General features: G+C 42.1%; 2 protein-coding genes across 5 annotated transcripts in view; both read right to left on the reverse strand.

Annotated features, from left to right (window-relative positions):
• Positions 1 to 6,969: 6,969 nt before the first annotated feature.
• Positions 6,970 to 47,595, reverse strand: tecta (tectorin alpha). 3 transcript variants are annotated; one of them, XM_012866607.3, is made up of 24 exons: positions 47,261 to 47,594; positions 42,039 to 42,103; positions 41,810 to 41,949; positions 41,436 to 41,723; positions 39,387 to 39,524; positions 39,149 to 39,314; positions 38,630 to 39,042; positions 36,787 to 37,357; positions 36,079 to 36,689; positions 35,425 to 35,995; positions 32,301 to 32,917; positions 27,092 to 27,749; positions 22,533 to 22,732; positions 21,337 to 21,717; positions 17,991 to 18,277; positions 17,326 to 17,606; positions 16,398 to 16,508; positions 16,029 to 16,231; positions 15,788 to 15,951; positions 14,387 to 14,635; positions 12,376 to 12,538; positions 12,199 to 12,283; positions 10,297 to 10,416; positions 6,970 to 7,657 (listed from the first exon to the last, which is right to left on the reverse strand). In XM_012866607.3, the coding sequence occupies exons 2-24, from the start codon at positions 42,100 to 42,102 to the stop codon at positions 7,554 to 7,556; spliced, it is 6,585 nt and encodes a 2,194-aa protein (XP_012722061.2). In that variant the 5' UTR covers position 42,103; positions 47,261 to 47,594; the 3' UTR covers positions 6,970 to 7,553. The 3 variants fall into 3 exon arrangements, with proteins under 3 accessions (XP_012722061.2, XP_035988042.1, XP_035988043.1); XM_036132149.1 differs by lacking the exons at positions 42,039 to 42,103; positions 47,261 to 47,594 and having other exon boundaries at positions 41,436 to 41,617; positions 41,688 to 41,723; positions 41,810 to 41,859; XM_036132150.1 differs by lacking the exons at positions 6,970 to 7,657; positions 10,297 to 10,416; positions 12,199 to 12,283; ... (2 more) ...; positions 15,788 to 15,951; positions 16,029 to 16,231 and having other exon boundaries at positions 16,416 to 16,505; positions 47,261 to 47,595.
• A 10,586-nt stretch (positions 47,596 to 58,181) lies between these two features.
• LOC118560751 (tubulin-specific chaperone cofactor E-like protein) overlaps positions 58,182 to 71,581 on the reverse strand; it is a 15,365-nt gene continuing 1,965 nt past the window's right edge. The window contains exons 1-7 of one of the 2 annotated variants that reach the window (XM_036132152.1): positions 70,802 to 70,931; positions 70,582 to 70,721; positions 68,747 to 68,928; positions 68,403 to 68,659; positions 68,186 to 68,312; positions 67,001 to 67,117; positions 58,182 to 60,291 (exon numbers count right to left, since the gene is read on the reverse strand). In XM_036132152.1, coding sequence (XP_035988045.1) covers positions 59,946 to 60,291; positions 67,001 to 67,117; positions 68,186 to 68,312; positions 68,403 to 68,659; positions 68,747 to 68,928; positions 70,582 to 70,721; positions 70,802 to 70,931 — 1,299 coding nt within the window. In that variant the 3' untranslated portion in view covers positions 58,182 to 59,945. Of the gene's footprint in view, positions 60,292 to 67,000; positions 67,118 to 68,185; positions 68,313 to 68,402; positions 68,660 to 68,746; positions 68,929 to 70,581; positions 70,722 to 70,801; positions 70,950 to 71,581 lie in introns of those variants that run through there. The other variant, XM_036132151.1, reaches the window with a different exon arrangement.

A 71,581-nucleotide genomic window follows, 5' to 3' on the forward strand; every position in this document is an offset into this window, starting at 1 on the left:
CAGTCTATATGTTGAAGGGTTTTGGGCTGCTCTTAGTCTGATCCCTCACCTAGGACCTTTTTGCCATAGAGACCATACAAGGAATATAAAGCCTCTGACAGCGTAGCTCCTAGGATCACAGGGACACTCAAACCCCTCCACCACGATAAGGTGGCAGCCCACGGAGGGGAAAAAAAAAAAAAGTTTATTTTTTTTTAGTTTTAATTTGTTTTTGTTGGTTTCATAATTTACCACCTTCATGTATTGTGTGGTTGTTTTAAAGCCATCGGTCGGTGGGGGGCTTTTTTAAAGACCCTTTTTGATTGATGGTTGGGTTTGTTTGGGTGGTTTTACAACCATTGGTGGATGTAGTTTTTTTTTTTTAAAATGATTTTTAGTCATTTTATTTTTGTTTTTCACCATTTGACTTTAAAACCTTTATCATTTTCATTGTTTTTAATCATTGTTGGTTTTAGTTTTAGGCATTTATATTTTATTGGTTACTTTTCTTTTATGATTTTTTAGTCATTTTATTTTTGCCGTTTTTCACCATTTGACTTTAATACCTTTATCATTGTTTGTTTTAAGCATTTATATTTTATTGGTCATTTTATTTTTTATTGTTGATTTCAGATTTTAGTTTTTATTAGTTTCTTAATTTACCACTTCATGTATTGCTACATTGTCACAAGCTGCAGCAAACCACAATGAAGGATTTTCACCACAGCAGAATCCTTCTCAGCTCATTTAGCTCGACTGTCAGCAGAGAGAAAGCAGAAAGTTTTGACCTTCATCAACAGCAATCACCCACAGCAGCTCCTACCTTATAGGCGTCTTGTTGTCTCCCCTACCTTTGAAGATTAGTCCATCAGCTTGATTCGAGTCCATCGTCGACCTGCCGCCATGTTGTCATGTTTTAACGCCGGAGAACAATGAAAATAAGTCCATTTTAATTTTTTTATTGGTTTCAGAGTTCACCACTTTCATATATTGTGTGGCTGTTTTAAAGCCCTCTTTTGGTTGATGGTGGTTTGTTTGGGTGGTTTTACAACCATTGGAGAGTGAAGGGATTTTTTTTTTTTTTTAATGATTTTTAGTCATTTTATTTTTCACCATTTGACTTAACACCTTTACCATTTTCATTGTTTTTAAATCATTGTTGGTTTTAGGCATTTATATTGTATTGGTCATTTTCTTTTTTTTTTTTTAGGATTTTTGAGTCATTTTTGGCATTTTTCACCATTTGACTTTAATACTTTTATCATTTTCATTGTTTATTTTGCTTTTAATTTTAGGTGTTTATATTTGGGTTTTATTGCTGTTTTTTTTTTTTTTAACCACTTTGTGTGGCTGTTTTAAACCATCGTTTGGTTGGGAGGCTTTTTTGTTTTTAAAAAGCCCTTGGTTTTTATTTTGACTATGTCAACTTTCTTCAGGTGACATTTATAATAGATCACATTCACCCGTTTGACCACAGACCAAAGAAAAAAAAAAAAAAAAAAAATCATTATGAGAACATCCACCATGTACCTCTGTTACCAGTTTCCCTTTACACCAGTATTTGAGACTTTCATTAGTTGAAGACCGGCTACAGGAAGTAGCAAACCACTTTTCCTGCTTTTGGGTTTAGAGTCCACTCACATTCCCCACACGTTGCCTTCCATTTGGTGACTTCCAAGTCTCCATCTCGACCATTTAAATATTGGCATTTCCATTTCTTAACCCATACAACCATGAGCTCATACCTAAGACTTCATTACCATTGATAAATCTTTAATGTGATATCCTGCCCCAAGCAACTCATCCATGTAGTGCACTTCCTTCGTTGCATTAGCACATCCTTTAAGGAAAAGGCTATGGACTGTATAGTTATAGTATAACCATCCATCACATACCATATTTCACACATTATCCTTACCAGGGTACAGTTTGAGGTATCAAAAAACCTCAGCATGAGAAAAGCACATATGACGAGACATCATTTCAGCAGAGGGTTTCACTGGAGACCTTTTGGTGTTGCAGAGTAAGTCCATGTAGAACTTCAGTTGTGTGTGAGTGAATGTGTGAAGTTTGTCCATGAATGCTGTCCAGAGGCCCTCCTGCCATAACTACCAGGTGAGTTTTAGGTAATAGGGAAGCTTAAATCCAAATATACTTTTGTTTTGAGAAAAAGCTGCAGACTTTTTTCCCCAATCAGCTTTGAGTCCTTTGTTGCTGGCTCCATGTGGTGAATCCAATATTCCAAATTTGTTGGGCTTTTTCCGCATTTCGCATCCAGATTTATCCCATCCATCCTCTGAGTTCAACCACATAAGCCAGCCTGCGTTCCATCGCATCCACCTTACGGTTCTGCTCGTTCACAGCTTTAGTAATCACATCAAATGTGGCCGGCGGCCTGATCATGGACATAATTGCCACAGACATCCTCTGAAGTTGCAGATACATCAGAAATCCTCCAATTCCAAATAGAAGCAATCAGAGTATCATGAATCCAAAACACGGCTGACTAAATCGAAGGACATACCATTCTTCACCTGTTCCAGGAGTCTAGGGTGTATTCCGTTGAGAGACCTGCTGACCAGACCCATATTTTCCAGAGATCGGGTGATATGAAGAGAGCGCAGAGTCAGCGAGGGTGGTGGTGAGTGGGGTGGGGGGGGGGGGGGGGGGGCAGCAGCGGGAAAATTAGACCTCCAGTGAGAGCCAATAGAAAATCAATTTTATTTTTTTGGTATAGACTCAAGGTTTAATCAGTGTCCTCCTGATGTCCAGTAATTAATTGCAATCATGATTTCATGAGCGGTGATTGGATGTCCTCTCCATCAGAACAAGATAACGGCACGTTGTGTTTATTGGTTACAGAGGTCTTTGGGGCATTTACATCAGATCAGAACATTCCTTTTCCACATCTTTCAGTTTCATTGTCATGTTTCTCTTTATGGTTTTCCTCTTCAGCCTTTTTATTATCACATTCAATGTTTAGAGTTACAGAAGTTGATCCTCTTGAAGCTGGTTGATGTGATGCACTTGCTCCGCTTTCCACATCTGACACATTTCTGTTTATTCATTCTAAGAGGAAAAAAAAAAAAAGGAGTTAATTGCAGTAGTATCTCCTTAGGCAGCTTTATCTATGAGAGAAAAAGATGAACTGAGATGATTTTAAAAAGGATGAAAGGTTAGATGTAACATTTTCAGCAGGTAGCTTGGTCTAGGAGAGAGGTAGGGTTAAAAAAAATAAAATAAATAAAAACCACTGAAAGACAGGGTACAGTAGTTGGTCTGTAGAAGGAGAACATGGAGTTATTAGCAGCAGTAGCTCAGCGATGCCCCCTGCAGGAAGGAAGTGTCACAGCTCAAAAAAAAAAAAAAAAAAAAAAAAGAGATTCTTGAAGTACTTTACATTTCTCAAATATTTAGATTCAATTTCAAACTTAAGCATATTACAAATGTTCTTTTCATTTAAATACTGAAGGTTGTCTTTGAAATTTAAATACCTTATTTTAACCCAAAGATATCTTTGGTCCTCAATATAGCTATAATTGATGATTTTAATAAATATTTTAATTGATTTTTATTAGTTATATTTACAAAGTTTCTGATTGACTTTCTGGAGAGAACGTTCCTGCAGCTTTTTAAGCCACTGGCAGCCATCTTTGTTTCCCCCATCACTGATTTTCAACAACATGCTGGTTCCATCAAATCCTCAGCAGATCACAATGGCCACAGCAGATGCTTCACAAACAGCGAACCACAAAGACAGAAGGATTCTCACCACAGCAGAATCGTTCAGCAGAGCATAACTTCCCAGCACAACACCAGCCAAACGCTTTGGCCTTCATCAGCAATCAACCACAGCAGCAGTTGCTACCTTTAGGCGTCTTGTGTCACTTATCTTTGTAGATCAGTCAAACAACTTTTAAACTAGATTTACCAAAGCCTTAGCAGCCATATTTGTTTCCCCACCATTTAGCCCCTCAACTCTTAGAGCATCACAACAGCAGCCAAACGCTTTGGCCTTCATCGTCATCAGCAGCAATCATCAATCAATTACCTCAGCAGCACCTACCTTTAGGCTTCTTGTTGTCTCACCTACCTTTGATGATCAGTCGAACTTTTTTAAATTAGATTTAAACCCTTAGCAGCCATATTTGTTTCCCAGCATTTAGCCCCTCGACTCTCGGCGGAGCATCAAACCCCCTCAGAACAGCAGCAGCCAAACGCTTTGGCCTTCATCAGCAATTAACCCCAGCAGCATCTACCTTTAGGCGTCTTGTTGTGTCACCTACCTTTGATGTTCAGTCGAACTATTTTTTTATTTATTTATTTTTTTTTTTTTTAAATTAGATTCACCAAACCCTTTGCAGCCATATTTGTTCCCCACCAGTTAACCCCTCGACTCTCGCGGAGCATCAAACCCTCCCAGAACAGCATCAGCCAAGCGCTTTGGCCTTCATCATCAATTAACCGCAGCAGCTCCTACCTTTAGGCGTGTTGTGTCACCTACCTTTGATGATCAGTCGAACATTTTTTAATTAGATTCACTAAACTCTTATAGCAGCCATATTTGTTTCCCAGCATTTAACCCCTCGACTCTCGGCGGAGCATCAAACTTCCCAGCACAGCAGCAGCCAAACGCTTTGGCCTTCATCATCATCATCATCACCTGCAGCAGCTCCTACCTTAGACGTCTTGATCCGTCGCTCCAGCAGTTGTCTCTCCTACCTTTGCAGATCAATCAGCTTGATTGCAGAGATCCTCTCAGTGTCCATCGTCGATCTGCCGCCGCTTCCTGCCGCCATGTTTCCTGCTCAGACGTTTCAGCGAAGCAGAGCCGGAGTCGGGCTGTTTCTTGTCTACTGCGCTGTTTAGACATAAAAAATGGCTTCAAAACTACATCAGAGGGAAATAAACAACCTAGAACAAGGTATCAGAGATAAAACTTACCGGAGAGGAACCAGCTACCTGCGCTCCTGCGTCAGACTGTAACTGTGGTTTGAGACTCCAACAGGTGTCTTTAATTAGGCGCCAATCACAAAGTCTCCGCCTACCAGTGATGTGACGTTCGTGACCGATCCGACTCTTTGGAACGGCTCTTTATCCTGAACTAGGACTCGACTCTCGCTGACAGCTGTTTTTTTTTGTTTTTTTGCTGTTGTTTTTTTTCACGACTTTGCTCGTTTTAAATTATTTGCACACATGTCCACAGCTGTTGTTATTTTTATTTAATTTGAAATTATATGTATTTAGTGGGAAAATAAATATAATACTACAAAAGGGTAGAAGAGGATTGTTGCTGCCAAAACAATTAAAGTCCACTTTTTTCTTGTATTGCTTTTTTCTTTTATTATGCTTCTATATTATAAATAACCCTTAAAGGTTACTAATGGACACCCTTTTAGTAAAGAACTACATGAGTAATTGACATTTAGATTTTAAAATGTTATGAAAATACATACATAACAGCTCCTTTAGTGACAGGCTTAGACACCCTGCCTGTAAAAAGGAGCGTTACCGCAGGTCATTCATTCCTGCTGCCATCAGATTATACAATGCTGCAAAATAACTGTAACAATAACTGTAATCATAACTGTAACCACAACTGTAACTACAACTGCAACTGTAATCCTCTGCCTTATTTCTTTTTGTATTCTATTTTTTTCTTCTACTTACCTACTCCTTTTGATCCAGGGTATAACGAGGACACACTGTATATATATGATGCACCTCGTCCTACTTGACACCTTCTTCCTATGATTACTGATTCTGAGCCGACGTGACATGTGAATCAATAAAGCCTATCTTAACCATTTTTTTCTGCAATAACATACTGTGGTTGTTCTTTGCATCATTTGAATAAATATGAATTTTACTTAATGATGATGTATTTAAATTAATTTGGCAGTTTCACTCAATTTCTTTAAATTAATATAAAACTATACTATACCAGTGCATTACCACTACGTACTGGACTGGAATGTGGACAGGAAATTATTTAAAAAATAAATAAATTAAAAAAATTACCAATAATGTTTAAACTAAGTCAGTAACTTATTAGTGGAAAATTAAATAATCGATGTTAAAATAACATGATTTGACCTTTTGTTTTACCACTTCAAGTGATTTAGGTTTGACCAATTAAAGTTTAATTATTTTAGTTTCCAGTTTTTTCCTTTTTTTTTCTTCCTATTTTCATTCTTATTATCTGTCTTTCTGTATCACTTATACCCCAGGCTGCCATACTATCAGAAGCAGCTACCTATTTTTACATATAAATGATAAATTGTCATTCTGATTTTCAATCCACTTTAAATGACATCAGTATTGATACTGATTTGGAATACAGACACGGAATATAGACTGCTGCTCCAGTATTTCCTGATTCTTATGGACAGTCAAATATATAAATAAACTCATGAAATAATTATTTAAATGTGTCAGAAATGCATTAAAATTAGGACTAAATACAGAGTTCTTTTTTGAAATATATAATTAATTATATTTGCATCAATTATATGTTTTGACTTTGTTTAAGAAAAACTGGATAATGATCTGATCATTTTCTTGGTTGTTTCTGTTTCCATCTGAGCTTGATCAGAACATTAATTAAAACAGAAGTAAAATCAGCACCAGAGGGGCTTTAGGAGCTGCCAGTTTATTGCATTGAAGGATATTGCTTCTGTTTCTGGTGCTGCTGGGACTCAGACTCAGACTTACTTTAATGATCCCAGGAGGCCATCTTTATAGTTTTATAACAGGCTGGAGAAAAACTTCACTTTTACCCTAAAGCCAAAGCTTGTTCTCAAACACCTGAAGTAATACACGGCTCTTAATGATTTTTTTATACTGAGGGGATGGATGTTAATGAATATAATAGTTATGAGACGTCTCCTTCTGTTCTGCAGCGCGAGGAACTGTTCAGAAACTGACAATTCTCACTAACTACTGGAATGAGAAGAAACTGGGAAAGAAAATCATAAATTGACAAACAGGCAAAATTGTGACTCATTTTATTGAATATTTCTTTTAAATCTGGCCGTGTTGAATGGTTCGCCAGAGGTAACTGTCATTGGAAGAGTTAAGAAAGATCAGTTTCAGCCTCTCATGTGCTTCTAATAGTTCAGTTCTGCCGGTCAAACTCTCCAATCACGACTTAGTTCACCCAGAAATGTATTTGGTAATAATTTAATCACAATCTCTCCCTAACTTTTACATTTAATCCTCTTTAAACTTTTCATCTTTGAGATTAAAAAATAATTGTTTCTTTGGCGCCATCTGGTGGTGATTATTGCCAACACAACAATAGTACCTCCATAAAAACAAAGAAAACAATCAGAAACATTTGGAAACTTTATAAAAACATAAAAAAATCTCTACACAGCAGCTTTAAATTAGAGATCCTGATGAGTCTAAATAACAGAAGGGCTGAAAATGAAGCTTAACACAGTTTTCTACAAGGATGTTCAGGCGCTAAATTCACATCTGCATTCAAAAAGTCATATATTTAGAAAATTTCCATCTAGTCTTCAAGTGTTTTCTGTGTTTGATGTTTGTTGTTTGGTTGCTTCCTTCAGGTGTTAGGAGAGGATGAAGGAGTTGAAGTGGGTGAGGATGATGGAGATGACGGCGCTGGCGCTCAGCAGAGGAAGAGCCGGGGTGACCTTACACGATGAGCTCAGAGCTGCAAAAACAAAACATGCAACAAGATCAGTCAAATATGCAAAAAGCTCCTCGTTCTTTACAGTTTCATGTTTCTAAAATATGCACATATTATATAATCAGAATCTACATATGCACTGTCTCCACAATGGATTAACTCTGACTGTTCAGTCAGCAGTCTAACAATATCCGTCGTAGGTATAAGAAGTAAATACTTAAAATACATCAGTGTGTTTGGACTGAGTCAATATAATATATGCTTTTAGAATGAATTCATGAACTAAACTTAAAACTTTCCTTTGTGACAAAGCTTCTAGTCAGAGTGGCTCATGTTACCCTGAGCTACCTCTATAGTTATGCTGCTATAGGCTTAGGCTGCTGGAGGACATCAGGGTCTATTTCTCTCACTCTGCTGAGTTCTCCTACTGCTCTCCAATCTGCATTGTTTGTTGTTATTTCAGCTTTTAACTTTTTGTTCTCTGTCATTTTTCTCTTCATAGAAGGTACACCTGGTCTGGTGTTCTGTTAGCTGTGACATCATCAGAGGAGGCAGATCATCCTCTATCACCATCTAACATAGAAAGTACTCTTGGGTCAATGTGAGCTTCTGAGCTTTCTGTGTCTCTGCTCTGTCTTCTCTAAGCCCCAGTGGGTGGAGGCAGATGAGCGTTCACACTGAGCCTGGTTCTGGTTCTGCTGGAGGTTCTCCTCCCTGTTAAAGTGGAGTTTTCCTCTCCACTGTCGCTTCATGCATGCTCAGTATGAGGGATTGCTGCAAAGCCATCAACAATGCAGACGACTGTCCACTGTGGCTCTACGCTCTTTCAGGAGGAGTGAATGCTGCTTGGAGAGACTTGATGCAACCTGCTGGGTTTCCTTAGAGAGGAAACTTTCTCACCAACCTGGAGGATCTGATGGAGTCTGACTATAGAAAGAGACCTGATGATGATGTGTTGTGAATTTGTGCTATATAAACAGGAATGAATTGAACTGAAATAAACCTTTCTGCAGACTCGCTGTTCTGAGCGCCGTATCTGAAGATGTAAATGGAAAGTTGAGTGGAAGCGTGGATATTGTCAGTTCTTTAGAGTTCATGGCACAGACACTTTTAAACTTGCCTCTGGTGAAGCAGTGGATTAACGCAAGGCTGGTTACGGTTGTAGTCTCGATATTTCTATGTTTGGCAGCTCTTGAAGCTCTGACTCATACTGTCGTCTAAATTTTGTGAATGTCCTTCAAATTTTTATTTGGTTTTGCTTCATAATCATTCAAAGGCTGCAGTTATCCCCACTGCCACAGTTTTTCCTTCCACAAAACCTTCCATTAATATACTTGGATACTCAGCAGCCAGCTTCTTTAGCAGTGGTGATTTGTGACTGTCTGCTGTGAGCCTGTTCAGTCAGGAGTACTTCCTGTGAATACACATGTTATAACATGACCATGACATCAAACTTCTGTATTTAAATCCTTCTTACTGCTTATTATGATCGGAGGAACTGTATTCTGGTTTTACATTGGCTGTAAGCCAGAATGATCAGAAATGAGCACAAATTAAAACTTTAACTATATTGCTTTGTGTATAATGAATCTACATTTTATCAGCTCACCATTTCAATAGAATAACTGAAATTAAATGTCATTTATTGAAATGCAACTGCTTGTTTTTATTATAATTTAATTTCAGATCCCGTCACAGAAAGGCGATAGCCTGTATTCAGACAACGCTGCCTGTTTGTTTTTCTTTTTACTGATAAACAGATTCTCATCTGAATTTATGGATTTATGATTATAGAGCTGCTTATGGAGTCTGTGTTTAATTTGACTTGTTTTGCTGAGGCTTCCTGCAGGACGCACTGCTTTTGACACAGTAGCTGCTGTAAAGCGGCTCCCTGGCTGTGGGTGGGAACTCTGTGCCCTGCGCACCGACTCTCAGGTGTTGATTACAAGGCTGACAACAACCTGTCCCGAAAACACTGATATCTGTGAGGGTTCACTTAAAGGGACAGCTCAGGTGTTCAAGTGGGTCATCGGTAGTGTTGCATTACCTGCAGCAGACGACGGTTTTATCAACTTCTGTTAAACTGGTGCCTCAAGATGGGCTGATAGGTCGTTTAAATCAATCTAAAATCCAAACTTTTATACAGGTCTGAGCCAAATGTTAGATTAGCAGATTGCAAAGCTCTACACTTTTGCACTTTTTGTGGCAAATTAGTTGAAATCAACCAAAAAAAACCCCAGTAAAAATAAAAGACGAACTGCATTTTTCCCACAGGAGACAAGAGGACACATGAAAGAGTCGCAATAAACAGCTAAAGTTTTTTTTTTATGTGTGCATAAGCATTTCTCTCTTTTTATATAAAACATGGGTAATGTAGGTAAGATACTGACTACTGACAACTACCTCATAGAACCTCAGTTCAAAACAAAATGTTAAAAATCCCTTTAAGGCACCACTCAAAGCACATAGAAAGATAATTATTCTAATAAATGCACGCGGGTAATGTGAGCAGTGATGCATGCTGGGAGATTTTCAAGCTAATTTAAGGAGATTTCAAACCAGCTTAGATAAATTATTCGACAAATTGAAGGCGATTTTCACAGAGTATTGAACGTTTTGTGCGTCCAGCGTGTGGAAACGGCCCGGCCTGTCGTGGTTCTTACTGCGGCAGCTTTTCCCATCAGGCTGCAGCATCCCGGTCACGCAGCTGCAGAGGGGCCCGCCGCCCTTACTGGTGCAGATCTGCTCACAGCCGCCGTTGTCCTCCTCACACCAGTCTGACTCTGAGGGAGACACAAACAGAAGTAATGCAGCAGTGATGAGCAAAGCGTTTCTGATCACTGGAGAGCAGAAGCTGTGCTATTTACTCTTTATTATTTGTTAATTTATTTTACATTGTCGCTATGGAGCTCTATTCACACAGTATTCTGGGTACCAGGGGCGTAAAGGTACAGCAACAACCCAGTTCAGTGGTTGGAAAGTCAGGGTTTGAGATGCGACTTTCTCTTTGTTTCACTTTATTAAGCTGGGAACAAAGATTTTTTTTTATTATTTAATTGATTTTAGAGCTTCGAAGATGGTCTAGTAGAACTGACCAGAGATTTGGTTTGATCATTTCTATTTAATTCAGGACAACCAGGTTTGACTTCACAAATACCTTTGCAGTTAAGCCATAGATCTGTTCAGTAATTATCAAGGGATGCTCTTTGTAATTTGATTTGAATTGTGTCTTTTGCTGCTGTTATTTAAAGCCAATTACCACTTTTCTGTGTGATGGCATAAAACTAATAAACATTTGAAGAGCCAAAACCTTTGGTTTTCTGTTATAGATAAGCCAGAGCTACTAAATAATTTGTTTTTTATAGCTGCATCTAGCACAAGCTGCAGATTATGCAAAGAACTATATTGAATATGAACTTATCGATATCGGAATCGGGCATGAAAAGCAGAAAATGATCGGTTATCGATATCGGTTGAAATTTTTAATATCGTGCACCACTACTTGAAAGCTGCTACAGGCTGCAGGATTCGGACCTAAGTTTATTCTCTCCAGTACCAGCGATGTTTACATTATATTGAGTCGGGTCGGTCCTTCTTTCTGTCTCCATCGTCGCTGTAGCTGCATGAGAAACTTTAACTTTCCTTAACCTGGTAATCCCGAGGGTCTATTTTCCTAAAAATGCATACTCATACTTTATAAAGCATTACTCAACTTGTACAATTCCTAAACTGCTAATCTTGTTATCAACTAACATAACGGTCCTGGAGGATGATGTGAATGTGGAAATCTGAGAGTAAATTATTCTGGACCTGAGTAAATGAGATTTAAATGCTCCAAATATAATTCTTTGCCTAAAAAACCCAGGTGTTTACATACATAACGTCTTACTTTTGCTGTAAAGAAGGAAATAAACACAATAAATTGTAACTACAGCATCTTGGTTACATATGTAGCCAGTTTGGAGTCCACACAACAAGTGATTGAAAAGATTTACATGTTTAGAATGAAAAAATCCAGGCGGAGCCTTTTTGTTTTTGTACCTATTTTGGCAAAATTTTTGAATTTATTCTTGAAAATATGGGATGCTTTTATATATTTGGGCAGATTCTTTTGTAGAGAAGTCTCAGATGAAGATCTGGACATATGACACGTGTGCTGGTCTCTGTCAGCTACAAGCACATTATTATTGCTGCTAACGAGCTCAAGCCCTGTTGAAAGGAGGCCTGCAGGCTTAAGGCGTTAAAGTCTCTCTGTTGGTTCTGGTGCTACTTTTTGCAGACCGTCGCTCTGTGCACTCGGTTCTGCACAGAAACATTCTGCATGTGTTCAGCTTTAAAACAAAACACTAAGGCTTTGTGTACGGTTACCCCTGCTGTATATCCATCTTAAAATACCGGATCATGTTTGGGAATAATGTGCTGATTCTTTTGGTAGCATGAAAGAAAACTGTAAAAAAAAACATAACTAGTTATTTTTTCCTCAGGATAACTAAAGTTATAATCAAAGTTTTGTGAAATAAATTGTGATTAAAGCCATATTACGAATGAAAAGATGACGTTCTGACCTCTCCTCCTGATGGGTCCCACTGTCAGGATGTGCTCCTTGTGGTCGCCGTCCTCCGAGTACATCCTCCTCTTGTGCGGACAGTTCTGGATGTGCGGGACACGGACTTTAACCTCAGACCAGAAAGCGTTTCCCCCCCTTTAGATTTGAGCGGCACGTGTTTTCTCCAGTGTCTCACCACTTTGCAGGCGTTTGTGTCGGAGTCGCACAGCGAAACGTCGCAGTGCAGGTGGACCTCGTCGTAATCCCCGATGAACTTGAAGACGGTGACGTGGAAGCGGCAGGTGAGGGACACGCCGTTCTCCGCCATGCCGATGGTGTTGTCCTTGGTGTTTGGGCAGCTGAAGGGTGGATGTTACAGGAAAAATCAGCTGTAGCTCATTTTTCTATATATAGAGTCAGATGACTTGTTTACATGTTTTTTTAAAATAGTTTGGTATTATCTTTGCGTCATTTTGGTTTGGACAATACAAAATATTTGAAATATCTTGCAGTTTTCCAAACCTACCTGGCTCTGTTTGAAACATTAATTGTCAAATCATGAATTGGTTGCGATTCAGCAGAAAAGCTGGGTTCAGTTTTTCTAGAACTTTAGAAAACAAGAAACCAGGAAAACAGAACCTGTGTGACAACACGAAGCAGGCCAAAAGATCTCAAAGAGAAACACGTCCCGCATCTAGAGATTAAAAACAGATGAGCAGGAAAGTCTGATAACCGTTACCCACACATGGAGAGAACGTGGAACAACTCAGAACCTTCCCAGGAGAGGCCAACCCACCAGAATTACTCTAAAAGCTCCTCCAGAAGGTCCCAGAAAAACCCAGAACATCACCCAAAGCTCTGCAGGCCTCAGTTAAGGTTCATGATCCAACAATAAGAAAGAGAGACTGGGCAGAAACAAACTCCATGGGAGAGATCCAAGGCCAGAACAACCGCTGACCCAAAAGAACACCAAGACCCGCCTCCGAAAACCTTCCCAGTGACTCTCAACAATGTTTGCAAAATATTCTTTGGGCTGGAGAGGCAAAATTGGACCTTTTACGTGTAAATCTAACAGCATTTCAGTGAGAGAACGTCACACAGTGTTAATCGTATAGTCTGGGTCTCCTTTGCTGCTTCAGGACCTGCGGTTCTGAGCGGCCCAGAAAAAGTGGCCAAGGCAGCGTTAAACAGGAAGCTCATGTTAAAATTAAATCACTTCTGCACAGCCGAGCAGGTCCAACTTTCTCCAAAGAGGCGTTAGAGACCCAGAACCAGTCATCAGAACCATCTGGAGGAGGGAACATTATTAGTTTTAGGGCAGGGGTCTGCAACCTGTGGCTCTGGACCTGCAAGTGGCTCTTTGGACCTTCCACAGTGGCTCTTAATAACAAATTATATTTTTATTATGGTATTGAAATGTAATAATGATAAGAAAAGCAGGTTTTTAGTAGGTTTTTTTAAATAACTGTTTTTAATTTTCACAACAATGATACTAAAAGTGCCAGTAATACTTATATGTTTTCATTATGTTGGAAACTATGATTTTTTTTTACATCATTATCCAGAAATATCAATATCCCACCCATCCTCTTTTTTTAAACCTCAAAATAGAAATAAAGGGTGTTTATTTAACAATGACAACATATTTCCTACAGTAGATCTTTATCAAAAATTACAACTTGTCTTTTTCCAAAAGGCCAGGCAACATTTGCGGCTCTGAACGAGTTTAATTAAATTAGCCTGTGGGCAAAATGGCTCTCTAGACTGTAAAGGTTGCAGGCCCCTGCTTTAGGGCGTGATTACCTGGTTGGTTTGGAGACATTTTATCCCTTACAAATTAAATCCTCATTTGAAAACAGTTTTCTCATATGTTTGCCTGATTTTTACAAATTTATCAAATACAACAAAAGTAAAGAAATCTGTAAGGAGGCAAACACTTGTTTGCACATTTCTACACAAAAACTATTTTAATAATTGAAAAATCACCAATGAGATAAAAAGGCTTAATTCAAAACATTGTTTCTCACATTCTTGTATATTTTCAAGCACACGTCACATTCTAAAAACCAAAAAATGAACAGAAACATAGTTTTAAATCATCTTTCTCTGCCGTTTCCCTCTAATCTGTCAGCTACAGAAGCGGTCCGACCTTTGACCCCAGCTCTTATTTTTTTAACCATAAACCAGAGAAGGCGCCGCAGACCTACCCCCTCTCTATGATGATGTAACGCAGTCGGTCGCTGCTGTAGCGCGACGGCGTGGCCCAGCACATGTTGACGATGAGGATGAGCTGGTTCACGTCTGCCCCCTCCACAAAGACGCCCACAAACAGGATGTCCCGGGTGCTGAGCACCACCTCGCCCTCCCTGTACGGGTTGCGGTACGACGAGTTCTTGTACAGGGCCATCTTGGTGATGAAGTTTCCCTCCTGAGTCGGCAGGGTGAGGTTGATGACGCTGCAGGAAGGGAGGGAGAACAGAGAGCCAGATCAGTTGCCATGGAGACGCGTTAGCATCCTTTTTCCTTTCCCTCTCCCAGCAGCTACTTAACAGACCTGAGACTCCAGAACCACTACAGCATCCAGATTATTTAAGCCTGTAGCACATTTCTAGTAGAAACGTCTCATGACTTCAACATTTTATGAATTCCATGAGTTTATTTGACATAAATGTTCATCGCTGTGTTGCACCTGTTACACCTGAGAGAGTAAATATACGGCCTCGTTAATAAGTCGTTACAGGACCAGAGGCGTCTCTGTCATGATGAGTTGAGTGGGGAATAAAAACTCAACACCTACTAGCAGCAACTCATTTATCTGTGGTGCATACACCCTGACAAATTAAACATACAAACTATTGAATTAAACAGATAAATTAGCATAAACCAACACACCAGAAAATCCATTTTATATAAGCTAATTGTAATTCGATTTTTTATACATAGAATTATAAATAAAGGCTCACTCATATTGTTAATTTATTGAACAGAAAAATCGATCCTTCAATGATCCAGCAAGGATAACCAACAGTAGATTAATATTTGCTTTTAGTTTACATGTTTTATTTTGTTTAAATTTTCCTACATTTATCTGTTTTTTTTTTACTTGCTTTTGTTCTGTTTTTATTTTCCAATGTTTTAATCGTGTAAAGCACTTTGCATTGTCCTTGCACTGAAATGTGATATAAAAAGTAAATAAATTTGCTTTGCCTAGATTGTGACACACTGTCCAACAGAACGTAAATTTAAGTACTAGGACAATACAGAAAGCTTTCTCAATTCAAAAAGTCTGGAGTAATGAGGAGCTCCAAGCTTTATAGAACTGCCCAACAAAGGCCTTATTATTGTTTAGATAACATGCAAATTGATCCTATCTAAACCATAACAAGGCCTTTGTTGGGCAGTAGTATAAAGCTTGATGCTCCACATTACTCCAGACATTTTGAATTGAGAAAGCTTTCTGGATGGGAAGCGAAACGTCTTCAAACTTCAGAAAAAAAGTCCAGTTGTTTTGTTTTTTAGCTTTTTTGGATTGACCATGACGTGGATGACTGAGACTCTTCAGCAGCTTATAACCGGATGGTGCTGGGCGTCTGTATCAGATGTCCCACCTGAGCATGGGCTTCAGGACGGTCTCCAGAGAGATCTTCAGGTCCAGCTCGTAGGCGCAGGAAAACTCCACGTTGATGGTCTTGTCTCTGGTGATGACGTTGCCGGTGTTGTTCACGCTCTCTATCCAGACGGTGTTCTTATACATGATGTGCGTGCCGTTAGACTGCAGGGCGACAAATAAAGACTTTTAGTGGTTGGCATTGACGGTGAGAGGAACAGCTGGGAGGGGAATGAACGGACCTGTACGATGGAGCCGCAGTGTCCCTTGGTGTTGTTGATGTGGAAGGAGATAAAATCCTCCCCCTCGATGCCGGCGCAGCGCTCGTCGTTGATCCTCACGTCTTCTCGCTCGAAGCCGAGCTGGAAGAGCTTGCACTTGGAGATGGAAACCTCCATCTGAGCGTGCTTGCAGTTCACCTCTGCTTGGATGATGTCGTCATCGCCTGCAGGGCAAAGACACGTGTGAACGGAGGGTGTTCTGCGTGAAGCTAGCCTGGTGAAGCTAGCCTGTTGAAGCTAGCCTGGTGAAGCTAGCCTGGTGAAGCTAGCCTGGTGAAGCTAGCCTGGTGAAGCTAGCCTGAGACGGGAGCGGCAGAAAAAGTGGGAGACCTGCGGGGTTGGTGGGTAACTCGGGGCAGCCGCACAGGTCCCCGCCGTTCTCCAGCTCACACGTGAAGTTTGTGCAGATCTCTCCTGCGCAGGGGTCGTAGATCCATTCTGCTAAAGACAGGTGAGCACACAACGTTAGCCGTGGCGCTGGCGCAGCTTCAGAACACGCCGATGAACAGAAAGGGCAGAAAAGCAATCTGCAGCGTCGAACTTCTCCACATTTATTCCCGCGCCAACCATAAAGTTAAATGTCATGTATTGGGATTTTATGTGAGAGGCCAGCAAAGAGGAGAGCATCTTAATAGTCGATACTTGGTAGAACCTCCTTTGGTACAGTCGGCAGGACTTTGGGGTTTGTCTTCACCATCTTTAAACAGCTAGAGACGGTAACAGCTTTAAAACAGCTCAAACTCCATAGGGTTGGATGGAGAAGTCTTATCACAGGTCTGGACTTTGACTAGGCCATTCTAATGAATCTGCTCTGATCTAAACCATCCTGCAATATCTCAGGGTGAACGTCCACCCCAGCCTCAGGTCTCCTGCAGCCTCTACCAGGTTCTCCTCCAGGAGGTCCTGGGTTTAGCTCCTCCCAGCTTCCCACTCCCACAGCATGATGCTGCCACCACCTGAGAGGATGATGCGTTCAGGGAGACGTACAGCGCTGGTTTCCAACCACATGTAGAGCAGTTCTGACCTCCTCTGATCACACCACCTTACTCCACGTGTTTGCCGGGTGGTCCACTGCTAACATGGATTTCTTGGCTCCTTTATGGATTAACGCTCTTCAATCAATCGTGCATCGCATCTCTGTGTTGGTCTGTTACATAAAGTCCCATCACAACCTGGAGACGTGTGGTGAAACCATGCAACCAGGACACTGTAGGTGTAAAAGCTGCGTTTAAAAGCGGCTGTCCGACGGTGCTCTTACAGCAGTTCTCCTGGACGATCCACTTGGTGGTGAGGGTGCCCAAGGAGCGGCAGGCCTCGGCGTAGGCGGCCAGGGAACCACAGACCTGGGCCTTGCGGTGGTTGTAGCAGCCGTCCAGGTAGCAGGACTGGTAGAAGGGCTGAGGGTCCAGCAGGCCGTGGCACGGCTGGAAGAAGCCCTTCAGATGGGTCAGCTTCTGACAGGCGTCTTCGCCCTGCAGCGCCAGCACGGCGGTGTTGTCGCAGGACTGGGCTAAAGCCACGTACTGGGTCTCGTCACAACTGGGACACAAAAGCATATCCGATGGTGAGTAAGGAGAGTTGTGCTGCTAAACTAGGAGTGAAGAGCAGGTGTCTGCGGAAGGTATATCGCAAAAACAGAACTAAAAGTAAGTGAATTTTTCTTGAAATCATTGTAAATTTCCTTTAGCAGGTAAATAAGACTATTTAAAATAGGAACAACTCATCTCCATCGTCTTATTTCAAGTGCAGGATGTATAATTATCTTATTTTTTAGAGGAATTGTTCCTATTTAAGTGCAAAAATCTCATTCTATTGGCAAATAGTCTTATCTAACTGCTCAAATCAAGGAAAAATACACTAATTTCAAGAATTTTTACTTATTTTTAGTTCCCTTTTTGCAGGGTACCGCCTCGGATCACTGACCTGTTCTGCATGCCGTTGGTCTTCCAGCTCTGGGCCAGCTCCAGGGCGCTGACGGCTGGTTTGCCCCTGGAGGTGATGTAGTCGTCGCTGGGATCGCCGTTGAAGTTCCCACACAGGCCGCACACCTTGTTCTGAAGCCGCTGGCCCATTGTGATGCTGAGGGTGTTGAAGCGGTTGTACCGCACCTGGATGTCCTGCGGCGTGTCGATGACGAGGAAGCCTTCAGACGTGGACAGACGCGTCATCAGGCCGGTCAGAAACGGGACGGACACCGGCGTACCGTTGACCTGCGAGGATTTTTGAATTTTCAGTTAGATGCGCAGGGACACCTCCAGAGTTGGACCGTTTCTCTCAACGCAGACGCTTTTAGAGCTTAGAGAATAGAACTGGTGTTGATCTACAACGTGACTCAGCTGCAACAATGCTGAAAATGACCAGAAACAGAGTTCACCTTAAGTTCAATTCAATAAGACTTGATTTTAGGGCCGCTTTCTAGCATTTTTAATGCTATTATTGATCTTGGTCATGATTCCAGCCATCGCCTTTTAGATGTACGGCAGCCATATTGCATTTTGAGTTTGTGGAGGATGAGAAACATCTAACTTCATAAGAGTTCTGAATAAAAAAGGACCAAACCCACTGGACAGAACAACCTCCAAACCCTGATGGTTTTCTGTCTGGCCGCTAAAACTGGCTTTGGTTGGTGGAGACGGCGTCCTCTGATCTGCATTTAGACTTCCAGGTAAGTGAAAACAGCATAACTTTGTTTTTTGTTTGTCTGTTCTTTTTTTTGCCCCTTTTTGGTATTTTTTTTAAACCTTTTTATTAATAATAAGAAATGTTTAAAGTAATTTACTGAGGTGTACTATGGGACTTACAATCCCAGCCTCTCCTGGACCACCTTGGACACTTTAGGAGGTCGGTGGCACCTAACTTTTTGAATTTCAGTCAAAAGAAGATGCATTTCGTGTTACTTAGACCTGATGGCAGCCAGCCCCCATGTTTTAATCTCTTAGCACTGACTCCTTATGAAAAAACAACTTAGCCCCTCTTCATCGTCATCCAGTTCATTAGAGTCCGTTTATTTGTTTTTATGTCTCCTTATGGTTGTGGTCCATCTTACCTGTTAGAACCTCTTACCTGGGAACATCTCAGTCACTAAGATCGGAGGTCCAGATGCTGTTTGACATGGAGACAGAGCGTTTGCTGCGGCAGGGCCAACACCTTGCATGCTCCAGATCAGATGGCCACCTTCAATGTCTGATTTTCTATCTGCTTTGAGATCCTGTTTTTACTCCTTGATTCTTTCCCAGTGTGGTTGAACATTTAGAGTGCTTTATCGTTAAAGCACTGTATTTACCAATTACCCTTGAGATATCCGTGTTAACGAGTTAATTGGAGGTGAATTATTTCATCACATATGGAGCTAGAAGAGTATCAATATTTCCAATTATGCATATGGGATTCATGTTATTGAAGATTGGAATGCTCCAGAACCAGAAAGGGGATGAAGAAGACAACAGGACTGACCGTTTGTCATTGAACAGCTTCCTGACAATGTCAAGAGTGATTAATGATTAGCTATTTTCTGTTATACACAGAACAACAGCATCTAGGAATGATCGGAAACATCTGGTGTGATACGTGACTGGAACATCCCTAATAGACACACATGTGAGAGAGACCTTTAAAAGGGGGTTGAGACTTTTAAAATACGGAACTTTGTGGAACGTAACTGTGAAATGTGCATATGAATAAAAGAAGTCCCCGCTGGCAACAAATATATGCAGCTTTGTCTCGTCTCTTCTATTTTTTAGTCTTTTTAAAAGTTCAATCCTCTTTCACAATACATTCACAAAAGTATTTCTGCTCCATTCATAATTACACATTGATTTACTAACTACCTCTGGTCTTTAAACTTCTCTGCATTTGTATGTGGATTTTTGAGAGTCCCCTGACTTGATTTGATACAGAATTTAATTTGTTTTAAAAACAGGGAATAATTTGCAACCAATCAGAAATCGGATTCATGTGATTGGCTTATAAGTAAATCATCACCCATGTGGATTCAGCCAATCAGGTGAACAGAAATACTTTTGTTAATCTTGTCCTCAGCGTGTATCAATCAGTTATGTGTATTTGGAAATATTGAGACTCTTCTAGCGCCATATATTTTAGTGTTTTGTTTTTGTTTTTGTCCGACATGACTCCAGCAGGTCCTCTAGCCCAGTGGGCCCGGTCCACAGGACCCACTATCCTACATGTTTTACCTGTGTCTCTCCTCCAGCACACCTGAATAGTTACATTACCTCCTCAGCATCACTGCTCTAACCTCCTCCGTGTTGTAAAACTGGTTTTATTGAGATGATTTCTTAACCCTGCATGTCTGGCGGTAAAGTGTAGCTGTTGAAATAAAACTCAGCCAATTCGCAGTCAAGGCATCATTTAACAAAGGCTGTTTTGTGGTTGTCTTCTGAATGTGCCGAGTTATTATGAAACATGTCAGTAAATGGCAGTGGGTGGTACGACGGAGAAGAAGGCGGCATGAGGCCCAGGTTAAGACGATCTGAGAAGGTTCCGTGACGACTCCTGGTAAGCATCGTCTTACCACATTTCAGACGATCCCAACAAAGTTCTCAGGCCACTTCAGTGAAATGTTGTGGTTAATGGCTCGCCTAGATCCAGCAGGATTAAAGCACGCTGGGATTTAAAGCTTTCAGAAGCTCACTATCCAGCTCCGTGAAAGCACTTACAGATGAATGGCGTGGACGGCAGCCAGAACCTCTAACAGGCCGTTCACAGAGAGGTAATTGGTAAATTGGACAGCAAAGAAGGAAATGGAGATTAGTGTTGGACCTGCTTGTTCAGTTTCGGTTCCCTTAGAGAGTAGCTGGAACCGAACCAACACAAAGTGACTGAAGAAACGATAAGTGGCCAGAAAAAAAAAAAAAACCCCGCAGGATGCTGACAGACGTCTACCAAAGAAGAACGATGCTGAAGCTCAATCAAAAGATTAACGACTGGCTTATCAGTCGACTTGTTCAGGATAAATATCACATTACGTCTGACCTATGGGCCGTGTAGACTTTAGAGAGCCGCCGTGGTTCTTCCAGAACACGGCAGTTTTTACCGGGATAACCCTCCGCTGCGGGGGTTTCTACCTGTCCCAGCATCCATGTTCCCCAAGCCATCAGTTTGGTTCTGATGACTCCATGAACCCTTATTCTGTTTCTGAGCCTCTGAAACAGGACAGAGCGCTGCAAGCTCACAATCCTCTGCAAAAAGTATTTAACACGTTTTCAACTCACAATAAGACCAACCAGCATGAGTCAAAGGTGTGTCTCACCTTGACGGTGCTGCCAGAGATGAGAATGTTCTCCTCGTTTATGTAAAGGTAGACGTGAGAGATGGTGGTGAGGTTGGGCGTGCTCCACTTGTCGAAGTTGGCGATGAGCTGGAAGGAGAGGTCGGGCAGCTTGCGGCAGTTGGTGGACAGGACGAAGGAGCAGGAGGCCGGGAGGCGCAGCGACGCCCCGTCGAACGTCCTGAAGACCCCCCCGCCTGACGCCACGCAGTGCTCGGACCGCCGGGCGAAGCAGCCCCGGACCCCGAAGCGCAGGGTGCACTCCTCCTCCGCCTTGCAGCGCCTGGGGTCGCACTGGATCAGGTTGCGTCCGATGCACTGGCAGCGTTTGGTGCAGTCGCCGTTCCAGAACAGCTGTTTGGGCTGCGGGGAAACATTTTAGGGGTCAGAATGAATTATTCAGACAAGGAGCCTCATTACCAGCAACAATTTGATCTCAAAGCAGAGCACAGAAATCTCTTCTGATTTCACACCTGAATAGTTCAGATCATCATTTCCATCTCCAATATGGCTTAATGTAGTTATTGCTGCCATATTTTATTATGTCTAGTCTGTATCTATGTGTCGATATCAGACCTGAGCAGATAAAAAAGGCAGTTTTCAAACAATGATTTCAGATAAAGAAAATCTATTCTTGGCTCCATGTGAAAAAGTAAATATCCCCTTTGTTAAATAATGATTTTCTAATTAAAGTTTCACTAAAGTTTCACTTGGAGCTATACATAGTACGTCAGAGATGACCCAGTTTCACTGCAAAAACAGAAATAAGACAGAATAATATTTTTGCACTTAAAATAGGAACAATCATCTTTTTTCAAGTGCAGTATATCTAATTATCTTATTTTAAGGGTGAAAATACTCATTCCATTGGCAGATAATCTTATTTACCTGCTCAAATCTAGGACAAAAATACAAATTTTAAGACATTTTTTCTTATTTTTTGATCCGTTTTTTCAGTGTTGACAGACGGGCAGGAAAAGATTGCCTGCAAGGTTTGCTGCTAATGATCAACTGAGTGAACGTACCTCTCAGGTTCTGGGTCAGGCTGGATTTTTCCTGTTTTATTAACGGTCCGATTCACACGTAAGAACCGTACAGCCGTTGACCAGAACCCCTGGCTCGGCTTCTTGGAGGGAAAACCTGAGGGAATGGGGTTTGAAGTGTTGGAGCAGCCGTACCTCGTAGTATTTTCCGTCAGTGTAGCAGCCGCAGTTCTGGGACAGGATGCAGCTCTTGCCGTTGAGCACGTAGCCCAGGTCGCACTGGCAGCCCTCCACGCAGTCCTGGTTGCAGTCCCTCTGACCTCGGGCCGGGGCGCACTGAGGCGGGCACACCGCCATGCAGCTGGAGTAATGGCTGTTTGGAGGACAGCTCTGGACTGAGAGCAGAAAGGTTGGCAGGAAGCAACTGATTATTCTGCAAACTTCCTACAGCCCTAATTTATAGGACCTGCTCAGTGACACCGGGAGCTTTCTGACTGTAATTGGAGGTTAATCACACTAATCAGCGAATTATATCTTTAAAAATACACGAGCAATAAGGTAGAACAGTAATACATTGCAGTAGAAGTCTAAATGATACATCTTTTGTATTTATGTCTTAAAAGTGTGTTTCTGAACAACATTAAGTGAAAATGGATGACAAACTCTGGTGCCAAAGTGGTTAAAGTCAAATATCTGGTGCCACAAATCTCACAATGTAATAAGAAAATCAGGAAATTATCTTCCATATTTGTCATAGTGAAAGTAAAATTAAACCAGTGCAAAATATGTTATTAATTAACAACAATTAAATCCATCTATTTTTAATAATTTTTGCAAAGAAATAATTAAACAAATATATGTAAAAAAAAAATTTAATTAGTAATTGTGATTATTATATAAAAGCATTTCATTATTATTTGGCAATTCATTTTTAGATTATCATTGTGGATCAGCAAGTAAATCCCATCGTCTGATTGGTTTAGCAAAAAGTCCTCTTCGGACCAATCAAATTCAACCAGAGCAGTGTAAGCCCCGCCCACTGACTTTTACAGGTTAAATAACGACATGAAATAGTTTATGAAAATAATATAACATGTTTGTATTTAGAATGAATATGTTTATTACTATTTACATTTTTGTTTTTTAATTAATTAATAACACATTTAGGTAATAATTTCTCAATTTATTTTGTAAACTGTGATCCTTTTGGGTTAATCTAAAGACTTGTGAAGCTGTTTTTTTATGAAGGGTTAAGGGGACAAAATTAAATAAATAAATATGACATTTATTTATAAATAAATGTTAATATACCATGAATTAATGAAACGTACAATGAAATAAATAAATGCACCAAAAAACTTTCTATTAAATAACTAGATGTATAATTTATTTAATTAATACATGATGAAATCATGAAATTTATGGCTAATTGTACCATGAAAAATAAATATACCATTACATAGTGAAATGTTAAAGGAAATAAATTAATATACATTTAACTTTACATTAAAACAATTAAATGTACAATTAAATTATGAAAAATGATGCTGATGTATTAAATAAATAAATACATTTAATTATTTAATGGAACATTTAATGGTACATTTATTTATTTAATTTTACATTTCAATATTTCATGGTATTTGCTTATTTCATGATTTATTTATTTAATTTTTTTTGACCCCGGATTAAAATCAGCAAAAACTTCAACCCAGAGATAAAATTTATTTTACATATATTAATCTCTGACGCTCAGACTTCAGGATTCTGCGTGTTTTCAGGGCGTTTAGCGGGTTAAAGCACTTCTTCAGCACGTCATCAAGTTCTGCCGAGGTCAGCTGTAGCCCACAAGCTCAGGTGTACTGGGCACAGGTGGAACATTAAATCAGAACGCCAGTCCACGGACACCAATGTGTTAAAGAGTTTGCTTGAAAATGAAACCACCTGGTTGCTGCATCAGTTCATAAAGAAGTATTTGTACCCTTACAGAGTTCTTGTTTTTTTCTCACATAAAAAAAGAATAATACAAAAATAACCCGAGCAAATAACTAGTTCACTCTTTCAGAGAAATAGAAAATGCTGTTACCAACTTGGCCCTTTGTGAAAAAGAAATTGTCTCTTTCATTAAAAGAGCAATAATCAATATTTCACCACTAGGTGAAGCTTGAGCGCCGTCTGTAGACCAAAACACGATGTGTGACAAGCCACGCCTTTCTTTACTGCCACCCGCCAACCCTTCTCACGTGTCGCCTCCTATGAGCGTATTTATACAGGATAAAAACAGCAAAACAGCCTCACCTTTCAGAGGAACATTTCTAGTGAAGACGTAAGTAACTCAACTTTATAACACTGTTAGCAGGAGAACATTTTGATCTGCTTGGCGTGCTCTCCGCAATGTTGCAACTGTTCGCGTGCACGTACATGTACGCGTGGCCGGCCCGGCTATGTAAACGAGAGACTGCAGAACAACATAGAGAGATGGTGTGGGACCTCATACCATAGTTTTTAGTTATTTCTATCTAAAATAATGAAATTTCGCTTATTGCTCCTTTAAGTCATGAATTAACTGTGATTAACCACATTTTTTGGACATTTCAGTTTAATTTCACAAAACACAGCAAAAGAGACAACAAATCTCTCCTTTAGAACCCGTCCGACAACACGAACTGGGCTACAACATCCCAATGCAACACATCGCTGCCCGATCTAAAGAGATTAAAGATCAATTGAGAAACAAAGTCACTGACATCTATCAGTCTGGAAAAGTCACAGAGTCAATTCTAAATCTTTGGGATAGGGCTGGACTAATAATTGCATTTGCATTATGATCGCAATTAAAAAAAAAAAATGCAATTTCCAAATTGCAGAGGTCTGCAATTTTTGGCTGCGCAACAATTATTGCATCAGACGCTTCCTTTAGGTGTTTAAAGTGGGTTTGCTCAACATGGAAGGGAAGAGAGATAATCTAGTTTTTTTTACTTGTTTTAGAGTTTAGTCATATTTTTATCAGAAATGTTCAGAAATCTCACCACAGCATTAAGTTCTGTTCAATACATAGACTTATCTATTGGTTTCACTTTATGTTCAACAAGGATTGACGTCCAACTCAACAAGTTATTCTCTTAATAATAACAATATTCTGATCAATAAAAACAGTTACATTTCTTGTTTTAAATAGTCCCTGTTTACAAACATCTTTATCTTGCGGTCAGTTTTGTTGCTTGTGGTTAATGTAGAGAAAAGTCCAAATTAAATTGCAGGTATGGTTGAGATTTATCGCAATTTTGATTTTTGGCAAAATCGTACAGCCTTAGTTTGGGACTCTAGAAAACCACAGTCAGAACCATTATCCACAACCTAAGGAGACACGGAGCAGTGCAGAACCTTCCCAGAATTACTTCACCAGCTTATTAAGGGATCCAGGAGGTCCCAGAGGAACCCAAACAACATCTGAAGCTCTGCAGGCCTCACTGCCTCAGTTAAGGTCAGAGATCACAATCCAACAATAAGAACGAGAGACTGGAAGAGTTCAAAGACCAGAACCACTGAAAAAAATAATAATACAAAGGTACATCTCACATTTACCACAAACCATCTCATGATTCTCAAGACAGAATGTTCTATGGACAAACAGAAGTGGAGCTTCTTGGATGTTCAGGTGTAAAAATAAACAGCGTTACGGATAAATGTAGAGTGATGGTCTATTTCACTGCTTCAGCTTACACGAAAACAGCAAGTCTAAGTGGTCTAGTCAAAGTAAGCCCTTTGATCTGATTGAGATGACAGGCTTTTCATGCAGAAAGGTCTCCCAGTGTTGCTTAATTAAACCACTTCTGCAGAGCAGAGTGGGCCAAAGCTCCTGATGTAAAAGACTCATAAACCTAAAATGATCGTAAACTCTTGAACAGCCAGTTGTTATTTCATTTTTCACAGAGAGCCAGCTTGTTTTGGACGTATTTTCTTTATGCTAACTGCTTTTTGTCTTTACTCGGGTTATCTTTGACATAAACTTGGTTTAATCAGTTGACACTTTTTAAAGTTAAATCTTTAAATGGAGCACATACTTTGTCACAGTGCTGTACTTCATGGTTTGGGTTGAAACCACTGAGCTATATAATACACTGGAGTGCTGATTTTGCCGAAAAACTGAAGTCACTGGCCGCCATCTTGCTCCTCCCTACTCTCACAGAATCCCACAGGATTTGGTTGCAACAACAAGCAGTTTTCTGGCTGAGTGAAAACGTTTCACAGGTAATTCTACAGTCAGTGGATGTACTAACACTATCAACTACTAGGAAATTAGGTGCTGAAATATTTTACATGTTATTCATATTAGATATATATATGTATATATAAGTATGTGTATATGTATATATGTATATATATGTATACACATATGTAAATATATGTTTTTGTATATTGTTATTTATATATTTATAAATGTTAAACATATATATTTAAATGAATAAAATGTTAAATATTTCAGCACATGACTTTCTCAGTACTTGATATTTTTAGAACATAACATAAAACTATATGGCATTTGACATTTTAAAAGTTTTAAGCTCCCCCTGAACATGAGAAAATCCTCGTTATTCGATGCTGTAGCGCACATATTCCTTAGTTACTGGGGGGAAATAGGGAGTACCAATATGGCGGCTGGTGGCTTCAAAGTGACTCGTTCAAACAGACGGTGATTAGCACTCCAGTGTATTATATAGCTCAGTGGTTGAAACGCAGACGGGAACACTCACCACAGGGCGTGTCGCTCCTCCAGCCGGTTAAAGGCACTCCCTGGGTCTGACAGGTGCTGGCGTAGATCTGCAGCCAGTTACAGATCGTGTCCTGAGCTCCTTGATCCAAGCAGGTGTCCTGCAGGCAGCTCTGGTAAAAGAACGCCGGCGCCACCTTGCTGTGACAGCGTGCAAACGCACCACCTCGGTCCACAATCAGCCCACACAGCCTCACGGCCTCGGGCTCCACGAACACGTAGAGTCCGTCCCCGACGTGGAAGCGTATGCCCGTGGCGACTCCGTTCGGCTCGTCTTCGCCGTCACCGTTCATGCCGGAGTCGGCCACCATGAGAGGGGCGGCGTTGGACACGCCCTTCTCCCCGAGGCCGCAGCGGGGACAGGAGTCGCCGCAGCCCACCTGGCAGAAGGTGTCCCTCTCCGCCCAGGTCATGCCCCAGTCCGTGGCGGTTAGCGTGGGCGGGGACAAGGGCATGCCCTGGCACAGGCCGCAGGAGCTGTTGTAAAGATCCTGGGGCAAAGTCAAAAGGAGGAGAGTGTTCCAGTCATACGACACCTTCAGCCCGAAGTCCGTCTCCAGAATGAGCAGCATCCCCAAGGAGGACATGTTGACCTTTGCCGGGCCCAGCTTCAGGGGAAGGTACAGGCGTTCCTTGTTGACCTGAGTGACGACAGTAGAGCCGAGTCTGGTTTTAAACATTCCCACACGACTGATTTCCAGCACCAAGTTAGAGTTTCTAATCCCGCTGACTTGCATGTTTTTCTGCAGGTATGTGGGGGGAAACCCAGGTGGTGAATGGATGCTGTGAAGGCTGACTTTAACAAGAAACTGTAATGAGCAAGCGAGTGATATGAGCAGAGACCAGGAAAGACCAGCGTGGGTGTGTGTGCGAACAGCAGTTTAATGTGTGGAGGTGCATCCTCAGATCTTTTGGTGGGTTTGTGAACCCGGTCCAAGTGTCGCTCAGGGTCAGGGCTTCGTCTGAGCCAAATCCAGCCTGATAAAAGATGCCCATTGAAATTAGATCCACCTTAAGCCAATCAAAGAGGAATTCACCCCCGCTGCCGTGCTACTCTATCGGCTTGATTAGAAATAACACGACCTCTCAAAAACAACCACTGCAGCCTTCAGAGGGCAGAAAAAACAGCTAAAATAGGTCGATGTAGGCGGCAGCTGTTCTGGGATGAACTCAAAAAGTGTTAAGAACTGAGCATAAGAACTGCTGCTAACTGTTGTTTTACAGTTAGGAACTATTGGCTCACATATATACATACTCCACTGATATTTGGTCAATCGTCCCTTAGAGAGTTGTGTGTAGACGACCATAATGAAGCTGCCGGCGATTTTCAAACAGCAAATGGCAAAACAGAACCGTTGGAGTTCACTTAAAGGGGACATACGCAAAATCCACTTTGTTTATTCCTTAAATACATTTTGTTGTGTACCTGGAGTCTCTAGGAGTGGAGAGAATATGAATGTAACCGGTCCAGGAGCTGCACAGACATGCATTTTTCAAGCTGTTCACTTTTCTCTGTTTTCTGTTACGTTTTTTGAACGATTATGTCACAATATTTGCTCCAGAGCTGCTGAACACGTCACGGACATTTGGCTTACCAGTTTTGTGAATCTGCCATTTTTACTTTTGTAGTTCAAGCTGAAGGATGCTGAAGCTACAAGTGGATCAGTGAAAATGTTCAGTTGTTGGGTGAAGTAACCCGCACAATTCATCTCACACCGTCTCCCAGCAGACTACAAAAATGGCCGAACGGGGTGGAGTGGAACGCTCTGCGACCCGGACGGGGGGGGGGGGGGGCTGAAGTGGCTCCTTTAGATTTAAAGAGACGGCACCAAAACGAGTTGCTCTCAGACACACCTCAGAACAGTTTCACTTCAATTAGAAAAGCAAGGCGTGAGAAAGCATGACATGTCCCCTTTAAACTGGTCAGTTTTAGGGCACAGACCTCGTTTTTTAGTATAACCCACACATTTTTTAACAAAGTTGAGGTCTGGACTTTTAAGAAGGTCATTTCAGAACCTTTGTCTATTTCCAAACCAGCTTAAAAATGTGTTTGAAATCAAGTGTTTACATTAAAGGTAACTGGACTTCTCTGGTTTCTTTTAGACTTACACTTAGACAAACTTTATTGTCATTTTGAATGCACATAGTGCATACAAAACAACATTTCGTTGCATAGATCTTACGATAATGTAATGAGATTGCAATTGAAATAAAATAACATTACAATATAAAGGGCAGCAGTGATAAGAATGTAACAGTGCAGGAGCTAAAAAAAGCATTAATTTCAAAAGTTCAATGTTGACAGTGCAAAATAATAATGGTGCAAAAATGCAGTAAACGTTCAGTTGTGTAATTTTTAAATTTAAATTGATTATTAAAGTTCAGCAACGTCGGCAGTGCAAAATAACGATGCAAAATGGCCATAAAGTTCAATTATTTTTACATCTCATCTAATCTAAAAGGCTTTTCAGGTCTAAACATCTACTTGCCCTATCTCTGTAAGTCTGATGGTTCTGTTACTTCCAACCATGTTGAGAACTGAAGAAGCCTTTTGGATGAGAGAGGAAACATCTTCAAGAAACAGGAGAAGTTTAGTTGCCTTCCTCCTAAGTGCTTAGGGTTTTCATATCCTGGATGAGTGAGAATCTACACCAGCCTTTGGGCTCTTTTCTAGTTGGGATGTCCAACAATGTCCACGTTTCAGCTTTCTAACCAGAACTGTCCCTCTCAGATTAAAGGAAGTTTGGGTTTTCAAGATTCATCCAGAAACCTCTAAAGCTTTGCTTTTTAATTGGAGAGAAGTGACTTCCAATTCCAGGTTCCTCTTCTGCCACACATTGATGTTCCCTTGATGATCACAAGGTGAGACACTTCCACCTTGTAGATCCTGCCTCCACTGTGGGTGGTTGAGGCAGGGCTACATCCCCATAAACTCAGAGGATGCAGACCAAGGAAGATGCCCTGCTCCAAAACTACAAGCTGCACTAAACTTTTCAGCAGCACACACGGTTGACCCGAATGCCTTCAGGGGAAAAGTTCTGGGATCAGATGAAGTTCTCCCCAGAGGTCTGGTCAAAGACCCGGCTGGAATGAAGCCAGAAGCTTAGCGATCCCTTCAAAAGGCACATGGTCGACATCCTAAACGCTATGAAAACCGACCAAAATCTTAGCTGTAGTGTATGTATATATTTGAGCCTGGACGTATAGCCATTTTTATTGATCTATTTATGGGGAAAAAAAAATTATTACAAGTAAACACAAGATTTTAGCCTTGTTTTAAACATAAGCTGGACAACAATGAATGTTTAGGCTGAGGACAAAGTTGGGACATCCACTAAGTTATTTTCAGCTAAAACACGGTCACTGAAGCCTGTCTTCGAACCATCAACCCTCTGAGCTCAGGAGGAGGAACGTTGCTCCATTCCTCAATTTCAGCTGCGAGATGTTTGAGGGATCTCCTGCATCCTTGGCCCATTTGAGTCAACCCACAAGATCTCAACGTGCTCAAGATCTGAGCTTTGACTAGACCCAGGAACTTCCATTCCCTGGTCCTCAGTCAGTCCTTGTTGGACACACTGGTATGTTTTGGGTCATTGTCATGTTGCCTGGTCCAGTTCTGCTGAGTGTGAAAGATTTTCACATTGTCCTCACAGATTCCTCCTTGGTAGATGATGGAGAACTGTTCAGGTCCTGCTGCAGCAAAGCACTTCCTGCTCTGTGCCTCCCTGCTGGTTTTAGATGTTGTGTTTGGTTTATAGTGCAAAGAACTTTTGCCCTAAAGAACTTTCAAGAAGTTCTTTAGGGCAAACTTCCACTTGTCTTAACCTGTTTGCACACCTCCCATGAAAGATAAAAATGTACAGTCACTGTAAAGACATTTGCTTTCATTTCAGCGATAGCAAAAGCCACTAACGCTTATTTCAGCATCTTGCGGTCTGCTTTTAGGGTAAAGTTGTTTGGATGAGCAGACTTGGCCATGTTGGCAGTAATAAAATTACTTATATATTTCCTGGTGTTGTTAATCAAGCCAAGGTTGCCCTTTGTCACGATTCTGTTTATTATTTTTATGGACAGAATTTCTAGGCGCAGCCAAGGTGTTGAGGGGATCCGTTTTGGTGGCCTTAGGATTGCGTCTCTGCTATTCGCGGATGACGTGGTCCTATTGGCTTCATCAGGGCGTGATCTACAGCTCTCACTGGAGCGGTTCGCAGCCGAGTGCGAAGCGGCCGGGATGAAAATCAGTGCCTCCAAATCCGAGACCATGGTCTTGAACCGGAAAAGGGTAGAGTGTCTTCTCCGGGTTGGGGAGGATGTGCTGCCCCTAGTGGAGGAGTTCAAGTATCTTGGGGTCTTGTTCACGAATGAGGGGAAGATGGAGCGGGAGATGGACAGGCGGATTGGTGCAGCGTCTGCTGTGAAGCGGGCGCTGTACCGATCCGTTGTGGTGAAGAGAGAGCTGAGCCAAAAGGCCAAGCTCTCGATTTTACCGGTCGATCTACGTTCCTACCCTCATCTATGGTCACGAGCTTTGGGTCGTGACCGAAAGAACGAGATCCCGCGTTCCCAGGCCAGCAGAGAGACTATGTCTCCACCAAAACAGATCCCCTCAACACCTTGGGAGAGGGACTATGTCTCTCTGCTGGGAACGCCTTGGGATTCCTCCTGAGGAGCTGGCCCAAGTGACTGGGGAGAGGAACGTCTGGGCCTCCCTACTGAAGCTGCTACCCCCGCGACCCGACCCCGGATAAGCGGAAGAAGATGGATGGATGGATGGATGGATGCCTTAACTCTGTTAAGGTTTAGTGTTCAATTAGGTCCACTGAATTTTTTCACATAACTTCATATTTTTGACCCTGTGTGGATCAGGGAAAAGAAAAACAAAACAATATAATTTTATGTGCCCAGTTCTTGTTTTTAAAAGTCTTGAAGTCTGTTATAAAATCATTCCAGCCTGAAAAAAGGCTCTGACGCATCTTTAAAGACCCACGATGCTCTTATACGTCATAAATTCTCTGACACTGTTGATTTTTAGGTCTTAAAAGTAAAAGAGTGACAAAGAAAACTGGAAACCAGCAGGACAGCGTAACTACGGATTCAGACCATTATAGAGGATGACAACACAATCCCTCTCAGAACAACATGAAAAAACAATTACAGGTTGTGTGCCAGAGCACAGATGTTCATATACTCACAGTGACGGTGTGTTTGTAGCTTCGAGAAACTTCTATTTCGTACTCGTAGACCTCCAGCACGAAGCCCCTCACCCAGATTGCTTGCCCAGTGTCTCGTTCCTCGTTACGAACTGCCAGTTTAAATCGAGGGAAAACTCCTGCTGCTGGCTCTCTGCGCCCACAGACGGTGGTGGCCATCTTTAGGGTGCAGGAGCTCTGAAGCTCAAAGGGCATGCCAGTAAATGGCAGGAAATGTCCGTAACCGGCTACCACGCACAAGGCCTCGGTGCGCGGCTGGCAGAAGTAAAGGCCGTCGTTCTCCTGGCAGTACTCCTCGGAATGACAGGGGGCGAGCTGACAGTAGACGCTGTTGTCAGAGCCGTTGCAGTAGCAGCGCTCCTGGCATTCCCAGTCTGTCCAGAAGGTCTGGTTGGTGGCCACCTGGTGACCGTGGTACATGCAGCCGCAGTCGCTCCGCGCCACACACAGGCCGTCCCGCAGCGCGAAACCTTCCTCACATTGGCAGCCTTCCTGACAGGGCAGAGGGCACGGCTCCTCGGGCTCATCCAGGTTGGTGCAGGTCAAAGGGCAGGCCGTGGTGCATTCCTCAAAGTGGCTGTTCTCTGGACAGGGAAGAGCTGATGGGGAGGCAGATGGAAGGTGGAGAAGGAGAGAAAGTGTTTTAGTGTTTGGCCATGCGTATCACATCATTTACATCGACAGGCTCCAACAATATCATGCCGACATCCAAAAACCTGATATGTGGAGTGCAACAGGGTTGAGTTTCCTTTTGTAAATATTTGCTCTAGGTTTAAAAATGTCTTTTTTTTACCATATTATTATGGATGTTCTTTAGCTTTGTTGTTCATTCATATCCATTTAATACATAAGCTGTCATTATTGCTGAAAAGCCTAACCAGCATCAAACAGTGGTGACGTGACAACCACCTACAGCACCTTCATTGTGAGACACTCCTGAGTGAGAGTTCTCTATTGCTGCTAGTTAATTTCTGCTCAAACATTTTCTTAAAACAGTATCATATAATACATAATTGTATTGTTGCAAATAAGGTAAAAAAAATAATTTTAATACCTTATTTTTTAGATCAAAAACTGACCAGATGAGGGTTTTTTGTTTAAAATGGAAAGTAGATTCAGAGAAGATGCCAGTCCGCTTCTTCCTTCACCAACATTATTAACGCTTCTTTCCAGGTTAGTAATGTGTGAAGCTTGGAAACATCGTTCCTCCTAAACTGTAAGTGACGTTGTTACGTTTTAATGTGTAAGACCGAGTTTCAGAGTAGTTTCTTTCATAAACGTGGATGGCATCAGCGGCCATTTAACGTGTGCATTGATAATGTTTCTGCAAACTGCCTCTTTACTCCCTGCCCTGACTCCAAATATTAGGACGGTATCCTGACATGTTATAATGGGGTAGCAGTGTTAAAAGAAAGAAGGAAAAAGTCTCCATCTTTGTGCTACTTTAACTGGGCTACTCTTTAAAAAAGCAGCTATTTGTTTTGATTAATAACTATATAAATAAAGTTTACTTACAATGGAAGATGTAAAAAGTAGCATGTCACACCAATAAGACAGTTTATATTTAGAACAACAGTTAGCTCGATGGTGTCCAAAAGGATGGCGACTCGGTGAAAAACATAATCTCTTTGCAGGGTTATTCCAAATTATAGGGATCCTATGTGACAGACGGACAATAAACTCTATTATTCATGTTACAACCGAATATATGGGAGCTACCAAGGTGGTCTGACAAAAATGGGCAATATTTATGTTGTGGTAAATTATTTATAGAGGCTGAACAAGAGCTCAGTGATATCTGTTGATGTTAAAAATAATTGGACAGCAAGCACAAACGGGTTAAAGTTTGGATTTCTCCAGTTTCTGGTAGGATCGGTCCCGACCTCTGACTGAAAACCTGGAACCACAGAAATCTAATATTTTTCTGATGAGTGAACACACCTTAGTAGGTGCTACCAGGTCCAGCTGACAACAACGCTCTTCAAAGCAGAAGCTGTTGCTGTGGGAAAAAGACTCAACGGCAGCTGTTCTCAGCATCAATAACATGTTTAGAATGAAGTCAGAGGCAGCACAGCGATGTAAGAAAATAGATTTAAGGGAATATCTATTTTCCTCAAAGGTTTGTAGTTTCACTCTCTCTCATTCTCCTGCTGTGTGCAGGAGAATGAGAGAGAGTGAAACTCTGGGCAGATAACAGGAAGGCTAACTGTGTTACACCAAAGTTAAACTATTTTATCATTTTGAGTGCTCGACGTCTGGAACATGCTGGATTTGACATCGCTGGCAGTGTTTTTAGAAATCTCAGAGTTAAGCTCAGGACCACATGAAGAAGGCTAACTATGCTAGCAGTGCTAATCACTAGTCCTCTTCATAATTATTTCATCTTCATGTTATTACAGCTACATTTTGTTATACAGCAGCAGCTCTCACACTGGGGCCTGGTGTAGCGTCAGCCGCTAATATAAATAATTGGATCGTTCATAGCGGTGAGAAAGGGAAGATATGCAGCAAATGGAACAAGAAAAGGAGTCAAACCCAGACCAGTTGCATCAAGGAACACAGCCTCTGCAGGCGGTGCGCCGGCTCCACCAGCTGGACCACCAAGCACCCCCAAAAAATATGTTAATATACATAGAGTGGAGCTCACCCTGAGAAGTTTAGCCCAAAGTTTTGACTGCTGGTGTATGAGGTAACACAGTTCTTTGTTGTAGCTTTCAGGTCAACAGAGCTACACAAAGCAACAGATCACCAATACTATTTTATATTTCTAACTATGGGCTATGAAACATTTAATGTTCTGGGCAGATTAACATCTAACACGTTTTAGGGGAGATTTGCCTTTAGCCACTTCTACTTTAGATTATTTTAAGCCACCATGCTGCTAAAACACTGAGCTGTATAATTGCATTTACAGCTCAATGTGGAGAGTGGATGTCTTGACAGCAAGTTATTTAATTGATATAAATGTGAAGAATAACAAAGCATGTGAATGAGAAGAAATACAAATCCTGCAACATTTAATATACAAGAAGCTTCACGGCGCTTTAAAGCAGGGGGAAATACCCATGAACAATCCTCTCTTTCATTTAAAGCAACATCTACTCACGACAGTTGGTCGCACTCCTCCAGGAAGCAAGGCCCACTTGGGCGTCCTGACAGGCTGTGGCATAAGCCTGCAGAGAGGAGCACAGGGCTGACCAGTTTCCTTCCCTTACGCACATGTTGTACAAGCAGTTCCTGAAGAACGGTGAAGGATTGACCACTGAGTGGCACGCCAGGAAGGAGCTATTCCCCGGGTCGTTGATGTTTCCACACATCCAGGGACTCTGGTAAAGACGCAGGTCTGTGCACATGCGATAGAGGTCGTCACATTCCCCATTGCAGGTGAGGTCGTCTGCAATCGATTTCCACCCCTCTGTGAACTGTTCGGTATTTTCTGCAAGCCGACCGTTGGGCAGGCGCAGGTCGTCCGTGGCGTTGCTGTTAAAGACGCCACATAAGCCACATGTGATGTTGTAGAAGATGGTGGAGAGGGAGATGTTAAGGAATCCCTGGCGGGTGTAATGGACGCGGAGCAGACCTCTGGACTCTACCACAGTGGCATTTCCTGGTGCCTTGTAGATCATCATTGTCTCCATTGGATGGACAAATGGGAGAACAACCGGCTCACCATTCACCTGGGACACAAATAGTGCAAAGGCTACAAAAGCTAGACCTTTACCGACAGAAGAATCAATGAAGAACAAAAGAAAATACCAACCTTTACTGTGTCAAAGTCTGTACCTCCCATCTGTGCCTCGAGGTTAGCTACAGTTACTATCACGGGTCTCTTCCAAGTGGGACCTTTGTTCATGAGCCGCCTGCCAATCTTCACCTCCACCACTGACCCATTAGCCGGTACCGGACCACACAGCTTCAGGAGGTGGTATGAGCTGTCGTCCGGAAACAGGAGGAACGTCCCATCAAAGGTGGATGTCACCGAGTTCTGGGTGACCGAGCACACTCCCTCCCTCCGAGGGTAACAGCCCAGAAAGCCCAGCTCGGCCACACACACTTCGCCGTCCTTACAGGACTCATTGAAACAGGAGACCTCCCCGGCAAACCCGCATGTGCAGCGGAGGGTACAGTCGCCTTCCTCTCCGCCGGGGCCAGCCCAGAACGTGTGATTGAGAGGGTAATAGAGGTTGTTGTGCTCACAGCCACAGTCGTCTTGTTGCACACACCGATTGCCGCTCAGGACGTAGCCGGGTTCGCACTGGCAACCCTCGGTGCAAGGATGAACACAGTACAAGGGAGCGGTGAGGTCCGAGCAGGAAGCTGGACACGCAGTTGTGCACACTTCGTAATGGCTGAACTCCGGACATGACATTGCTGTGAGCAAATGAAATAAAAACACGACATATGAGGTGATTAATGATAACGGGAGTGCATAAACACTTGTGAAAAACAAATGCACGCTGCATCTCACCACAGAAGGTGCGAGTTCTCCAGGGTCGTATTGTGACACCAAGGGCCTGACAGGCTAAGGCGTAGGCCTGAATGGCGTGGCACAGTGTGGTGATGTTATCCCTGTTGCTGCACATATCATACACACAACTATACACAAAGGCAGTGGGGTCCACTACGGCTCTGCAGTCTCGAAAGGGTCCATCGGTTTTGTTGATTAGCCCACAGTAGTCTGCGCGAAAGTACATGGTTTCTGTAAGAGGGTCACAGACGCTGCAGTTCTGAGCACAACCGTCTGTGCACCTCCAGTCTGTGTCCTCTGCTCTCCAGCTGCCTCCCAGCTCCACCACGCTTTCTGCAAGAGAGCCATCAGGAAGCACGGGATCGTCTGCAGGGTCGTCGTTATAGTTCCCACAAAGACCACAGGTGTTGTTGAAGTAGGAGCTTGGTAATGAGATGGAGGCGTAGTGCTGGCCGTCATAGGTTACCAGGAGTCCAAAGTCTGTCTCTAAAGCTACAGCAACTCCGGACTGGTACACCTTTACTGCACCGAGCTCCAGTTGGACTGGTAATGTCTTCATCAAGCCGTCCACCTAAAGTGAGAAACAAGGTTTAACTAGGAGAAGATAGAAATGACAGGCCAAAACTCTGACGCTCCGTAAATCATTTTCTACCTATAAAGACAAACATAAACAGTGCTGTGAAAAAAAAAATCAACCTATTCCTGATGTCTAATGATTTTGCTTTTTGTCATACTTAAATGTTTTCAGAAAAAGGCAACCCAAACATAAACTGTCTGGGTGCCAGGTATAACACTCTCTGTTGTGTTCATTATTAACCTTCTATAGAAACCGTTTGGCGAAAGTAGAGACGTTCAGCAGAACTTCCCCAGCTGATTGGGCAAAGCGACACCTAGTGCCCGCCTACTAAAGGTTGGTTTTAGCCGATCACGCTATTATATCCTGCATCCTGAGAACCCACAACAAGGTAAGCCAGACAAGAGACTTCTTGCTGTTTTTCTTTAAAGATGAAATCGATGAAATCGTGAATTCCACATAGCTGCTGCTATCATAAAACAGATGTGATAGCAGCAGCTACGCATGCGTCCTCCTGCACCGCCAGGTTTATTTTGGTTCTGCTGTGTGCTCGTCAGCTCTTGCTGTCATCACAGCTGGTATGTCCCGCATTAAACCACAATACTGCAACGTGATTGGCCCGAACTGTTTTTGGTTCGGACACAAACGATTGAAGCTGAAACGATATAAGAGGGATTCTGGTGGGTCTGTGAACGCACAAATGCCATGAAAATTCGTCTTCCGGCAAGGTTAATCCAAATAACCAAAGGTATTTAACCATGTGTAAAAGTAATCAACCCTAAAGTGAAATCGTCATCAACCATTTTTTTGGAAAACTTGGGTTTAGTTTTCCTTGCCACACCCCAGGCCTGACAACTGCCATACCTGTAAAACCAAGAAGTCTCTTAAAAAGAACCTGTCTGACACCAAGAACTACACGAGTATATCAGTCACTTAACTCTAGCAGTCTGACCAGCATTATAAAACAATTTCTAAGGCTTTCTGCTTTGGGATGAAACCATTTTGATTTTGATGTGGTCTAGTTGAAGTGTTGACTTAATGTTAACTGAGATGCTCTGATATGACCTTAAATAGAGGTTATATTGATGCTTGAAAAGGCTCCGATGAGGCTGAATAGAAAACAATCCTGCAGATATATTATACTCACCATTAATATGTAAACTGCATTTTGTACTTACTGAGGTGATCTTTGAAACATTTAAATTGTGAAAAAAATACAGAATAAATCTGCAAGGGATCAAAAACCTTCCCAATGAGCTGGATTCTTACCTGGACGCTTCCCAAACTGCCTTTAGGTATCATGACTCTGTGACCGTAGACCTCCACGGTCACATCTCTCAACCAGGACACCGTGGCGACCCCGCGGTTCTCGTTTTTGGCCTCCACACTAAAGAAGGGCAGTCCCACCATCTCCCAGCAGGGCCGGGCCAGCAGGTAGGAGCAGGTGCCTTGGAAGTGATAGAGGAAGCCATCGAAGGTGTGATAGTGCGGGTCTCCAAATACCACGCAGGTGCTGGTGCGTGTGGGCTGGCAGTAGAAGGCCCCCTCCTGCTGCTCGCAGTTCTCAAACTGCCCACATGGAGCCTCCAGGCATTGCACCTCGTTGTTTATATCAAGGCATCGGCAGCGCTGGGAGCACTGGTCCGACAACCAGAAGATCTCTCCTCGTCTGTAAAACCGTCCTAGAGAAGGTGAGGTGCAAATTAAGGAGAAGTTGAGCAGCTTTAGGTGACGTAGTGATGTTCGGACATAAGCGACAGCGAACAGATTTTTGAAGTTCAAACTTGCCATTGTAGCTGCAGCCGTTGGCAGGATCTATCAGCTCGGTGTCGACGCGGAAAAACCAGCGTCCAGGAATGTTGACGTTGGTTGTCTGTTCAATGTTTACCACATCATTTGACCGGGATCCTGGTAGGTTGAAGAAGTGACCGATGTCTCCGCCATTAAAGCCTGCCTGAAATGTTGGAAAGGTTTAAGCCACGTTGTTGGTGTAACTTCTGCACGAGAAGTGATGTTAGTAGAATACCTGAGCTGTTGTTCCACCGAGTCCCGTCAGAGGATCTCCTCCACTGGCTGTTCCTGTGCTCCACGTAATTTCTCCATAGTTGAACATACTGAAGAACACCACGCCATCTGAGATGAGTACTGTCTGGAAAGTATTCACCTGCCAAGCCAATGAGAAATTGTTTTAAACACGGAAAAAGTGAAACACAACAAAAGTAAAGAAGCCTATAGATGAACGATGCTTGTTATGTTTGGAGTTCTGTTTACAAACCAGCAGAAACGGCTGGAGTTGTATCATCATGTTAATGATACAACACGTCTCACACAACAGGTGTTCACCCATCATGTGTTTTTTTAAATAGAAAATATTTAAATATAACTAAATGAGCCTGTTTAAGTCATCAACTTTAACCCAACTCTAACCTTTTATCTGACAAGACAATTAAGTTCAGATACAGAATTCTGATTCTGAACTTAAAAGTCTTAAAATTTCAAGTCTTTTGAAAAAATTAAAAGACAATGTACACCGAACTACAATACAACTCATATGTAAAAAATTAACAAATTAAAGAGGAAAAGTATTGTAACTTTCTGTACTTCTGTTAGTCTATAAATCCCTGAATTAGCACCTAAATACATCACAGACTTGTTATCACGGCATCAACCCTCCAGACCACTCAGGTCTTCTGGCTCCAGCCTGCTCTGCAGAACCAGAACCAGACATGGAGAAGCAGCATTTAGTTCCTATGCTCCACTGATCTGGAACAAACTCCCACAAAACTGGAAAAGTGCTGAAACCACGAGTTCCTTTAAATCAAGATTAAAAATGTGTTCAGGATTCCCTCTGACACATCATTAGTTCAACTTTGTAGTCCAACTGTTTTCAATATTTGCTTTTATTTTCTATTCTCCCATGTTTTATTTTGTTTCAATGTTTCTACATTTTATTCCCAATTGCTTTTATTGTTTTTATTTTCCTATGTTTTAATCATGTAAAGCACTTTGCATTGTCTTTGTACTGAAATATGCTATTCAGATAAATTTGCCTTGCCTTGAATTTAATCATTAGCATTAACGGCAACACACCAAAAATGGGTTTTCAGCAAAAAATCAGACCTTAATAAAGGTAAAAATTAATCACAGTTACTTATGTGGAATAAAATTACCCACCAATGACTCCTGGTTCAGTGCTTCCACCTTTAGCTATATTTATTTCCTGTACGGAGGCTAGTTTTATGTTCTTGTTTTTTATTCCCACTAGAATTAGCCCTCAGCCAGTTGATCGGTTTTCCTTTTCTTATCCTTTCTTCTGAACCCACAACTGCAGTTGGAGTTTAAGTTTTACTTGAATATGCCTGAACTGTGTTAAAATCATGATTGAATGAACTGTTGTATGTTCTGACTGTAATGTATAGAAATAAACTGTAGTGGTTTAAATTTAATTTAGACCAAATTAGACTTTAGATGTAAATTGGACATGATTCCTTTAAAAGTGCCTTGAAACAACATTTACTGGGAATTGTTACTATAGAAAAAATTTAAATGGTAAATGGACTGAACTTATATAGCGCTTTTCCAGTCATGCTGACCACCCAAAGCGCTGTACACTATAGCCACATTCACCCAGTCGCTCTCACTAACGCGCACACATTTATACACCGAGACGCAGCTCGGTAGGCAACTTGGGGTTAAGTGCCTTGCCCAAGGGCACATCGACATGTGGCAAGGGGAAGCTGGAATCGAACCCACAACCTTCTGGTTGCCAGACGACTACTCAACCCATCAAGCCACAGTCGCTTAATGAACTTTACTGGTAGTGATCTCACATTGAAAATAATATGAAATGTTGCAATGTTGCTGTGTATTTGTGAAAATAGTTGTCACATTTGTAATAAAAAAGGTAGTTCATCCCGAAGAGATTTGATTAACAGTGAAGATGAAATGATGGTACATTGCCATGTTGTAGGTCCTAATGGTATGAATATATGGAAAATATTTTCCAGTTCTCTTCAACATATATTTTACATAATTTTGATGTTTAAATAAATAACCAAATAGTAACTGAATCTACCGGGGTTGTCTGGCTCCCTCCGTAGAAGGTAACCTGGTGCCACGTTGCCAGAAAGACCCACGTGGCTGTAAAGCCGGGCATGTTTTTGAAGTGCTTGCGGACATCTTGAGTTGCCCTTTCCAGTAGTTCAGGATCCGTCGTCTCTCTGTAGTAGACATCTCCACGGATGCCGTTGTGCACATCTGCCCAAAGTGGAGCAATGAAAGATCTGCTGTCGCTCAGAGGGAAACCCTCAGGTGTGAACTGGCTAACCTGGACGCTGAAGGAGATCACACCGTTGTTGTTGACCTGCAAACAGGACAGGACAGACTGGGAATGAACGTCATGTGTGGTGAAACCTGTTTGTTTCGGTGCATTTCAGATGAAAGGCTTACATAGACGGAACGGTAAGGCACGTTGAAGAAAATGAAGGGGATGAGCAAGGGAACTTCAGGGGAACTCCCATCATCCATCTTCGGAGTTTCAAGATCCCTATGACCCGGTCCATATGGATACAAAATATCCTGAGTAATACCTGCAAAGAGGGTAAATCAAATTTACCAAGCCGTATCAGAAAATGTCTGGAGGGAAGAGTTTATTGCAGGGTTTGGGACGTGCCGGTACCTCTGGCCTGTGCAAAAATGCTGAACAGCTGGAGCACAATGACTGGACAGCAACGTCTGACCATTCTGGAAAAAAAAGGAGAGAAGAAACAGCAGGAGATGAGGAGAGAGATTATACCGAAGTCCTGTTACTTAATCTGCGTCGCCTTTCCCTCAAAGCTAATGGAAATGTGGGGAGATGTGAGTCATAGGACAGCTTCTCATAAACAAGAGCATTTAACAAAGCAGAGAGGAGGGGGAACCATCCAACCAGCGCCACGTTACTTCTTTAAGATCAGGCTCCCAGGTCTCCCATGAGGCTTTCTGAAAGGGCCCTATTATGCATCTCAGAACAATGTCTAAGGATCACATTTGCCCACGGTCTCATGTGAGCCCACAGCAGTAGACATGGGGTCCTCTATGTACCCGGGTCCCCGGCAGCTGCTGAGACCGGCCCTCTCTCCTCCCTCGTCTCGGTGCCTGAAGCCGTGAAGCAGCTCAGGACCTCATTACTACCTCTGTTTGGGACTCATCCATGCTTTGTTGGCTAAAGGAACAGGAGTGTGAACACAGGGGCACTAATGGCTTTAAGTGAGAAGGTTCCGGTTGCCAAATACCTCGCGGGTCCATTGGGACTGTTCAGTGTCAGGCTTGGCAAGTTTCCTGCTGGTAAAGCTGAAAACACGGCCACGTTGGCAGATTTTGGTGTCACCATATATGAAGCTTTAAACTTTATTGCTCAATGAACTGCAGTAAAGCTCCTTAAAGTACCGGAATGCACGGCCAGCGATGGACCAGTACGGCAAACATTAAGAGTCATCCTTCCTCACTGGGGAAGTGCGTAAGCTGCTCCGTTTACGTGTTATGGTGTTATTAGTTGTTTTTCACTCGTTCTGATCAGTTCTGCAGGGAACGTTTTAGATAAACGTCTTATTGGACATTGTGCTTTCCAGTATGGCTTTGAAGGAGTACCTATGGTAAAAAAAACACTCTTCCAAGGTGAGGAAATCATTTAAACACTGCTGTTTGGTAAGGAATCTGTAATGCATCAGTTATTTCCTTTAATGCTCACATAGAAACATTCCACTGAAGTAAAAAAAAAGGTTTGGGTAGATCCACTGAACGGGTTCTTCTTTATTGAAGCTTTTTGCTTCTTCTCCAAGAGACTTCTTCAATCTGAGGAACACCATGGACTTTGTGGACCAGGTGAGGAATGCCATCATGCAGATGAATGAAACTTCAGATCACTGTTTACGTGCGTTCTTGACGATGAGGCGGTGGACCTGGTCTGTACAAGATTAAAATCAGACTCCACCCTTAGCAGCAGAACCGCTCTTTCCACAGGGCAACTGTGCCAACTCCTGAAATTGTCCCTGCAGGGACGCCACCAAGCCATTGATTCAGGTATGTTGATGATACCGGGGTTAAGATTAAACCTCAGGAAGTCCAACATTTCCCTCATCACATCAACTCAGTGGGTAAATATATTGAGTTTCCTGGACTGTGACGTCTCAGTGGAGGTAAGTTAGACACTGACATGTACCACAGACCCACCGACACAGACCAGTACTTATGGTGTGACTCCCATCACCCACTAGAACAAAAATCATCAGGACTCTGGATCACAGAGCAGACAACGTCTCCACAAACTCAGGAGCCAGGGAGAAGGTTAAATCACGCATGAGATGAGCCTTAGAGCCGTGTGGTTATCCCAACTGGGCCAACAGGACTCCAGCCATCCATTGGGGGAAAAGGAGGACCCAAGACCCAAACCCAGACCAGAACTCATCTCCTGTGTTGCAGGAGACCCAAAGAAATGGAGACATTAATTTTCTAAACTAGAACTGGTTCACCCCGAAGATCTGTGTCCCGGCACCAACAGAGTAATGTTGTGTCTGCTCTTCAGCGCCAGGAGAACCAGGACTGGTTCCACATCAGCAACATCATCAGGTCAAGATCCTGCGGTTCATCTGCAGGTCATTCTTTCAATGCTGAAGATGTTCTCATCTTGGATAGAAAGGAACGCTGGTTTGAGAGAAACCGCCCGTCGTTAAACTGCGGTGGAGGCATTCGAGTCTAACTGTCTCGCTCTCATGATGCTGTTATTGACTCAGCCCCTGGGAACAACAATCGGCCATCAGACTGCTAAGGAACGGTGGGTAGGCTGATCAACACAGTTAGACTTGTTAAATAGCTGTATGAAGGTACTTCTGATAAGGCTGCGTTTAGCAGAAACTGAGTTTTCTAACCTGGATTGTTGAAATCCCACTGAACCGTGCTGAGACAACACAGATCACTGGACCTCAGGCATGGAAACCTCAGGGATGACGCTCAGTGGGGACACTCACACAGTCATACAATGATGTGCAGGTGATAGCCAACTGGGGGTTTGGTGCCTTGCCCAGGGGCACATCAACATGTGATCAAGAAACCACCGTGGACATAAATGAGGGACGAGTGGAGAATGACACTGAATGCAGGTGGAGGGTAATTAAAAACAAGTTGAACTGAACTGAGATTTAAGAGAACTAAACCCAATAACAGAAAAACATGAACTGATGTGCAAGATTGGGAATCTACATTCAGAACACCGAAAAGCTAATCAAGGTGCAAGCTCCTTAATTTGTTTCTTGATCCATAAATTATCAAGACTGCATCACGTCACAGTATGTTATTTTCACCAGCAGGATGGTTGAAATTGGCCAGATGGCAAAAGTAAAATCTTGTCAGTCACTCAAGTAAGAGCAAAAACATAACCAGTAAGAAGGCTATTCAAGTACTGAGTAACTAATCATAACTACTGATGATTTAATAATTAAAAATGATGTAATCAGCCAAAAATATAAGGTTATGTGCAAATTCTGGTATTTTAAAGACAAAAATAAAAGAAAATATACAATTAATAACAACACAGCTAAATAGTTAACGTATATCCAGTATGTTACAGTGCAAAGTACTTCCAATGACAATATCTAATGTTTACTGAACATTCATCTGACCTCTAAATGGCTCAATGAGCTCAGCAGATAGAAAATAACATTAAAATAACAAAACTACAGAACAAATAAGAAGTCTAACTTTAACATAAACTCCAGGTTTTTGTCTCTGTGATGCATTTTTGGTTAAAACAAGTTTGTTATTTATTCCTGAAGTTACTCACAGCAGGTAGAGGAGCCAGAAATATTACTCTAGTAAGAGTAACGATACTTGAGTAATAATATGACTCAAGTAAAAGTAAAAAGTACAGTGCAGTAAAACTACTCCTAAAAGCACATTTTGCTCAAAAAGTTACTTAAGTAACTGTAACTAGTTACTACCCATCTCTAACTAGAAAAGAGAACTTTTTGCAACATCTACACCCAGAGAAGCTTCCCGATGGAAAATTACATCATCACACAAATCAACAACATGTTGGCCACATGAACTGCTACAAAGTTTTTGTTCTTTGCGCCGTGTTAGTTTTGTGACGGAAAGGCCAGGAAAACAAAGCCAGGACTGGTGACGTTAGCGTCACATGTTATGTCCTGTCCAATATGTTAATCCCTTTATTTTGGGCAGGAAACGCCAAACAGATTTGGATTTGCAGCAGAAGTTTGCTCTAGTCTTAGCAGCGCCCTGACTAGCAGTTAGCTTTAGCCTCTGGGAACAGCTAACAGGCATTTTTACAAAACGGTCAGGTTAGATATTAGCTTCCAGGAAAACCAGCAACAGCCGAAATCTGGAACGCTTTGAAGCAGGAGTTAACAAACACCAAGGCATGCTTCTGGTTGGAGCCTCCCATGTCTCTCTTGTTCTTTATATTTCTTAGCAGAACAACAAGACAAGGAACACCTTTATTGTGTAACAATAGGGAAATTAGGGTGATACAGTGGTTAAAACACATAGTTTTACACTACTTTAGTAATATGATAATAAGAAGGTAATTAACTTATCAGAAAGGCTAAAAAGTAACTATTGCTCAGCAGCAGATTGTTTTAGCATAGTTGGCCAACGTCTATTTTTCCACATTTTAACAGTGAGCAGGCTTGGGCCTTGCTGATTTCTGGGTTTTACTTTAGATTGACCTCATTTTCAGTCTCAGTTCCATATGTTAGTTTGTTTTCGTGCTTATTATGCACGTATAGAGTTTTACTGTCTGTAAAAAAAAACAGGTAACTGCTAAAGCAGCCAAACCAAGAGGGAAAGTATTAATTAAAACAAAGACTTTTGGAAATTGGGAACCATTTTTTTTACCTGAACACCTGAAAACTTAGCAACCAGACCTTTATTCATTAGGCTGAACTCACAGACTTTAACGTCTTTGTACAAATGTATGTTAGTTTGAAAATGTAAAAAGAACGTACAGACCTATATAGACACTGGACATGTATCATGTACCCCTATAGGTGGAACTTATGATACTTTCATCCAATATTATTTGTACCTGTGGTAGAAATGTGTAGAAAAGAAACTAACTTGTCTAACACATATATATATATATATATATATATATATATATATATATATATATATATATATATATATATATATATGAATGTACCAATATGTATAATCACTCTGCAAAAAACAGTTTTACCAAACGTACCAATGGGTCCTGTTTGAATGTCTAATGGAGTTAGGGATGTAAAGTCTGAACTTTGCTGCTTTTCTGTCATTTAAAAATGTAACTTTTGGATTTATTTGGGACTTTGAGCCTATATGCATCTATGTGACGCCGTTATGCCAACTGGCCTCATCCTGAGGGTCTAAGCTCGCCTGAATGCCTCCGTCCTCGCTGGATAACGTGTGATTTCTCCTCAGACTGGTTGTTAAATTGCGCTCAGGTGTGCCAGAGTAAGTGGCCACCGCTGATAGAGATCTGCACTCATGTCATCAGCATCCCATCACGCATCATCAGCAGGAAGATCGCTGCGATCGCCTTGCTTTGACTTGGCTCACCATCTTATCCAACTGGGCTTCATTTTCAAGACACAATAGTTGAAGTTATTGCCAGCATTCGTCCTTTAGCACCAAATCAGCAGATGCCTTCTTCAAACCCTGGAAATGTTTCTTCATCCGATCTTACTCTAAAGGCTCCTGAGATAATTAATTAAAACCACACAGTGAACCACAGTGGACAGTGACAATAAGCATGCAACTCCATATGTTACAGCAAATAAAACCTATTATTTCACTTCCTGACAGCATACGAATAAAAAAAATGAAACATTTGTTAAAAATCAGAGGACCTGGATGAGAACCCACCTGCTATCAGAGCACGGACATCTAGCACAAGTCTAACGTATCAATTCCCACAGCAGCAGAGGCCCATCCAGCTGGGAACCGCAGTGATGGATGGAGGCAGCGGAGGCGATGGGAGGTATGCAGAGCAGCTGGACGTCCTGATGGAGCCGACAGAATCAACACTCCTGCCTCCACAGGGTCACCAGTAAACCCCCCCAGACAATCCAGCAGGTCGTGTTGAGCTTTAATTTCAGGAGTAAGATGCAGAAACACGCGGCGCTTCCTGTAGGAACCGTGAACGGAGCTGAAAGAAGCAGGTGCAAACTTGAGCAGGGCTTGTGTTCAACTTAATCTGAGATCAGCGAGTGGATGGAGATGGGGGGGGGGGGGGGGGGGCAGGAGGGGGGAGGAAAGGGAGAGTCAGAGGGAGGCAGTCTGAGGAGCAGTGGGAGTGGAAACGGAGCGAGGTGTGAGAAGAGGAGCGGGGAGGTCTGGGTTTCTGGGAATGGAGAAATAAAAGAGGAATGAAAGTCTGCAGAAATGTTTTAAATGAGGGAGAAGAGGAATGCTTTTGTACAAAGAGGCTCTTCTCATAAGGAATGAATGCAATCCTGTCAGGATCTGTCAGGTGCCAAACGATGATAAAATGTGTCTGGTGGAGAATTTGGTCGCAAACACTGAGGCTTTTATCACCTTTGGAATGATGACATTTGCACAGAGCCTTTTAAAAGTCCACTCACCATCTCAAACAGCAAAGAAAAGTATTCACACCCCTTTATCCACACCAATGTGTTTTATTGTGATTTTATACGACAGACAGAACAGAAATGAATTCCTACCTGAAGCGTAAGGAAAATCAGAGATGGAGTTCAACATTTTTCACATATCTGAAAAGTTAGGAGTGCTTTCGTAGTCAGCCCCCCCCCCCCCCCCCCCCCCGTGGGTCAGTACCCGGTAGAACCTGCAGGTCTTTATGGGTTTGTCGAGCAGCTTTGAGAAGCTACAGACTCATTCTTCGCTGCTCTGTCAGACTGAACGGGGGGAACATAAGTCTGTTCCAGATTCTCAGTTTGCTGCAGGTTCTGGGTGGAGGTTCTCCTGCTGGAAGGAGAACCTCCACCCTGGTCTCAGCTCTCCTGCAGCCTCTTACAGGGTTTCTTCCAGGATGGTCCTGATTTAGCTCCATCCATCATCCCACCCCCTCTGACCAGCTTCCTGGTTCCTGTTATAGAAAAGCATCCTAACACCATGATGCTGCCACCACCGTGCTTCGTTATGGGGAGGCTGTGTGCAGGATGACACGCTGTGCTACTTTCCTACACACGTTGCTTTTCATGTGGGCCTTAAAACTTCAGTGTTGGCCTCTGCTTCCACATGTCAGCTGTGTCTCCTGCATGCTTCGTGATAAACTGGACCTCTTATGGATTTCTTTCAACAGTGGCTTCCTTTGTGCCACTTCCATACAGGGCAGACTGAGGGAGTCCACCACCTACAGCTGTCCAGTCTATAGATCCTCCCACCTGAGCTGTGGTTCTCTGCAGCTCCTCCAGAGCCACCATGGTCCTCCTGCTTCTCTGATTAAGCTGAAGCACTGGCTGCTAAAACCAGCCGCCACAGGGACAGTTTCTCTCCCCAGGTCGTCTCTCTGAAGGACACCTGACAACCTGAGCAGTCCGCTGCTCTGCTGTGAAACAAAATAAGTATATTTTCTCTGTTCTAAGCTGTCTTTTAAAAGATACTGGGTGTACATAGATATAAATGTGCATTTTTGTTCTTTGTATTTTTCTATTTTCTCTAAAGTTTGCTATTTCGTATTTAATCTCTGCTGAATGTCTGTGCTGTGAGCCTCTGAAACCGAAGTCGTCTGCCCCTGTTGGTGCACACAATCTTGGCCAAAAAAAGCTGAATCAGCTTCATTAGCTTTCAGGAAAATAGTCACTGAATTGAGCAGGTGTGGATTTAAATGCTCTATTTGCTTAAGTTCAAAGCCTGCGGGCACCAAGAGTCCCAAAGTCTCTTTCTTTGGAGGACCTTCGGGGACAAAACCCAGGAACACACCCAGGCTGAAACCGTCCTTTCTAAGCGCTGCGACAGGTTGAGTTACAGCATTAACATGAGCCACTTTGGACACTCTGAGAAGCCCTTTATTAATTAGGAACAGCCTCATTTACAAGACACTTCATTTCCATAGATGCTGCAATGATAGCGCGGGGAAATCTCCGGGGGATCTGAGCTGATGGGGTCTGGGAAGGAAAGGACAGTCAGTTGGCTCTTTGTTGCAGGACAGTGGAAGTAACTGGAGAGGTAAGGAGCAAGACGTGTGAAAAGCTCCAAATCTGAGGGCCGACCCCGGTCACATTAAGCAGCAACAAGACTCTCTGCCCAGGCAGCTTCCTTGTTGTGTAAATGGTCATCAACTTCCAATCAGGCCGTGGAAACAAATGTCGTGTAAAGAAGGACGAGTAGCTAGGTTAAAGATGAGAATTCTGATGTTGGGACGAAGAAATGAGAAGAAAGGTGAAGGAGATCAAGCTGAGCTGATTCACTTCACATCTGCTTCTTCTCTTTGTTATGGACAAGAAAAAAACTTGAAAATTAACCTTTTTTCCTCTAGTTTAGTTTGATAAAAATCTTTTGGTTCCGTAAAAAAAAAAAAAAAATCAGTGGTAAAATATGATGATTTTTATACATCAGAATTAACATTTACCGATCTTCACATCATCTCTTTGTCAGCCATCCCTGCAGCCTGAGCAAATGTCCCAATAATTCTGCCAAAGTGTATTTATATATTAAAAATTAATTTCAATTTTATTTATATAGCACCTATTCTCAACTCACGTCATCTCAAGGCTCTTTCCAAAGTCAGCTTCCATCAGATCCTCCAGGTTGGTGAGAAAGTTTCCTCTCTAAGGAAACCCAGCAGGTTGCATCAAGTCTCTCCAAGCAGCATTCACTCCTCCTGAAAGAGCGTAGAGCCACAGTGGACAGTCGTCTGCATTGTTGATGGCTTTGCAGCAATCCCTCATACTGAGCATGCATGAAGCGACAGTGGAGAGGAAAACTCCCCTTTAACAGGGAGGAGAACCTCCAGCAGAACCAGAACCAGGCTCAGTGTGAATGCTCATCTGCCTCCACCCACTGGGGCTTAGAGAAGACAGAGCAGAGACACAGAAAGCTCAGAAGCTCACATTGACCCAGGAGTACTTTCTATGTTAGAGAAGACAGAGCAGAGACACAGAAAGCACAGAAGCTCACATTGACCCAGGAGTACTTTCTATGTTAGAGAAGACAGAGCAGAGACACAGAAAGCTCACATTGACCCAGGAGTACTTTCTATGTTAGAGAAGACAGAGCAGAGACACAGAAAGCACCGAAGCTCACATTGACCCAGGAGTACTTTCTATGTTAGATGGTAATAGTGGATGATCTGCCTCCCCTGATGATGTCACAGCTAACAGAACACCAGACCAGGTGTACCTTCTATGAAGAGAAAATGACAGAGAACAAAAAGTTAAAAGCTGAAATAACAACAAACAATGCAGATTGGAGAGCAGTAGGAGAACTCAGCAGAGAGAGAAATAGACCCTGATGTCCTCCAGCAGCCTAAGCCTATAGCAGCATAACTATAGAGTTAGCTCAGGGTAACATGAGCCACTCTGACTAGAAGCTTTGTCAAAAAGGAAAGTTTTAAGATTAGTCTTAAAAGTAGACGGGGTGTCTGCCTCACGGACCAAAACTGGGAGTTGGTTCCACAGGAGAGGAGCCTGATAGCTAAAGGATCTGCCTCCCATTCTACTTTTAGAGACTCTAGGAACCACCAGCAGACCTGCAGTCTGAGAGCGAAGTGCTCTGTTAGGAACATACGGGGTAATCAGAGCTCTGATATATGATGGAGCTTGATTATTAAGGGCTTTATATGTTAGAAGGAGAATTTTAAATTCTATTCTTGATTTAACAGGAAGCCAATGAAGGGAAGCTAAAACTAGAGAAATCTCTCTTGTAGAAAGTTTGGTGCTCCTCAAAACAGGATTGTGCTTCAGCATTTTAACCTCAAAGCACATTTCCACTCAATCCCAAGTGGTCCCTACTTATCCAGTCCCAACTCTGCTTATTTATATGAGGATAATTAGTCTTCTGTCCTGAATGGAAGGTGACAGGAAGCTTACATTATGCCCAAAGACAAAAATTATGGGCCGCACAAAAGTGTCTTGGTTCATGTGAAAGTGTCTCATGCAGCCGGAGAGTACCGTGTGAGAACTGGATCTGACTATCCAGCATCAAAAGTCCAGCAGAATCCATCAAGCTTGACCTTCACAAAAAGGTCCCAGGCTGGATATCCACGGCGCTCTGTTCACCAGTCACCCAATCCGTGGTGTGGGCTCTTCTGATTCGGCTCCTGCTGCCCTGCCCTCCTCGTCTTCTCTTCCATTCACAACGCCGGACCTCCTTCCAGTAACCCAAGCCTTTCTACCCAAAGTGACTCCTTCACCTCAGCGCACAATAAGACCTGTTCACCCCCCTGTTGCCCCCTGGTCTCACTTCATTAAGCAATGAGGATATTCTGGGCCAGATCCAAGGACCATCTGCACAACAAGGTCCAGCGATCGGGTCTTTATTCCCACATGCTTTAACAAAAATCACCACGAGACACAAAGATCACACTGATGCTCTTCAATGACATTTTTTTTTTTTTAGTGAATTCACTTTTATCTTTCACTGGAACCAAAGTGCCAGAGTCTGACAGATGTTCACTGGTGTTCGAGTGGTCTGGAGATGTTACATTAATGCATAATATGCTGCTCATGCTTAAATAATCCCAAAAGAGAACATTTACATGCCAACATATAGAAACAAAACCAATGTGTGGCTATAGAAAGTGAAATGTTTCATTACTTTACTGCAGTCACTGGACGAAAAATGGAAAACAAGCCATTCAGCTAATAAAAGCTTACGCCGTCCTGAATGCTGTAGATTATTAATGTAAATGTCAGTTTATTTATTTACTTTCTAACTAACAGGAGCTGCACCAAAGCAAATATAGGAAAACAAAATAATAAAGCCATCCCATAATACAGGAACACATTGCAAAAATGGAACTAAAAGTGAGTAAAATGTTCTTGAAATTTGTGTATTTTTTTATTTGAGCAGGTAAATAAGATTATCTGACAATGAAATAAGATTTTTGCACTTAAAATAGGAACAATTCATCTCCATCATCTTTTATCGAGTGCAGGGCATCTAATTATCTTATTTTAGGGGTAAAAATACTAATTCCATTGGCAAATAGTCTGATTTAAATTCTGAAAAATACACCAATTTCAAGAAAAAATTTACTTACTTTTCTCTAATGCCAAAGAGTAAAACTAAGTGTTTAAAAGTGCCTTAAAGGTCTCCAAACTGAGAGCAGATGTGAAATGAAGACGTAGGGCAGACAGACAGAAAAAAGCTCGCTCTCCTCTACTTCTGAGTCTGGATGCGTCTAAAGCCTCTGGGTATTTGGAAGAATTGTATTATGGATATTATGGAAGAAAATGTAATTACTGGCAACTGAGGAGAAAATTTCCACAGACAACTGAAAAAAATATAGATTAATTTCACCTATTTGAAGGAAAAAAAACTGATGTTGAATTTGTCATCATTTTTTCCTTTTTTGTTTCCTTTTTTGTCATACATTTTCTAGAAAAATAAATAATTTTCCACCAATAAAAGCATACATTTTCTATATTAACACAAGTATATCTTTGACATTTTAAGTCAGGAATTTGGATTATGTCACATTTTTACTTCTTCTGTGAGGCTAAACCAAAACCAAGAGTTAATTAATCATCTTTCCCACACAGAATCTGTCTGTATCCAGTGTCGGGCCGCTCCGCTGAATAAATGTCATGACATTTAGTGCGAGCCCCATGGTGGCGCTAGATGCTGGGGAATCTGGGCACAACCAGAGCTGCAAATCAAAAACTGCCCCGTGATTGAAAAGCTGGAATCTGGAAGCAACATTTAGGGCCCCTGATCAGCAGCAAAGAGCCCAAAAAACCCCTCCAGGGGTCCTTAAGAAGTTCTACTGACAGGTGAAAGGGGAGCAGGTGGATGTGGGTGGCACAGGTATCCCGCTCAGGATTAGAGCAGTTTGAGAAGGAGGGAATGCCCCAGAAACCCGACACCCCCTGACACATGTGGAATGAAGCCCCCCATCAGAAGGAGAGAAGGTCTGCAGCATTACATCTCCTCCACGGCCAGGCGTGTCCATGGCTTGTACCATGTGGCCGTAACACGAGCGAGGCCCCGCTCTGCGCCTCGTCTTTCAGCCGACATGCTGGAACGCTCCGCTGTGCCTGGAAGCAAACACTCTGAGAGCGAGACGCCTGTCTCACCAGCTCCAGGCTGTTTTACACCAGCACTTACAGGCCAGTGATTGTTGTTTTTGTTTTAATGGACACGTTTTCTCAGTCCCAACAAACATGTTTTCACCTCCAGATTTCTGCTGCTTCAGGGAGGAAAAGAAAAAAAGGACTTCTGTTTGCCCCCATAAGAATATTTATGTCATTAACAACTAAATGTGACACTGGAAATTATAGAAAAAATTCAATCTTTTAATTGAAGTATATTTATTCAGAGAGGAAATAAATAAATCTGTCCTATAAGACATTTTTTGGTGGCTGATTTAAAAGCGAAGCCAAGCGTTTCTTCCCCCCCCCTTTTCCTTTTTTCTTCTTTTTTTCTTTGTTTTCTCTTTTTTCCCCTTTTTTTCTTTTTTTCTCTTTTTTTTTCCTTTTTTCCCTTTTTTTTCTTTTTTCCTTATTTTTCTTCTCTCTTTTTTTATTTATGTCCAACAGAAATAAAACAAGCCAAGCGTTTCTTTTTTCCCCCCTTTTTTTCTTTTGTTTTTTTCCCCTTTTTTTCCTTCTTTTTTTTCTCTTTTTCTTTTTTTTTTTTCCCTTTTTTTTTTTTTTTTTTTTTTTCCCCTTTTTTCCTTTTTTTTCCTTTTTTTCCTTTTTTCTCTTTTTTTTTCCTTTTTTTCCTTTTTTTTTTTTTTTTTTTTTTGTCCAACAGAAATAAAACAAGCCAAGCGTTTCTGGTAACTGCTGATGAGTCTTTTCACTGAGGATGAATTTTGGCCAGGCTGCTAAATGTCACTCTACAGCACCTCAGTCACATTTAGCTGCTAAAATAATCCAAAGCTTTGTTGTCTGACAGTCAGAGGTGGACTTCCTGGCGTGCTTTGGACCTTCATGGCTCCACCAGTTATAGCGAAGCAGCCCCACAGCATCACTCTACCACCACCGTGTCTGACTGCAGGTGTGACGCTCTCTCTCTGATGCTGGTTCAGTGACGTAAAAGGACACACACCCTCCTGAGAGATCCACTACTGTCTTGAGGCGCTTTGAAGATCATCAATAACTTTTTTTCTAGTGAATGTCAGACGGGTCTTGGTGTTCTTTTGGGTCAGCAGTGGTTCTGGCCTTGGATCTCTCCCACGGAGGCCATTTTTGCTCTTTTCTCTTTCTCACTGATGAACCATGACCTCTTAATCAAGGCAGTGAGGTTCATAGAAATTCTATATGTAGATGCCTCATTACGTGCTGGAGCGCATCCTGCGGCGCCGCCATCTTGGATGGGTCTCTCCTACTCTAGGCTGACAAAGTAGCCAATGGGAGTAAAAGCAGAGGGAGCAACTTTGCCATATTTTCTGCAGTTTACGGTTACAATAACTACTGAATGTAGATCACATGGTGCAGATCACCATTTTGGGTTGAGATTGGTTCTGAAGATGAGTTTTTACTTGGTGAGAACAATGCAGAAACCCAACAGATGGATCATAATGTTATGCTTTTTAATCTGTTATCTCTTTATTTCACAAAATAAAGCTGAATCCATCCATCCATCCATCCTCTTCGTCTTATCCAGGGTCAGGTCGCGGGGGTAGCAGCTTCAGTAGGGAGGCCCAGACGTCCCTCTCCCCAGCCACTTGGGGAGAGGGACCAACCTTAAACAGAGGAGGAGGCCTTAGCTTCCAACTCTCAAAAACTTACAATACAGCTATAGGATTAATTCCGGCCAACTATCACCTTAACTCTCACCCTCATATGGGTGATCAAACATTGTTCCTTTAAGCCAGGCCAATAACGACCCTAACAACTCCCCGTTACAGAGGAGTGGACCAGTTTTGGTCCAATCTGCTGGCTTAATGGCGTTAACAACTGCCCATTACCAAGGGGTGGACCTGTTTCAGTTGAATCTGCATGTTATCTAAGCCATTACAAGGCCTTTGTTGGGCAGCTTGGTACTCATCATTACTCCAGACTTTTTGAATAACGTACTGCGCACGTGACGTCACCGTCTCAAGAGCAACGCCCCTTTTGCTTCCTGGAGAGGAAGCGAAACGTCTTCAACTACAGAAATATGTTGTCTAAACAACAGATTTCAGCATTAAAACATGTTCTTTCATGTGTGACAGCGTCTTGTATCATAACCACATCTCTGCCGTTTCTAACAAACCAAACCGTGTGAAAATCGGGTATAAATTCAGGGAGTTATGATTTATTTTAGTCGGGCAAACAGCTTCCTCGGTACAAATAAATGCACTGGGGTCGCGTCAGAGACCCATCCAAGATGGCGGCCGAGCTGAGACGACAGCTCCACTAGGTAGCACCAGTCCGTGGAGCGTCTACCTATAAAATGTTCACGGTGAGGCCTGCAGAGCTTTAGATGTTCTTCTGGGACCTCCTGGCTGAGTCTTTATGAGGTTCTGGCGTAATTCTGGTGGGTCGGCTTCTCCTGGGAAGGTTCTCTTTGTAAAAAATTAAAATCATTTGAAAAACATTTTGAAATTAGAAATTTCAAAATAAGATTTTTGAATTGTTGGTGACATCTGAAAACTTGTTTGTTAGTCATTTGACAGTAAAGATTTGCTTGATGATCGGAGACGTTTAAATGTGACTGAAGTAGTAACAAAGATAATTAAGCTTTAAAACGCTGACAGGGACACCAGTTGTCATCATTATGATTCATTTATTCAGGAGAAGTAAAAGCATTATTACACAGTACAGATACAGAAACAGCATCATCATCTCCAGAAACCAAACCTGAATTAAAGTGTCGAGATCCACAAAAGAAACCAAAAGCACACATGAAATAAGTTAAAAACACAATTTCTCCAACCAGCACAAGGCAAACTGCGTTATGAGTTAACTTTTTAATATATATACTTTATTAAATCTGTCAGCATGATCTGTATTTGGTGTTACTGAAGACCAAAAGTCGAGAAAGAAAACATATTGCAAAAAATAATCTTTTTTCCCTGAAATGAGACGTTATCAAACACCAGGGAGGTTTTAAATCCAGCAGATTTCCGGCAATGCAAACCAAGCAAACAACCTGCAGAAACCATCATGAAAAACTGCCGTCCCACTCAGCGTTATACATCTAAACCAATAATCCAGTTATTATAATCCAGATAATCCAGAGCCCAGCTCCAGTTATCGCTGCACTGGGTCTGTGTGCCGGTTCCATTTTCTCACCAGAGCAAAACCTGACTCAATGCAACCGCAACCTAATTTCTGTGATAATCTGAAATCACACACACACAAAAAAAAAGAAAGAAAAAAAAAGAAGATAGATTAAAACTAAATTTAAAGATCATAATACACACTGGAATTACATTTTGAGGAGTTTTGAGCATTTTTTCCAACAGTTTTTTCTCCAGAATTCACCAAAACCACCGAACTTCACAGGAGGAGCAAACTGACAATGTGGAGATTTCAGTTGGAGCAACAGAGGCGGTTCGTTTCTGGACGTGGGGGGGCGGGGGGGGGGTTGGGGGGGGTAAAATGGGGACGCGTTGGTAAGAACTTTAACTGCTCTCTGCTTCTGGAAGACAGCGGATCCACTGCCTCTCCTCCAGTTAGAAGCAGAGCGACTTAGAGTCCAACAGATTAACGGGGAAACTCCCAACAACCAGCAGAAATGACGATGCTGTGAAACTAAAGAAAACGTGGCCTTAGAGGAGACAACAGTCAGAAAACACGCAGTAAGCCGCGTAAAAACCTGCATCTTACATTCCTCAGATTTTATCGATGTGTTTTAAAACCTCATTTACACAAACTCCCTCCTCTGGGTTTGCATGAAGCCTGATTCTGTGGAGAGCGGTTGGACCAGCGGAGCACCAGAGAGATTATGACACGTTGTGTTTGGTGCTACTGTTGGCAGCAAACACTGGAGCAGAGCCTTAAAACGACTCAAAGGTAAAGTTTAACGAGCTCTGGACGGTCTCAAAGCGTAACGGAGGGTCTGGGCTGAGAAATGAACCCAGCGTAACCCTGAAGGCAGCGGAAGTCTCCGGTGTGTGGTTTCCACCCGGAGGAGGCTCTGCCTGCTTCTCAGCTGGCCGTGTGAAGCAGGCAGAGCCGCTCCATTCATCGGCTCCACAGCCTGAAGGCCTGCGGTAACCCGAGCGTCCGGCCCAGACCCGGCCTACCCTCGCAGCCGGCTCGTCTTTCTGCCGGGGGGGGGGGGGGGGGGGGGGGGTTATCCCAGGATACGCAGCTAAAAACACGGCAGACAATCCGATCTGGGCGAGCAGGAAAACGGTTCTCCTGCTCTGAACCCAACAAAGGAGCGTTTTAAAATCCGCTCAGCTGAACTCAGACGGGCGGACCTCTCTGTAAAACGGAAAAACGTGCTTACATGTGCTTTTTTTAAATATTAAAATCATTTACCATCAGAAGAATTATAGAGACTTTAAAGGCTGCTGGCTGCAAAGGAACAAAGAGCATTAAAACGACATAATGCATATTTTTAATACTAAAATACCATAAATGTTTGTTCGGGCACATGTTCTTGCATTTCTACAGATCACGGGTTCCCAAACTTTTCAGCCTGAGACCCCCAAAGTCATAGTGGCAGAGACCAGTGACCCCCATTTGGCAGGTGGGGTGGGGGGTGGGTGGGGGGGGGGGTGGGTGGGGATGAGAATAAAGTCATTAAATTACAAGAAGAAGGCAGCATTTCTATAGGAACTCTGACAAAAACAAAGTGCAGCCTTCCCCCTGCGTTAAAACTTGTTAAGGTATACTCAGGTATCGGGTTCACAAAAAGAGGAAATACTAAATCTCTTTAGAACATCAGCAACAGAAACCCCCGCCCCCCCTTTGGGAACCCCTGCTGTAGATTATTGGCCCTCTGCACAGTGCAGAAGTGGATCTAATCCCTGAAAACATGATAATCTGAAGTGGTTTTATTGACGTAATCTGTGCATTTAGTTGGTATTTACAATAGCAGTTTTTAAATAAATCTTTGCAGAACTATTTTTTAGATTAATATGAACTGAGCTGCAGTCTTAAAGTTCAGAAACGTGCTTCTGAAACTGGGTTTCCTTTTTGTTCTGGTGTCAGACGGTGACTAAAGTCTCAGTAGTTGATCCACGAGGAATTTATTCACAACTTCAGAGTATCAAGCTGGCTCCAGGAGGAAATCATCAAAGTCCAAATGAATTCAGAAGAAATACAAAAACAAAGAGTTTTGTCCGTTTATATGAGGCTAGACTTACTTATATCTAACTTAATTGCTAAAAAGCAACAACAAAAAAGTAGTTTTTTTCCCCTTGCCTTTACTTTCTTCTGTAATGTTTTCTTTCCTGTGTTCTCTTCATGTTTCGGCCCTTTGAATCTTCTTGTTACTGAAATGTGTCATAAATAAACTTGCCTTGTCTTTTTGTTCACTGTTTTTGACCGACATACTCCTCAGGGCTGTCGTCTCTTGCCCCTTCGCTTTGTCCTGCGCATTAATGGCTGCCGCAGCAAGCAGGCGGACGCACATTTCATTAAATTCATCCCGGGTCTTCTTAACCTCTTTGGTACGATGAAATTCTCATTTAACATTTGAAGACAGTCAGATATTTATGGGACCTTCATCTTCCACACATGCAACTATAAACGCCTCGACTGTTCAGACGCCTTTAGAGGATTTTTGCTGCGTACAAACAGGTGCATCTCAATAACTTAGAACATGATTAAAAGTAAATGCAACATTTCACACAGATTGATATAGTTCAAGTGTTTCTTTCTGTTAATGTGGGCTTTAATGACTGACAGCTAATGAAAAGCCAACATTCTTAGAAACAGCTTTTCTGTCCTGATAAATCATTATTATTGGTCTGACGTCATAATCAACCTTTCTGAATGTTGGGCTTCCATTAGCTTTATGCAAGAATCATCAACAGAACAGAAACAAACACTTTTAATATGTCAATCTGAATATATATAATCTATGAACTCCCAAATTTATTTTACTTTTAACTGATCCTCCAGTCGCCTGACATGCACCTGTTGTACCTTTTGCATAGTTTATGTTTGGCACCTAAATATGACTGTGCAGAAAGCAGATGGTTATACCTTTCCTTAAAAGCAAAATGAATATTTTTATGGCCCCAAAACTCCAACCTTTTAAAGCCTGAATGATCCAGATGAAAGCAAATTGGTTAAAGTAAAAGTAATTCTCCAGATGTATGCGCTTCGTAAACCAGAAAAACTAAACTTGAATTATTTTAAAGCTATCTAGAAGAGTTTCAATGTGCAAATCTAACGTTGCATGATTTTCCATTTGCTCTCAGGAAGCTTCCTTACATTCAACACTGGCAAACCTAGTCTTACCAAACGAAAGCTTCGTCTCTGTTAGCTTTTAATTCTTCGTCCAACGCCACAGAGCCTCAGAAATCTGAGGAGCTGCAGCGGTTTTTCACTTTGGGCACCACCAGGATCTCGTCCCCGTCCTGGATGCTGTAGGAGTGAAGGGCCCGGAAGCCGCACTTCAGCTCCTCGGGTCCGAGCACCGAACTCAGCTCTTTGTCGATGTGGAGGAGCCTGATGCCGCTGGAGGGCAGCTGCAGCAGCGCCTTAAGCTGCTTCTTCAGGTCGCCCACCGTCTGCTTCAGGCGCAGGGGGACCGGCTCCACCCGGTCCCCCCAGCGCACGTCCACCACCGTGCGGCGGGGCCTCAGGTCCACCTCAGCCAGCGGAGCTAAGTGACCATATTTGGACACGAGGATGTGGTACCTGCAGCAGAAAAGAACATGTTGGGGTTGTGTAAGAAAATGCTCAAAAAAAGAACACCGTTTCCTTATTTATGCAGGAAATATTTGTCCAACAGAAATATTTATCCATGCATTAATATTTATTTGGACCTCTGGGGGGGTTGCTGGTGAAAAGCTCAGTCTCACACAGTTAAAGTTTTGTGCGTCCACCAGCAGCACATTTCTGAACCAAACACTCTTTAGAGTCTTAATTAAAGGGTAACTCATCCCCTGTAAACTGTTAACATGGTTGTCTTATAGTACTGTCTAAATATCCTGGTCATTATTTTGACAAATTAGTGCTTATTTGCTGAAATCCTGCTTTTGTGTCTAAGATCATCAGTGTGGCGCCCTCCTAGGGTTAAACGGAGGTATTGCAGTGAATTACGGATTAACATCGGCGGTATGCGTAACTGAGCGTTCTCGTCACGCGTCATCAGCCTCAGCACGGTTCCAGACCAAATCCCCGGATGTTGTTCTCGCCCCGCCCTCTTTACCCAGCATGCATCAGAGCAGATTTATACGTTCTTCAGACTGACTGTTTTCCCAGAATGCACCGCTTCCGCAGATTGATTCAGGACAGCACAAACGGAGCTAGTTAAAAATTCTGCTGCTGTTGTTCTTCAAAAGTACGTTTCAGATCGTTTAAGGCGAGAATTTTTTAATTCTAATTAATTAAAATTTTATTCTAATTAATTAAATTGTTTTAATTTTAATTAATACATTTTTTTAGATATTAAAAATATTATTGTTTTAAAAATGTTATCAATAAAATATGATGTAGTGTATAAATAGTTTTGCATGTTAAAAAATGCTAAAGAACTTAAACTATTATTTATTTAACACAAAATATTATCTCTCACATTCAACTATGAATAAATTATTCATAGTTATTTAACTTTATGATCAATATAAGTAATAATTTATTATTATCTGAAGACGACTAATAACAGGAGATGAAATGCGTGTGGTGATGTCAGGAGTTCACGAGTACGCTTCTGTTCCACAGAGTTAAGTTCTGCGTTCTTGCCAAGAACGGACTTGACGACAATGCGTGTCCGTAAATATGCTTTTACATGGAGGTGAGTCGCACTTTAACAGCTTTCCCTGTAAAATGAGAGAAAGCTTCGCTAGATCCACGGATCTGATTAAGGTAATTAAATCCAGCGCGCCTGTCTGCGGACAGAAAGCTGAGGCAGTTTGTAAAAAGAGAAATTATATTTGCGTTCGTGATGGTCCTCAATATCAAAGCAGTTGCTCTTCAGTTTAACTTTTCCTTGGACTTCTTTGGGGAAAACTGTCTTATTTATCCATTAAAACGAGACACTGATCAATTTAAAGAGTAAAAAAATGGAAAAAATGCTTTAGTCCTATGTTACCCTATAGTGATAGGTGCCAATAAATTCCCATTTAAAGCTATTGTGTAATATGGGGATTTTTACCCCACTGAGTGAATGTTTTTAAGTTAAAATCTGGATTTTTCTACCTTTTAAAAAGTCAAACTGTGCTGCTGCTGCAATAAAAGATGCATTTATTTTCAGGCTTTTTCACACGTTTACCTGAGGTGCTAATAAAAGCACAAGATGCTGTGAATGGTATGAAAAACAAGACAAAACTAATTGGAGATGTAAAGTTAGCTAAGTAAACTCACACAATAAGGGTTTCTTAGTTATATGCAGACCTTTAACTTTCTGTTTCTAATGTTTTTCTATAAATGCTAATACTAAATGAAGAACTTAAGTCCTAATTATGTTTAATTTCCTCTCAGGTTGTTTTCTGGTAGCAGGTAAAGGTACTTTTTGCCGGAGCTGAAGGAGAAACTGAAGCGTCCGCCTCTCATTTGCCGTGAGAAAGCACTCAGCGGTCTCAGGGGAACTGAAGCTGGAGATAAAGACCCGGGAACGATTAAATAAAATCCAGGAGAAAAGGGCCGTGCTTTCAAAGAGACTGTAACAGCTGGTCCAATCAAGCCAATTTCACTTCCCCACTCAGAACTGGTCTGGGGGTTCTGGCCAAGAACACACGGGCCTCTGTGGGAACTCTCCTCTCAGGCACAAAGTGCCCTTCTAACAGAAGTCATTTAACTACATCAATACACTTCATTTAAGGTGGAGAAATGCTGCAGGTAATGACATGTCCTGAATCTGCAGTGGGAAGGAAACCAGGAGCAGAGAGAACTGGTTCTGGAGCTCTCGGGCCGGTCCAACCGGACTGAAACTCTAACTCGGTCCACTTCTTCCAACCTTTTCCTGCGCCAGCAACACATTAATTCAAACTATTTGCTCTCTGCGGGTTTCTTCTTTTCTTATCAGACAAAATGAAGTGAAGTAAGTCTCAGAAGGTGGATTTAATCAGACATTTGGCACCAGCTTTAGAAAATGAATGATTTTACCTGCCTTTTGTCACAATAGGCACAACAGGAAGTTCCTAAAGTAGGATAACCTTTCCTAAAACATCATGGTGTCATGGCCTGAAGGCAGAGATTTCAAATAAAAAGGCACATAATGTCTTAAGAAGCGGTGCTCTTTGCTGCAGCCTACGACCCGTTGGGCCTGCTTTCCCTGCTTTACCCGGACGCTGCTCTTTGAAAGGTGAGGACGTCTAAATAACTCAATTAATTCAGTGGTTCTCAAATGTTTTCTGTCACCTTTGAGGGAGGAAAAATGTTCAGCCTCCCCCCCAAACCCAACAAAATGGGTCAAAATGTAACTTTTATCACTTTCTGTTTAATGCATTGAAGCTGTCGTTCTGAAGATTACCCAGAATCCCTGGGGAAATTTGACACGTATATATTGGTTCATTTATAACATGTAACAATGGTTTCTAACAACTAGAAGGATTCAACATTGCCACACTTTTTTTAACTATGTAATATTAACAACAATATAAACAGCTTTTAGCCCGACTCGTACTCAGAGGTGGTGGAGTAGCCAAAGATTTTACTCAAGTAAGAGTAAAAATACGAAAACATATTTTTACTCAAGTAAAAGTAAAACGTAGTCAGCCAAGAAATTACTCAAGTAAGAGTAAAATAAGTATTCAGCAAGAAGGCTACTCAAGTACTGAGTAACTAATCATAACAGCTGATTATTTAATATTGTAAAATGATGTAATCAGACAGACAGAAATATAAGGTTATGTTCAGATTCTGGTATTTTAAAAGACAAAAAAATACCAGAATCTGTGGGTACTCTGTGGGAAATATATACAAAGAATATTATAATTGCAGAATAAATTCATGCAGAAGAAACTTTTCTAAATTATTTTTTTTTCAACATTAAACTTGAAAGCAATACTTCCAGCAGTTAATGTATATATATATAGTATGTTAGAACAGAGCAAAGTACTTCTAGTGACAATATCTACTGTTTACTGAACGTTCATCTGACCTCCATGTGGGTCAATGAGCTCAGCAGGTAGAAAATAACATTAAAATAACAAAGATTGTGAATAAACAAGAAGTCTCACTTTAACATAAACTCCAGGTTTTTGTCTCTCTGGTGCATTATTAGTTAAAACTAGTTTGTTCTTTATTCCTGAAGTTACTCACAGCAGGTAGAGGAGCCAGAAACTTTAGAGTAGAATACTTGAGTAATAATTTGACTCAAGTAAAAGTAAAAAGTACAGCGCAGTAAAACTACTCCTAAAAGTACATTTTGCCCAAAAAGTTACTCAAGTAAATGTAACTGAGTAAATGTAACTAGTTACTCTCCAGCTCTGCTCGTACCTGCAGTCAACTTTTAATTATCTATGAGCCTCATGTGGCAAAAATAATATCAAGCCATTAATATTAAAGACAAACTTACATTAAGTTTTGTACTTTTTTAGCAGTTTAATAACAGTATTCAGTCATAGTAAGGACCACAGGTACAGAGCAAACAGCAGGGGGTGCTGTTGTCACATTTACAATGATTTAGAAGGCCTGGAGTCTCTGGACAAAAAAAAAAAAAAAAAAGGCAGGGCTGTTGTTGCACCTCTCCAGCAATACCTCCACACGCCTCCAGGGGGCGCCTTCCACTGTCTGTTCAGAGTCTGTTCCCCTCAGGTCCAGCTTACCTGAGAGGGAAGGGGACACCTGAGCACTCGCTGCTAACTGAGCGCGCCCGACTCTCCGTGACACCCGCTCAGACCTTCAGACCGAGACGCAGAACCACCAGAACCAGAACCAGAATCAGAACCACCACCACCAGCAGCTGGACGTGTGACACGACGCATCAGCGGAGAAATGACGATGAAAGGAAGTGAAAACCTTCCAGAAAGCGTCAGAGGGACGTAGCGGCCCTGAGAACCTCCCAGAAGCAGCGCTGCGTCTGGCGTTAGCGGTCGACGTGTTGATAAAAGATCCAGCAGCTAGATGCTGTATCGGTTTCCCAATCAGAGAACTCCGCGCACAAAGAGTTCATTGAGCAGCCAGAGAGTGGCGGCATTGTCTCCCAAAGGTTAGTTTCCTTTAACCGGGGACAACACCCCCCCCCCCCCCCACTCTGCTCAGGTTAAGTGGAACGCAGGCGACAGAGAGCGGAGACGACCGTTGGGTAATCTGTGGCGTCTGTTCCAAATTTAAAATAAAAACAACACCTGAGACATTTACAACCTCATTCCTACTAAATTAAATTTATCTTAAGCCAGAAAAAAACTTTTAAAGCAGCCAACTGATCAGGTTTTATGCATCTTCTTTAGGATTTTCTCCACAGCGACTCCTCTGTCTCCATATAACTCCATCATCTCCATCTTCTTCTCCCACACCAACAACCTTCATGTCCTCTTTACCTCCATCCATACATCTCCTCTCTGGTCCTCCTCCTACTGATGTCCTCACCATCCGTCCTCTGGACATGTCCAACCATCTCTGGCTTCATCTCCAGAACATCTAACCTGAGCCGTCCCTCTGATTTTGTTCTCTCTCTTTTTTCTCTTTATAGAAGGTACACCTGGTCTGGTGTTCTGTTAGCTGTGACATCATCAGGGGAGGCAGATCATCCTCTATTACCATCTAACATAGAAAGTACTCCTGGATCAATGTGAGCTTCTGTGCTTTCTGTGTCTCTGCTCTGTCTTCTCTAACATAGAAAGTACCCCTGGGTCAATGTGAGCTTCTGTGCTTTCTGTGTCTCTGCTCTGTCTTCTCTAACATAGAAAGTACCCCTGGGTCAATGTGAGCTTCTGTGCTTTCTGTTTCTCTGCTCTGTCTTCTCTAACATAGAAAGTACTCCTGTGCCAATGTGAGCTTCTGTGCTTTCTGTGTCTCTGCTCTGTCTTCTCTAACATAGAAAGTACTCCTGGGTCAATGTGAGCTTCTGTGCTTTCTGTTTCTCTGCTCTGTCTTCTCTAACATAGAAAGTACTCCTGGGCCAATGTGAGCTTCTGTGCTTTCTGTGTCTCTGCTCTGTCTTCTCTAACATAGAAAGTACTCCTGGGTCAATGTGAGCTTCTGAGCTTTCTGTGTCTCTGCTCTGTCTTCTCTACCATAGAAAGTACTCCTGGGTCAATGTGAGCTTCTGAGCTTTCTGTGTCTCTGCTCTGTCTTCTCTAAGCCCCAGTGGGTGGAGGCAGATGAGCGTTCACACTGAGCCTGGTTCTGGTTCTGCTGGAGGTTCTCCTCCCTGTTAAAGGGGAGTTTTCCTCTCCACTGTCGCTTCATGCATGCTCAGTATGAGGGATTGCTGCAAAGCCATCAACAATGCAGACGACTGTCCACTGTGGCTCTACGCTCTTTCAGGAGGAGTGAATGCTGCTTGGAGAGACTTGATGCAACCTGCTGGGTTTCCTTAGAGAGGAAACTTTCTCACCAACCTGGAGGATCTGATGGAAGCTGACTTTAGAAAGAACCTTGAGATGATAAGATGTTAATTTATGCTATATGAATAAAATTGAATTGAATTGATGGACTCATTCCTGATCCTCTCCATCCTCGTCCCTCCCAGAGAGAACCTCCACATCTTCCTCTCTGCTGCCTGTCTGACCTCATCTGTCAGCCTGACCACCGAGTTTTATACGTACCTCAGAAAATTATTATAACTATATTAAGAAAACTATATTTGCATTTTAGAAAAAAAATGTTTCAGAAAGAAACCAAAAGGTACGAATCTAATTTTTGCGACAGGAGCTTTTCATGTCGACAAGGAAAATAAAAAAAGGAAAATAAAGTTTTAACAGGAGGGAGTCCTTGTGTTGTAGGAATTCTATACAGAATGTGCAGAAAATGCAAACCTGTTAAAAGTTGATTTATTAAGTTATTAAGAGCCACACGTGACTCCAGAGGTTTCAGAGCCCTGAACCAGACGGACAGACGTAGGAAAACTGTAAATCTGTTCAATCCTTTTACCAGCAGGTCTGTTCTGATGGATTATATTTATAATCCATTAAAATTGGTTTCTATAATTATAATCTGTTGGACTATAATTATAAACCAACAGCTCCAGGCTTATAATATAAGTCTGGATTATAATTAATGTTCTCTGAAAAATGGTTAGACTATCAGAAACTGTGCCAGGGTGTGTAAACTTATCATAAGGGACCAATGAGGTCCTGGGGGATTTAATGAAAATCTCAGGTTTTCCACTCTTTTGTTATTCAGACCGTGTGAAAAAAAACAACGTGTTGCTAAGAGAAAGTGTGACGAGGACAACAGGTCCTGCATATTTCCAGCTAGCTTTGGTATCGTTGCATGTTGCATGGTTTGAAAGGCGTACCTCTGAGGACGCTCCAGCTCAGGAAAGTCCTGGTAGTATCTGATGAAGAACCTCTCTGCGTCTTCTCTCTCCCCGACGGACACCATGCTCCCGTTTAAAACCATCACAGACGGCAGCCTGGGGGGGGGGGGTGGGGGGGGGGGCGTTTCCAAACGGTTAAATAAACAAATAAACAAAAACAGCAGCAGTGCACTGCAAAAAGGGAACTGAAAGTAAAATTTTCTTGAAATTAGTTTATTTTGCCTCGATTTGAGCAGGTAAATAAGATTATTTGCCAATGCAATAAGGTTTTTGCACTTAAAACAATAAAAATTAATCTCCATCATCTTATTTGAAGTGCAGGATAGCTAATACGGCTGAACGATTTTGTAAAATAATCTAATTGCGATTTTTTTTCTTAATATTGTGATTTAATGCGATTTTTTTCCCAGTTTAATTTATCATGTCTTTTTAAACATATACAAACAACAAATCATTTTGTTTCCTCGCTGTGCAGATTAGTTGCTAAAAGACCCACAGCATCTAAACTCAGAGCAGAAATTATTGCGTTCTGCCTACAATATATTTCAATCAAAATTGCAATTTTGACTTTTCTCTGCGTTAACCACAAGTAACAAAAATGGCCTCTAAATAAAGATGTTTGTAAACAAGGACTATTTTAAATATGAACTTTTAATGTTTCTATTGATCAGAATATTATTCAAGAGAACAGCTTTTAATTTAATTGGACATCAATCCTCGTTGAACATAAAGTGCAAAGTCCAACCAACAAGTCTATGTATTAAACTGATTGACCTGTACTTAATGCTGTGTATGATTATATAAACTCTAAAACAAGTAATTAAATTAGATTATCTCACTGCTGCAACTGTCTTCCCTTCCATGTGGAGGCAAACCCACTTCAAACATTTTACCAACACCTAATGGACGTGTCTAATTCACTAATTGTTACATAGCCAAAAATTGCAGACTCTGCGATTTGGAAATTGCGTTTTTTTTAAATCACGATTATATTGAAAATGTGATTAATTGTTCAGCCCTAATAGCTAATTATCTTATTTCAGGGTTAAAAATACTCATTCTATTGGCAAATAGTCTTATTTAGCGTCTCAAATCAAGGAACAATACATTAATTTCATGAACATTTTACTTTTAGTTGCCTTTCAGCAGTGAGGTTTGACTTACTGTGCCAGCAGCAGGCTGCGTCTCTCCTGGGTGCTGTACGACTGTAACAAGGGGATTCCCTGAGCTTTGATGTCCTCCAGCTTAGGAAAGAAGTTCAGCCTCTCGATGTCCTCCCACTTACCGAGACCTGGATTTAAACAGGAAAACGGTTTATTTCCCCCCCCCCATTCCATCTGTGGAGCCTGAAAACGCAGCAGCAGGCGGCGCCCACACAGACCTGAGTTGTTGAGGTTGATGCTGCGCAGGTTGGGGAAGAGGCTCTCCAGCGTCTCCTTGGTGTCGCCCACAGAGTCGACGCTGTTGTTGGCCAGGACCAGCGTGCTCAGGCCGGGGTACAGCAGCCCGAACTTCCTGACTTCGGCCCAGTCCTGCAGCTGGTTGCCCGTGATCTGCAGCAGGCTGAGCGACGGGCAGCAGGCCTGGGACTCTGACACCGAGTCGTAGCCGTTCAGGCAGAGGAAGAGCTCCTTGAGCCTGGACAGCATGCGGGGCAGCGGAGAGCAGAGTGTGAGAAAACCTGGGCGTGGTGCGGCAGCGCCACTGGGAGCGTACCTGACTTACTCTGGGGTGTGCTGCGTCAGCGTGTGCACGGTGTCCCAGCTGACCCGCGTGTTGATGAGGACCAGCCGGCGCACCCTGGAGAAGAGGTCGGCCTCGCGGGGCTGCAGCTGCACGCCGCTCAGGGGGTTCATGCTCAGGTTGAGGAAGTCCAGGCGAGGGATGCTGGAGACGATGGTGCTGATCTGCAGAACCCAAAACCAAGGCAGGTTTCTACGATGCATCAAACTCTGACCTGTTATTCATCATTAAATACACATCAGTTGCTTTTACCTCTTTGATTTGGGCTCTACTGGGGATTTCTTTTTGCCAAAACACAAAACAACATTTACTGTAATCTAAAAATGTATAAATATATATATTTATCTGCATTTTGCCGTGGCAATCAGCCACCTATTCATGATTTTAAACGCCCTAAATGCAGGACATTTTGGTATATTTCTGGGGTTATTTTGCCAGTTTTTTAAGTACTTACAGAACTCTGTAAGCTTTGATAATTTACTGACAAGTTTAAAGGATAAACACTAACACTGCAAAAAGGGAACTAAAAGTAAGTAAAATCTTCTTAAATTTTTTTTAACTTTTTCCTTGATTTGAGCAGCTAAATAAGACTATTTGCCAATGGAATGAAAATTTCTAACCCTAAAATAAGTTAATTAGCTAAACTGCACTTGAAATAAGACGATGGAGATTAATTGTTTTTATTTTAAGTACAAAAATCTTATTCCATTGGCAAATAGTCTGATTTACCAGCTCAAATCAAAGAAAAATACACTAATTTCAAGAGGATTTTACCTACTTTTAGTTCCCTTTTTGCAGTGAAGAAAGTTATGAGACGGTTGTTTTAAAATCAAGGAACATCGCTGTTAGGTTCTGGGAAACCAGGAAAGTTCCCTGCTAGTTTTGGGATGGTTCCCAATATGTTCTAAAAACTTTCCTGGGATGTTTGCTACAAGTTGTGGGAGAGTTCTCTGGAAGTTCAGGGAACATAATGAACAAGTTAGGAGAAAGTTTCCCTCAGGTCCCTAGAAAATTCCCTAAATGTTACGTTTGGAAATGTTCAGGAAAGTTCAGGGAAAGTTCTAGAGGAATGTAAGTGCTTTGTTCTTGGAAAGTTCCCAGTAAGTTACAAGACAGTTGTTGTTTGTAAAATCACGGAACGCCGTCGTTAAGTTCAGGGAGAGTTTACAAAAAAGAATTAGGAAATTCCCTGCAGTGTCTCAGGAAATAATTGTTCAGTTCCTGAAAGGTTCAAGAAAAATTTCCAACAAGTTGGAGAAACATAAACAGGAAAGTTCCCGGTAAGTGACAGGAAAGTTGTGTGTGAGATGAAGGGATGTTGTGTTAAGTTCAGAGAAAGTTCACTAAGAAAAAAAAACCCTGGAGAAATCCATGAAGATTCTCTGGTAGGGTTAAGATGGTTCCCAGGAAGTTAGAGGAACATAAACGGTAATGTTCTGGGAAAGTCTCCGGTGAGTTCCAGGAAATTAAGACGTACGTTTCAAGGATGTTCCAAGCAAGTTCTGGCAAAAGCCCAGGAAGTTACAGAACCGTGACGGGTTGAGTTCTGGGAGTCTAACTAAGCTGGGAACCCATCACATGACTTAGCCACTGTAAACTATTTTTATTTGCCTCTCTTTCATTTTATATCTTGCATTACCGCCACCTACTGGTGTGTTTGATCACCACCTGAAATGTTTCACGGGTTTAATCCGCTCAGTTGGTCTGAGAAGTCCTGCAGTCTGTGACCCGTCGGCAGGTCCGGTTCTTAAGTCTTTCAGTCGTGAATCGTAAATCTGCTGAAACCGGTCCGTTAGTGTGAACACCAAGTGACCCACCTCTCCCCAGTCGTTGAGCTGATTGTAGGCCAGGTCCAGCTCCAGCACATGAGCACAGAAAGCTTCGATGTCGGATCTGTCGCCAGCTTTGCTGATGCCGCAGTCATTCAGAACCAGGATGTTGGGCAAGAACAGGCGGTCTGCAGGCGAGGGAAACTCAAGTCGGTTCACTCGGGACTTTCAGGCGGGGGGGATAAAGTGTTGTTGCCTGGGCTGTTACCTTTAACGGGGGATCCTGGAGGGCTGGGCAGAACCACCACACCCTGGCCATAGGGGAAGTTCTCTGGGTTGTATTTCTCACTGAGAACCCGGACGAAGGTGCGCTCCTCGTCTTCATCGGAGGAATCCATGGCTCCACAGCGTCACAGCTGTCCAGAGAGGAGAACAGGAAATGTTAGAACAGCCAACAGAAACCTCTCTGGTTCTGATCCGCAGATTAAATTAAAGAGGCAAACGTCACCAAACCGTGGCTTTTTTTTAAATCTTTTTCCAAGTGGGTCGTCACACACTGCAAAAACAGAACTAAAAATAAGTAAAATGTTCTTAAAATTTGTGTTTTTGTCCTAGATTTGAATAGGTAAATAAGATTATCTGCCAATGGAATGAGTATTTTGACCCCTAAAATAAGATAATTAGATATACTGCTACTGCACTTGAATAAGATGATGGAGGTTAATTGTTCCTATTTTAAGTGCAGAAATCTTCTTCTACTGGCAGATCATCTTATTTACCTGCTCAAATCAAGGAAAAATACACAAATTTTAAGAACATTTTACTTATTTTTAGTTCCGTTTTTGCAGTGCAATAAAACACACATAAAATACAGTAAAAAAAAACAAAACAATATGCTGACTTTTAATAATGAAAAATTATGCAGATAAATCCCAAAATACTAAAGATGTCAAAAAGTCAAACAACGGCAGCAGAACCAGCAGAACGGGTTTGGGTTCCAGTAATTCAGAAGCTTTGTTTACATATGTAACAGTCATAATAGTGTGGC

The sequence above is a fragment of the Fundulus heteroclitus genome, unplaced genomic scaffold (assembly GCF_011125445.2).
Source record: "Fundulus heteroclitus isolate FHET01 unplaced genomic scaffold, MU-UCD_Fhet_4.1 scaffold_478, whole genome shotgun sequence".
NCBI classification, from domain to species: domain Eukaryota; kingdom Metazoa; phylum Chordata; class Actinopteri; order Cyprinodontiformes; family Fundulidae; genus Fundulus; species Fundulus heteroclitus.

Excerpts from the sequence above, each read along its gene's own strand:
- tecta (XM_012866607.3), bottom strand. The coding sequence starts at position 42,102 with ATGGTCAGACGTTGCTGTCCAGTCATTGTGCTCCAGCTGTTCAGCATT. Across the intron at positions 41,950-42,038 it reads CATTTTTGCACAGGCCAGAG|GTATTACTCAGGATATTTTG; the intron begins GTACCGGCACGT and ends CCCTCTTTGCAG. Across the intron at positions 21,718-22,532 it reads CTGACGGAAAATACTACGAG|CCCAAACAGCTGTTCTGGAA; the intron begins GTACGGCTGCTC and ends GTTTCCCCGCAG.